We start from the raw sequence: 71,846 nt of genomic DNA, 5'->3' as shown, positions 1-71,846 counted from the left end.
AACCGCCCAGAACGGACCTCAGTTCCTAGTTAAATTTTGGCTTGCCCACTGGCCTAGAAAATTGAAATATTTTGGTGTGGATGCTGAGCGAAATTCAAATGCAAAGCAAAAGTAGTCCAGAACTAGATGGCAGTGTGTGCACGCGTGTCTATCGACGTACCAACGCATAAGAAGGCCCACAACCACGTGCGTCCTGTAGGTGTTACCCTGCAAGACAGCTGCCAAGTCGATTTCCTTTGGTGTAAACCCATTTTCGTATCAATAAAATCGAAACTCCACTTAGGGGCTTCGGCTTTCGAATCGAAATCGAAATTTTTCCGTTTTTCCTTTAAAAAAGGGCAAGATAACCTTGGTGGAGCATGACAAAGGCAACTAATTGTGCCGCTGAATGAAGAAAAGGGAAAGCGAAAACTGTCCAAGTCGCCCGCCCTCGCTTGTTTCCTAAGCCGGAAGAGTGTAATTAGAGGATGCATGGAAATTTAAGATGCTAGGAGTATGAGTTTAAAATTGGTGCATGGTACATGGGCAAAAGAAATATGTATTAAATTGGTTTTATAACCGGTTTTGCTTGAAGGATAGGCGCCTCTCTAAAAACATTTCTTAAATATGCGTCAGAAGAAGCTTTTAGATTAAGCTTAGGTAAATTTGCATATTTTAGCCTAACATGGATAAAATGTGCATAAGTCTAAAATATGTTTGTTAATTTTTTAATATCTGTCTATATGTGGGTAAGGCTATAACGAAAATGCCATAGTTAGGATTTGTTCTGAAAATAAATTTTAAATCAAAACCAAATAAACAATTCAAATATAAATGCTATATTAAACCTTGTTTTACGCATTAAGAGCAGCACAATGGGGAGTCCTCAAGCGGGTGACCGACAAAGAATCGGAAAACTCCTTAACGGAAAATTAATCAACTTACCGTCAAAGAGGCAGTTGCAAACTATTATAAATATAACAAAGTGGACTCTTGCCTACAGAGCTGACTAGCCTTCGTCTTCGCATTAGACTTCTCTCAGCGGGCGAGTCGAAAAGGGTCTTGGTCCTAGCCGTTTAAGATCACTATCATGCATGACATGTGCAACAATTCTGCCATTTATCTTATCAGCAACTTAGCAAAAGTCGAATTCGAATATCCTACTTTGACGTGTAGCCGCCTAAATGTTTTGGATAATTGTAACAAATGGAATATTTACACCTGCTGTCGGTGAATACTGGGTTTTTAGACGACTGACGGGCATTATTATGATTAGATTAGATTCAACCCCATCTGCAGTAGACAAGTACAGGTAGCATAGTGCCAAGATGTATTGTCCACATGTTTAAAAAAAAGGTTTAAACATAAAATTGGCAACTGTTTGTTTCGGCTTATAAATTATTTAATATATATCTTTTAACGCCTTTGCGTTCATAACAACTTATTATCTTTGTTATGTACACCTTATTTCTTTTCAAAAAGAAGAACATTTCAAAAATGGTACTAAGAGGAATGTTTCAAAAATGGCGGCAACAACGTTCAAGAGCCTGAATCGGCTTGTTAGTCGGGTTTTTTTGTTGATGACTTTCTGACCTTGGCAATTTTACGTTTCAGTGAAATTTCGATTATGGACCAGATCCAATTTACAGAAGCCATGATTGAGACATTTTTGACAGAATAACGAACGAGACGGTTCCCGGTTACACCGACCGTTTTTATCCTTTACGTCGCGATGGCATGTCAGTGATAAGCTGAGAAAGAAAAAATTCAGGGGAAGGATAACGAGGCCCCGGTAAGAGCCTAAGGAGTTGAGCCAACCACAAAGTAGGGGCACGCGGTGGATACAAAAAATCATTGTTAAGAAAGCGATTTGGTGGTAATAAAAACAGCTCCGTTGACCCCAAGGTATTCACATTCGTTGTATTGTCGCGACCACTTTCACCTGTCCACACATACGTAAGAGCATGTGTGTGCACGAGGGGCAATCCATATTGGAATGCGTTCGATTTTTATCTTTGAACCTGCTGCTACCGAATATGCTACATAAATTTGATAGGAAATTGTTCCAATTATTTCAGCGTTAGGTCTTCTTTTTGTCGTTGTGTTTTTATGGACTTTGTGTGGTCGTGCCTGGCATGTCATTTTAAATGTGATTAAAGAAAAAGACCGAACCTGTTCTGACAGCACCTAGCTTGCAATTAAAAGAAAATTTACTAGTTCTTTAAATTGTTAATTTACGGTTTTGTATTTATTTGATATGGTTCAACCTGTAGCAGGTGAACCATGCATTCAGAAAATGTGGTTACCTGAGCTATAAGATCGCTTAATAAGCGTTTACATAAGACGACACCTTTTTATTAAATACCTTCACATGTGAGCCTTAACATTTCAAATTCTAAGTACCCATAAAAAATAAATGCAAAGAACGGGAATTTTATCAATACCAAATAACATTCAAATTTCACAAATCACAAGATGCTTTATTCACGTACAGTTAGGCCTTTGAACCGAGTTTACGGATGTCACTTTTACTTTCAACACATGTGACGCACTCAACTCGTAGAATGCCAAAAATATTGAAGGAAAATTAAAATGTTTACAGCTTTTGTTATTTGTGGGAGTCGCAAAGTATTACGTGAAAATTACTTAAGGGTGATGTATGGGTATGCAGACAAAAGTATTAATTTTTGATAGTCCTGGCAGCCGTTGGCAAATGGCTACAACAATAACACATCGAAAGAGCGCACGCATAAAGAGCCGTAAATCGTAAGGTGGTAAGGGGTTGCCACTTTTACACACAAATAGTATTCGCCTTTGAGTGAAGGCACACGAAAGAACTATAAAGTCATTTATTAAATTTGTACTGCTGACCGTTCTGTCCCACGCACAATCATATCCCACCCGTTGATAATGTACATATGGACATATATATTCATACACTCAGAAACAAAGTTCCGTAAATCAGTTAACAAAATAAAATAGAGTCAATTTTCTACGCCTCGTAAATTGAGAAAAATATTTATTTTTGAAAACAAACTCGTTTTTACCTTAATTACACTACCAAGCTTTGTAACTTTAATGGTAAATAATTCCTGCAATTTATTAATTTTTATTAATTAAATGAAGAAAAAACTTATAGTAAAGAAATAGCACAATAAATTATGTTTGAAAAAGCTCCTTCTTTAACTTTGATGTAAGCTCGCACCCACTCGCCTCGGCTGGCGGGCATACCTATAACATTTTAACATATTTTAATGATTTTAACAACCGTTTTATAAACTTGTTTAATAGAAGAAATAAAATAAAATACTATAAAAAGTTTTTATTTAAATTATTTTTTAATTTGTATATTAACATGTAACATCTGTACGCTTATTTTGGGACATACACTTGAAGTACTTTTTCTTTCGGTGTAGGACTATGGCTGGTCAACGCAAACAACCCGAGAAGTTCTAGTTGCTTATTCCTCTGCCAAGGCCCATGGTCAAAACTCGATTTACCCCTTATGTGGGCCTGTCAAATGCATACGTCAAGGACTTCGCCTTTCCCATTCCTTATCCCACAGCTGAAGTTCAAAAGCCCCAAACTCCCCCATTGACTAAAAGAGCCATCACACATCAACAAAAAGCATATAAGGTCGCCATTTGTAAAAGCCTTGATGTCTCATATTTCCGGTTATTCAACGCACGCTCTGTATACATATAAAGGTATGTATACTTGTACTTGTATATAAGGGGTACAAAGACAAATCACCAATACATAGGGTAGATAAAACAACTTCAAGACGCAATAAAAAGGGTGAAAGGCAACCCGGAATCTTTCCCAAGTTCAGTGTGCGATTCAACATTTTATATACATAAAACGCCAGTTAGGGTCATGAACAGCAACACACATTGAGACACATGTGACAAAAGTCCCACAACCGTACCCTTCAAGTGTACATATATAGGCTGGCTGGCTGGATGAGGATGAGTGAGGCCGCTTTACCCTCGCAAGACGTATAAAAACTTTTTATTTTTATGTTTTGCTTGGTCCAAAACCCACCCCAGAGCGTTTAGCGCGCCTCTGCCGTATTTGCTTGAACTTCGACGGGACTAACCGGTCTGGCCAGGTCCAGTGCCAGTTTTGGCTCTTGGGCCAAATGTCGTCTTCGGTTACTGCTGCTTTTGCTGTCAAAAATAAGGGAAAAAGCAACGAAAAAGCAAATGGGTTGACAGCGTAGGGTTGGTGGTGCTCGCACCATCACAAGGGTTACATGTGGGTGAAGAGGGTAACGTGCTGTGCCTGAAGTTGCTAAAAGTGAAACAGTCTATTGATTTTTCAAAATAAAAATATTTTTGGCATCCTTTAATTTTTGGTCAATAGCATAATATAGTTACCCATTAAATTTATAAATGATAAGTTTTGTGAATATATTATAAAATTGTAATTAACAGAAGAAAATAAAAAAATTTACATTTTTTTTTAAATAATAACTTTATCCACTGCAAAGCTTTGGTGTCCCCAGTCTAAGGCCCATTCCACAATTTGAATTCCAAACCCGCAATATATATTAACGCGCGACTGTACACCAAGAAAAAGGTGGAGACGACGAAAAACGTCTTAAGGGCATTTTATGAAACGGATATGAGAAACAACCAATCGCATGAACCATCATGACCAAGCTAAACCAAAAGCACAAGGAATGGGTCGCCCTCAACCCACAGAATTTGCTTTTCAAAATTAAAAAATTCTTCAAAAAGAAAAAAAAATGGACGTGGTCTGCTGGGTGCTAACGACGCCTGGGCGTATTGTCGTTGTCGCTATAGTTGTTGTTGGGGTAAACAAAGGATCAAAAGCATACTAATTGTTTTCTACTTAGGCGAAGTTCGCTTGCCTTGTTAAGGACATCCAAGCTAAGGGACTAGTGGAGAAATACCTAAGCTGACCCAGGCTAATCTTGGACGGCTTTTGAAGCATAATTTTTCAAAACCTAATTTGCAATTAAAGACAAAACAGCCGCTGCGGAATGAACGGAATAACGCTTTTAACTACCCACGCCCTAGGCTTGGGAGCCTTACGTTTCATTCCGTTAACGACTTTTCTTTCTCTACCGGTATGCTTGTTTGTAAAGGATGTTTGCTTCAACGTGATTGTACAAGCAAGATTCTAATTAATTGCGTTATCAAGATAAGGAGAGACACCGAAACTTAAAATAAGACTTTAAAAATAAGAAAATCACTTAAGGAATCTTTAAAAAGTTTGACATCTTAGCTTAAATACTATTACTAATTTTTATATTACTAATTTTTTTGAGTCCAAAATTGCTATAAATATTTGGTAAAATGTAAATTCTTATAAAAAAACATATTTATGTTAAAAGTTAATAAACATATTTTTTTTTTTTTTATAAGGTAATTTCATTATAGAAAACGGATAATTTAATATTAACTGGACGGATTCCTAACACACTCAGCGTAATTACAGTAACATTTAGCTGTGGCAAGGTCATATATGGTTGTGTAAGTGATTTTTTTATTGCAAAAGTTAGCAGCAGGCAGCTAATTTTTTATGATACAAGATTTCTTAGCAACGCAATATAACGGAGGGGTGGAGTAGCACTGGGCACATTAGGAAGACATGCTGTGCTATATGTTAACACCATTTCTTGATTAAAAACTAGTGTTTTAGGTTCATAAGCTTTTTACTGACCATAATTGAAGTACATTAATTAACTTAATGGTCATTTTATTTTCTGGTCGTTAGTTATGTTTTCTATAGTACCTACAAAAGTTATATTAATACCTACTGTGTTGTTTTTAACTAATAGATATAATGGCCGGCAATGGAACATGTCGACGTAGAAAACCGTTGGTTTATGAAAACCCCCGTCTTTAACTGAGAAATCATTGTCCAAATTTAAATCTTTTATATTGGCTTAAAAAAATAAATTCTGTCCTTATATTATAGTCATGCGATTTCATTGGCCATTTTATATAACTTTCCACCCTTTTATGTGTCAACCCTTTAAATTAACTTTTTCATGAATTCGGCCCAACCCTTTAATATTCCCAGGGATGTTTGGCTATTACAAAACAAAATGGAAAATATGTGCCTTTCTCTGTTATATATGCATAATTGCGTGGCAGTAAGTTAACAGCTGTAACCTGGGCAAAGCGTTTAACCGGCATTGACACAAATTTAGCGTTTTATTAAACTAAATGGGACTGGCTGACATACCACTGTAATTGTTTATGTAAGCACAGCTGCGGTCGAAATAGGAGCAACAAGAAGTTCACTTGCACTCCTACTGACTTGACATATAAGTTTGCTTTTAGACTGTTATTCCCGTGATTTCAACCACATCTAACCATTCAATTAACCCCAAAAGGGTTACTGTACAATTCTTTTTTTTTAGGGCGGTAAAGACCCGTTGTTGTGTTCAACTCTATCGTACTACAACGAATTGAGGTGTACTATTTCACCATAACAACTAAAGCTAGCGAACGAGCTCAAAATTTTTTTCCCTCTTAAAAGGCACATGCTAGGAGAGAAAGAGGTATTTCAATAAAATGTTCATAAAAAGTGCACTTTCAATGGTCGGTGCTATTATTTTGAACCTAACTGTATGTATGTACATACATACGAGTACATCGCTATAGTAAACCTTAAGCTGCCTCATGTATCCCGGTTAATAAAAACATCCCTCAACAGCTAGTCAAGTAGTAAGTTTTGAGCATTCAACTATTAGGGGTAAAGGGGTTACATTATCACCCACGATAAATGTTTCACACGCCCACTACATTTTTCGTGATTATATGGGTACCGGTATATACGAGATATTTATAACCTACAAAGTTTAACATTTATAACATTATTACCAAATTTAATATTACGATTTTTGAAAATTATAAGTTAACTTTAAGCAAGCACTAAAGTCAGAACGACCTTGTTATATTCAGTTAGCTTTTAAAATATATTTGCAAGAAACTTAAGTTTAAATACCCCGAAATTGTTTTTATAGAAGTAATTACATTGATTACCTTTTTCTTTATATTAAACAGTAGCATCTTAAGATGCTAGATTATGAAAACCAAGCAGATGAAAACTATTTAAATACCAGCAGTTTAATTATCCTTAAAAGGCGGAAGTTTGTATATTTTGTTGTTGTTTGTATATAACAAAAAAATTTGTCAAGTTAACTTAAACAAAATTATAACATTTATTAATTTGTACGCTGTTGTTCTTTTTTACCATTACGTCGTATTAAAATATATTCGTTTATATACTTAAAAAACACACAAGCCCTTACTTTTACGTAATACATCAGAGTAATTATGTCTTAGGAATAATTACCATTTTTCGGGTTCGGGAATTGTAATTCTTTCAGTAGTTGGTTTGACCAAAGCATTTTTTTGTGTATATGCTATTAAAAAGGCCTTTCTATGTAGCATGGTTGAGAGGCCAGTCAGTAGGGCGCCCACACATGCACATTTATAGGGGTTTACTATGCCAAATGTCGACTCCTCTGCATAATGTATTATGAAAAGCAAAAAGTAGCACACAAAAACATTTTTCTTCGACTTATGTTTGGCTAAGGAAATCCTTTAGGCGGTTATTTTTCAAAGGGAGATTTGGGAAGGACAGGGGCCATTTCAGTTCACATTCTTGCATAAAATAACAATTTGCCTAACAATTTTAATACCTATAATATTTTCTTTGAGATTTTTCATAATTTGTTTTTTTTTATATTTTGGTTACTTTTGTAGGCTTAAACTTGAAAAGAATTTTAAGTAGAAAAAAGGGTGGCTGTAAAAAAGATTAGTTGGAAGTACTTTGTGAAACGGTATACATATACGTATGTATATAATCCTGTTGAAGCTTTATTAACTTTTTAGTTGTTTGTCTTGTTTGTAATTATCTTTCGTTATATCTCCCAACAAAAATTTCAGTGCGGAAAATATCTTACTAATTGTAAAAAATAAAAAAATTATTACACTGTATGAAGGCCAAAAAGTATGTGGCCAAATGAGAGTAAACTTATAAATCTAAACAAGCAAAGCTTTTATTTTCAGCGTCTGTTGTAAAAGAGTGTTTTGTTGATATACTACACAAAAGAACATTTTTTATAAAAACTATTCATAAAAAAAAGCATCGATAGGCAAAAATTAAGTTGGATACATCAAATATTATATAAAGCATAAAATTGGGCAAGTAAAAAAAGTTAAACATGTTAGCTTAGTGCTTAACAGTCATTAACAAAATGGAGTAACTACAAATTTGCACATAATACTTTTTTTCTAGAATCGCGATAATGAATGTTGTATTTATCATTTAAAATCCTGGCCCGTGAAGGGTGTAAGCTTTATATACTGTCAGCAGTTGCCAACCGTATGCAGCTTTACACCTCATTTATGCCGTTAAGGGCGAAATAAATTTAAAATGTATTTATTTACCTTTTCAAAAGCCAAAATATTTGAAATTTTGATATCACCAATAAATGCGTCAGCAATGTGAGGCAAAGAAGCTGAAACTGATGGCATAGTTGTTATTTAACCAATATTCCTTGGTCTTAACCCAACCAATAAACATCGGTGTTACTGTTCTGTCAAAATAAATTGACAGACAAGCAGTTCTTTGTGATTGGAGCTTTGTGTGAGATATGTGAAGGTCCTAGAAACTTTCTGTCAAACAAGAGAAAACGATAATCACGAAAAGGATATTGTTATAGCCGTTCGATATTGTCTTGAGGATTATTAACGAAATTGCGGACACTGTGATTTAAGGGTTGGACAATGAAAGCCAACAATGATTACGGGATGGAACTCATGGTACACCAAATAATGCCATCTCAATTTGCCAACACACCGATTTTCGTCCTATCCTACAACTTTTTACTACTTTTACTAGCTGCGTGTGTCTTTGGCGCCTGATTTGATGACGCGGCTACTGGAATTGAGTTGAGGTTTGACTGGGAGTTAGGATTGGGGTCGCGCGGCCGAGGTATCTTAAGCTGAAAAGAAAATCCTTTTATATGTGTATTGCGCATCTTGATGGTTGCAGTTGTTAAGCGTTCTTGATGACTTTTCTTGCCTGACAACGACTGACGACGCATAGTACCTTAACCCAATAATATTTAACAAAACATCCCCATAAGATCTAAAAACCTGAAGAGGTCCACATGCCATCAATTAGATGCGCCACACCAATCATTAAAGAAAGTGGTTATTTGGCAGCAGGAAAATGAAAGTAAGCGGCCGCACTCATATTGAAGAGGTCTGGCCAACCTTGCTTAGACCCTTTTCTCTAGTGCATCAATTTCGACATCATACTAGTCACCTTCACTTTTGGCGTAGGTAAGCATTCAAACATATGTTCAACTCATTTCCCTTTCTTGTGGTTTTCTCAGCACTGTGTGCCGCCAGTTAGAAATTGACCCGCCTTACAATCGATGATCGTAACACTAGCTAACAATCTACTCCCTCCTGTACGAATTGCTACTTTCTTTGTCTAAAAAACAGCAGATGTCAGGGACGCTAGCACAAAGTTTTACCTCTAAAATTCGTTGGAATTTTAAATATTTATTTTTATTTATTTATCTAAGGTTAACAATGTGAAGCTAAGGGTTATCGGTGATATTTCGAATCATAGCAGCTAAGGCCTTCGGCTCGGGGTTTGGGTTCGCTTGTGGGGTTACAATAATGTAATATAATATTACTGTAATATTAAATATTTATATATTTTATATTTTTTTTACATTACTAAAAAATTGATCCACAACGATTTAATGGAAAATTACAAGTTAAGTTATAATTACGCAGTGTAGGTTTCATAAACTAATTTTTGTTTGAGGTCCATTTTTTGTTGTTTTTTTTTGTTCTTTGGGATTTGGTAATATTTAAATATTATGGAATTACGGTCTTAATTAAATTTAAGTCGGACGACAATAGCAAATAGCTTCCATAGAAAAGATGGCAATTTGCAGCGCAATATCGACATGGCTTCATTGTTCTTAGTAATATAGGCATAGAAATCGAACGATAGTCGATTTGAATTAACTGCAAGGGTATATAAACTTCGGCTTGCCGAAGGAAATAAAATCTATTAGAGTAGGTCAATATTTGAAAGATATCGTGATCTACAAACGAGAAATTTGATGTTGGTTAACGCAGCGCAGAAGTAAGATGAAAGCAAAGCGACAGTCGGCGGACTTACAAATGACGACTGCGAGCCGCAATGAAAGGATTCCCAATGAGCACTTGAGCACGCGTAGACGTCAATATTTACAGAAGGATAACGTACGTCGCACGTCGCTCACCAAAAAAGGATGTTTGTCCTAGATTCACGAAAGCGCATCGCTGCGGTTGATAACAATTAAAACCCAAGTGCGATTTGTTTAGGACGATCTTCGCTCGACTCCTATTTGCATTAGCATTTATTTTGTGTAGTTTCCGATAAGACTTGCGGTTCAATTAAAGATAAGTTTCGGCCACGAGACCATGCAATCTATTGTTTTGCTGGCTATTACAGGATGCTAGTGTGTGTCTTAAACAGGTGAAGCCGTTTGACAAGCCATCATGTGGGGGCTTACGTAAATTGAGTTTTATGCGTTTTCCGGGAAATGGTGTCAAGTTAATGTTTGCTCGTTATTGTTTCTGGGAATGACTACAGCCAAAATATCTTTGATATGCAAATAAACTTTCGGAGGAGGATATTATATGTTATAGATTACAGTTTTTAAGCCCATAAAAAAATCCGACATGATACAAACAATTATCTTCAAACGAAGTATTTATTAATATTAATAGTATTAGATTTTTTGAAAGTTAAAACTAGTTTTTTGTTGTGAATATAACAGGAAATAAACGTTTGCGTAAACAATTTTGTTATAGGTCATAAGAATATTAAACAATACATTTTTTTTTTAATTTGTTTTTTGTAACTTTATGAAACGGGCAACTTAAAAAAAAACAAGAGAGAACGCTATAGTCGGGTGCCCCGACTATCAGATACCCGTTACTCAGCTAAAGGGAGTGCGAGGGAGATGGAGATAGAAACTTTGATTACGCATAACTTTTTAACGAATGGTCCGATTTGAAAAATTTCTTCTACATTTCGATATGTATTGATAAACACAATAAAACTGCATTTTTACTTTTCCGAAATATTTAAATTTTTAAAATCGTATTTAAGCGATTGTGGGCGTTAAAGGGGGCGTGGTACCTTTTTGAAAAAAACTTGCGCTGCATGTAAAATCTACATGCAAAATGCCAATCTTCTAGCTTTTATAGTTTCCGAGATCTCAGCGTTCATACGGACAGACAGACAGACAGACGGACAGACAGACGGACAGACAGACGGACGGACAGACGGACATGGCTAAATCGACTCGGTCGGAATCGCTTCCTTCTAGCTGTTACATACTTTTGCACGAATACAATATACCCTTTTACTCTACGAGTAACGGGTATAAACACATATTACATATTAAGTATATATATTATAGATATAACCTTAATATTGTGGTTAGAATATAAATTCAAGATAAATTGATTACATAAGCATAATCAATCCCGTGATCATAACGACGTAAAAGACTGCGATTATAATCTAAAACACTCAGTCAACTGCCTGCCACAGTAGACATCCAATACTAACACCAAACGTCCACGGAATGATTAATATGATATTTGAGCGACTTGAATAACGAAGGAAGATACTTAAGGATCAACTCGTGTATAGCAATTGGGCGGTCCCACATGTGAACTCTTTCGACAGCAGTAAAGGGTGACATATTAGGCACATTAAAATGCCACAAGGCATCCTCAAAAGATAATTCAATTTTGAACTCCAAGCGAAAGGCACAAGAATAACAAAGGGTATAAAGAATATGTGAACTCATTATCAAGTATTTAGAGATCGCGTCCCTTGACTTTGTTCCTTATCCATGACACCCCTTTTTTGACTCTCTCGCCTTCTGTTTTTTGTTCGACTGCGTTTTTTTATTCCTTGTCTTCATCTTCTAACCCCTAATTTAGTGATCATCGCCAGTTTGTATTCCCCACTTCAATGTAGTTTGCCTATGTTTCCCATGCATCTTGATATAATAAAAGGGTCACTGGCGCACGCGTCTCTCAACCAGAAATCTCGGCATGTGCGCTGTATCAAATCCGAATTTTTTTTGCCTTTATGCTTGTTTTTAAGAATCCGGGGCTAGAATGGTGCCATATGGCGTTTATCGTCTTGATGCTTTGACGTGTGTCTGTCTCGCGGTGAGCAGAATAACTTTTGTGTTGATTTCTTGGGGTTAATTTGTTTTGCGACTCTATTAATTGGCTTTGCCTGGGTTTTATGTAGGCGTTCACCACACTAAAAGGGAAAACATACCCTCGAAAAACTAAAACTAATTGGTGACCCGACGACTACCTTTTCGTATAAATTAAGACATTGATCGAGCTTCCTGTTTCTGGAAGATACAATCAACGGAGCATGCGTTATGTTTGATCGCACATTAATTTCAATATATCTTCCAACACCCCATTTAACGTTCAGACATTCATTCGTTTATTGCTAACTAGTTGCATGTGACGATCGTTAGTTTCAATGGACCATATCATGGCATATAGTGGTGTGCCGCTCACCCCCAATCATGTGAATGCTCGGAACTGTATTACTGGGTTACATTTAAATGGCTACAGCTCATCATTGTGAGAAAATACATGGTATTAGATTCTTAAGAACTTTGAAATGGTTAACCAACGTTTTTTGGTTCCCACAAAGAGACCCATATAGTTAAACTAAACCATCACACACTCTCCAGTTCAACTTAGTATAACAATTTCACCATCTCAATCCGTTGTATAGATGGATGCCAAAAAAATATTTTTTTTTTTTCATAAATTAATCTTTTGTATACGGATTAATCAAGATTTGCTTTGAATATACCACGATAAAGTGTATGAATAAGACCGATATTAAAGAGGAGCAGCGAGCGCAACGGATTGTTGATTTCGGATGATTCGTTGTCGCTTCCTGTAGTCGAATTGGATTGTATTCCAGGCACTTACGGTCATATAGCTATGGAACTGGTGTTTGTCATTAATCACTTATCAAGCAAAGCCCGTTTTAGAGATCCGCCACTGCCTTGACACGCATATCAGCTCATCACTTTCAATTTGAGGAGCGGATTAGAGAGGGTTGCCATATAATTTTAATCGTGTATTTCGTAAATTTTATTTTTCATTATTTAATTTAAACCAATCATTGAATTGAAAAAATGCGTGGGACAAACTTCATCAACAAGATGTATGGTTCCATCATACATACATATGTAATTGAAATTAACGCTAGGAAACTACGTAAAACTAAAGGTGAAAGAGAAATATGAGAAAGGACAAAAGATAAAATCATTTTCTTGTAGGCTGCCATACAAATTCGAACAGTTTGACCGATTGAGCAAAGGAAAACTTTACTACACTGGAGGAAATTTCAGCACAATAAACAGGGAGCGGTACATATATTTTGGACGGATTGTAAGTTGGAACAGTGAACTTTCTTAATTTTTCACTTAATTTTGTCTATGGCGATAGACTTTTCACCATATAAGTTTTTTCTACTTTTTCAAAATTAACTGGGAAAATGATACAACCATGTGGTAAGTATTCCTCGAAAAATCAAATTATTATATATATTTATCCCCAGCAGACCGAAGAATTTGGTTCTTAAAAAATACATACACAAACGCATTTATTTTAAGGTACAGACTTTTTTTATTTTTGGAAATTCGGATTTATTTCATAAAAATCGGTTTACTATATCACACAGCTTTCATAGGAACAATGAAAAATTGTGGAACAAAATTATTGGTACAAAATTAAAAAGAATTATAACTTCGCTGTTTAAAAAAGTATACGCTTTTACTTTGAGACAAAGGCATTTATTACATTTTCAACATTTTGTTCTGTTTCACGAAGAAAATAAACGCAAGCTTTCTAGCAGTGTATTACTTGTCAAAGTTTCTTATTTACTTCTCAGGGTATTCGGTACTCATTAATTACGCAGCCCAGGACTAACAATTTTCGGTGTTAATTTCAAACTTTCATCGATAGATATTGTCTGAGACGAATAAACACACATGTCAGTTAAGCTAGAACTGCCCACTCCTTATGTAATTGAAAACCAAGAGCAAAATAACAATGGCCCGTGTCTTTACAGAGCTAATGTTATTTGTGGCTTCAGGATATTAGTTATTAATGAACACGTTATACCTACATATGTATGTAGACCAAGGGTAAGAATGCATAAGGTAGATGAATAGCCGTTGCTCGATCGCATGTGTGTAAGTATGGATGTGTTTATATCAATGTCGCAAGTTTCTATTCAAAAAGATTTCCAGTTAAGTTGTTTAATCAAACTATTCATTTTTTTTGGGAAGTCCTAAAAACTGTAAAGTTTCCCTATGGATTACAAACAGGGCAATACAGTTTCATTCTATGGAGACAACAACAACTGCAGATGATGTATCTGTTTCAGGCTAATGCTGTTTGGGTAATGTTGGTTTTTATATGTCATCTAAGATATGAATGCGAAGCTATCCATCAAAATGTTATACTTTCCTAAGTAGTAAGTTGAAACCAATTACATATTCATATGTTCATTCCAAAAGGCTCCGTGGTACTAGCCAGTTCGTAGTTGAGACAATAAAATGTCTTATCTCTATTTTTAATACCAGATTGCTTAAGTTTTGTTATCTTAAAAAACTTATTATCTTCGACCTTGGCGTTAAGAAAAGGAGAATTTTTTTTTATTTGAAGAGACATACAGAAGGGACCAATGTCCTGGATTCAGAACATCGCGATTTATTGTTAATTCTAAATTTAAGTTGACTATGACCTCAAAACTATGGCCGTTGGATACTTTTTTTGTTTACCAACTACTAATACTATAATTAGTAATAGTCTCAGTTGTGGATCAATCAACTAGGATTTACGGACAGGCTAATTGAGCCATAATTGTGTCTTAACATATCTAAACTCAAAAACATGTACGCCATTTCGTAAATAATATCGATCAAACTCCGCCTTTTTGACTTGCTTCAACCGACGCAATATCACAATACACGCATAAGTACATTTGTATAGCTGGGGAGAGGGACGCTGTCAAAATAACAATAGCACCCCAACGCTAAATAAAGAGTTAAACGGAAAACAGCAAATGGCAATGAAAGAGTCCTTCCCGTGTGTGTGTGCGTGTATTCGCCGCACTAATATACTTGCGCAAGAACTCAGAAATCGATAAAAATAAGCAGCTACCCCAAAAGTTCTCTTTCACCCTTTTAATGTACAAAATCCTTTCGCTTTCAATCGAAAATACATAAGACGCGAAGAGGAGAGAAGTGAGGACCATGTATGAAAAAACTCACTCAAGCCGACTACATAAATACGAGCATATGAGCGCGAATGAAGGGGTAGGATATACGCATTAAAATTGTTGCTTCCCCTTTTTTCCGAGCGAAGAGGTTGCGGCGAAGAGCGTGGCTCTGTAATGACGAGTAAAGAGAGAGAATCGATATATTCCGGCGGTAAGCATTAAGGAAAGGCAAAAAGAGCTGGATGGTGGAGCCCCACCGTTTCTAAGAGCGCAAGTCAATGGCCGACAGACGCTGAGCAGACGGAGACGGCATTAAAAGGGTTAAATTGTGCGACACGTGCGGGCGAAAGAGAACGAAAGTGTTAAATTGGAGCACATGCGTGTTGTTTTCCGTCTCTGTTTTGGCGGCCATTTTTATTTGTTATGGATTGGCGCTCAGCAGTGAAGCACGTGAAGTTCCCCACCTTTCAGCCCGCAAATGAGTAATGGGGACATCGGCTTTCTTACCGGCCACCGTTAGGTTAAAAAGTCAGAGCGCACAGATTTGGCATTCTTTGGATTAAATCAAACTTACATTGCATAAAAAATGAAGGAACTAAACTGTTCTCACGTTGCATGACCATCTGCATTCCCATCAATATTACCTAAAATTTCTGAAACTAGCAAAAAGGTTTTAAGTCTGTCTTCGACTTTGCGGCTTGTAACCTACATAAGTGATCATAAAGGAACTCAAACTCAAAGGACGTAAAAGGTTAATAAAAGACAATACAAAAACGGTCCTTTATGCTGAACAAATTTTTAATTTTTCATAGTGTTGACTGAGCCTGACACAATTGTAAAGTGAAAAGGGGAAGTAACAAAAGATTTTAAACACTTGCCGCAACAAGAAAGAGAACGGGTACAAATTCCTAGGGCAAGAATAAGAACATTAATATAATACACTGTTTAAAAAAATGGAAAAAAAACAATTTTAATAACATTTTTTTTTTTTATACAAAGTGTTATAGATACTGTGCTTTTATAGATTTTCCATATCTTAGAAAAAATCTGGTTCGGCAATTCGATAGCAGTGTCCGGCTTATTGTTTTCGTTCAAATCTAGGACACTAGACCAAGGGCATAATAGTGGCATATCCTGTGCATACATATCTGTTTATGTTTTTTTCTGTGGTTTTGGTTTTCATTGTGAAAGTGAAAACGAAAACGGATGCACTTCATAGAGTTGTTTATCTCAGTTTCATGAATTCGGCAGCATCCTTGTGGTTTTCTGTTTGAGTTAAGTGGTCTCAAGTTCTCTATCTTATTTGCTTTTGGTGGTTCAGGACTCATGCAATTTTTACGCATCTTTTTCGCTTTGTTGAATATTCTCACAGGTGTTCTCTTGGACTCTAGTTCAGGTGTTTGTGTTTTGTTTGTTGTCCGGCTTTCAAAAGATTATCTTTCATAATGCAAAATCCGTTTGTGGTTTACGTTTGAAGTAGGTTTTGAGTAGAATTAAACTCAAAAGTGAGTTCGTAACACTTCCTTAAAATGTTTATCAAATACAAAAGGAAGTAAACTTTTAACCCTTGCTAGTATTCTAAACTATGTTCGATACTTCGATATTTATACATTTTTCAATATTCATATTAAACAAATCCATTTAACCTATTAATCTCGCAACAATGAGTTAAATAACGAAGTTTAAAGTTTTTTAAATTAATTTTTTTTAATTGTTCCAGCAATATAAATACGACTTTTGGAAAAGATTCATCAAGATAACTTTAAAACAGAGAGACTAGTGATGCTGAATACGATCAAGAAAACCAATACCACTGGTTGTGATTTATAACTTAATTATGTGAAAAGATATCCGATTTTTACCACCAGTTCTTAATTTCCCCTATGCATATTTGTTCAGCCTGCCCCGTATTTTAGGCACGCACTGGAGGTCGCTCAAAGGTGAAAATGTGCACTGCTGAGCACATGCATATGCCGCATTTAAGAAGAGTTCTTTACTTCCCTTAGCTCCTCCCCTACACTCGACTAAGAAAAAATATTATTGGTTTCTCCAAGTGGCGAGCACATGGAGACAATTGTTGCAGGAAATGAGACATTTGCTTGGGGTTCCTTTAAGAAATGTTTGAACTTTTTAACATTTGAAAAGCAGCAGGCGCTGAGCACGCTTGTCGGATACGAATTTGGATTTAACAGAGAGGGGAAACCACAAGGGAAAAAAATGAGTGGCCGACAAAAATAGCACTTCTGTAGTAAAATAAAAAACACAGATAATTTTTAAAAGATGGGGGAACGCATTGTCCAACTTAAAACCGAGATGAAATTGACATCAATGAGTAATAAATTTTGATTACAAGAAAACTCCCTTAAAATGAATACTATCCCTTTCTACATATACCGCACGCCGATAGCCTGATTCGAAAAACGCTGTGAGTCGGCACCTAATCCATAGACATACAAATCTTTCATTTCAAGGAAATCGTATATGCCTAAATTTAAGTGCGTTTAATGTCGACCGCGATGCGTAAAACATTCAACGTCACAAAAAATAGTAGAGGGAGCCAAGAAACTGGACTTGACCGGCACTTACCGCAGGGTGGCAGCTAATTTGTGCCAAAATACACCAATGTGTCGCCATAAAAACACTACAGAGCCAGGAATAGAAGAAATAGCCTTCGTAAAACGAACGCAACTTACTGCGCGTGTAAGCAAAAAATGTAAGGGACAGAGCCATTGCTCTGAGAGGTCTGCAAATGATTGCAGCCGCGATTATGTATTTTTCTTTAGGGTATACTTATTTTGACATGACACTCCCAGAGCAAACATTTCAAAATATCTGACCTTAACAGGAACTTATTATCATTTTTAGCTTTATTCAAAAATATATACAATGTTTTTTACTAACAAACGCTTTACAGAAAAACATGTATTCGATATAACGATCTTTTCAATATTTTCTGTACCATTTTGGTTCGGATACGGAGGGTATCAAAAAATAAATCAAAATTACTTATTAGAGAAGAAGTATTTACTAATCTAACAAAATTTAAAATGTATATGAACGAATCTTTCAATAGTATACAATTTTTTGTTCTGTCTAACTTTTATAATTCTAAGAGTATAAAAATTACGTTCTAAAAGCAACTATATAATTCTGGATTGCTTTTTTGGCCTAAGCGGGCATTTTTACGATTTGAAGACACTTAGACCCTAATATCCTTTTTAGCACTCAACAAGGTTTTATTTCTTGGATTTTATTTCCGCAACTATTTCGAACTTGTGCATAATATTGTGGTCTCTCTATTTTTCCCACCGCTGAACGACGAATCCTCTATTTATTACAACGACACTTGTCAGCTGAATGTCATTGTCAATCCTTTGCAGGTTGCCACAGGATGTACGATATGTAATGCGAGACGAGCGAGGAGTTGGCAGAGACTAGAGAAAGTGTTTGTTTCCCACACATATAAAAAGGATACAATGTTGCAAGGATGCGGGGCTGCAGCTCCTGCATGTCATGGGAATGTGAGTTTAACACATTGCTAAGAGATCCTTTTTACGCATAGTTTTCTTTCATTGCATTACGGTGCATATTGAATAAAAATGTGTTAGGCAAAGTAACTCACACATACAAATGTAGATTAATTAATAATCGGTTCACGCTTGACCAAGTGAACTAATTTGAAAAAATTTCAACTCAAATATGCTGTAGGTCAAGCGCAACATACAAGACCATGTGGGTGCTAAACGATATCCTGTGGCGAAGCAGTCGTGATTTTCAAATGCCTCACGAGATGGTCATTATGGTTTTGATGCTGCAATGCAGCAGAATACAAAGGGATCTCGTACCGAGCCGGATCATCATCAATAATGTTAAACATGTTGCAAAAATTTAAGAGAGCACACTCAAACCTTTTTACTTTACAATGTACCTAGCAGACAAAAGCAATAGAAAACTCGTCAGGCTTGAAGACGAGCTGAAGTCCAGACAAGGGAGTTTTTTCTTTGTATATCTTGATAGTAGGAAAGGCATCCAGAAAAAAGAATGACTTATATTCGTATTACTCATTTGATTTAAAAGTTTATAAAAATTCGTATCAGAACCTTTATACTATTGCTATTTAGAAAAAAAGAAGAGAAAATGTCGTTCCCACAAGACCCAAATCCGAAATAAACGTTTTAAAGTTAATGTGGGTATAAAGTGGAATGACTCTCAACCGCTAGATAAAATCGAGAACAAGTTCTTAGTTGTTTTTCAATTTGCGATTATTTTTTTGAGAACTGCTGGGGCTATTCGATATTTTTTGTGATTTACTTAGAAAGGAAATAAGAAAAATCCACCTTGGAGAATGATCGGATGAATTGAACTGATTCTTGTAGTGATCGAATTACTTTTATCTTGATTGAATAATACTATAGTGTTGGGATGCTGCGTTTGCGGCTTAAGATTGTTTTCATGAACTGAAAGGGTGGCAGTAGAGTTAGAAACCGCCTTTTGTTACATTTTTGTATTGCAGTTTGGAGTGCTCTATTATTTTACCCTTTCATAGCTTAAGGAAATAATTCTCATTATTAATACGAAAATTGCAACTCAGTGCAAGAGACATTGCCGACCGTAAAAAGTACATATCTTCTTTACCAGCATGACTAGCCGATTAGAGATGTCCGTCTGTTCGATTTAACACAAGCTAATTAATCCCTTTTATTGCTATTTAAATTAAACTTTCACAATAGGTTGAAGGTAGCAACTTTGACTTACAGAATTGATTTTACAAACTTAATCATCAAATAATAAATTAATGTAATAGTAGAATTAAATTAAGATATGAATACATCTTTAATAACACGATTGCAACGTTTAAGAACTTGGTAAAATTAGTATATACATATGATTGAATCTGTCAGAGGGGAATTTGTATTCAGGAAATTGATTAACAATGAGCGGAAATATTTAGTTACGTTTCATTTAAATGACTAGTCATTGAGGGGTGAATGGCAGAGACAAAAATGCCCCCAAGAAATTGTCACTACGGATACGCTAGTTTAATTTAAACAAGCATTGTAAATTATGCGGGCCATCTTAGGAATGGTTGCAACCAAATTCCTGAATGCAGAGAGCCATGAAACCACAAAGCACTTTCACCTTATTTGCAATACGATAAGTAATCATTATAAGACCACACAATAACTCTCCGAAATTTTCGATTTCATTTTTCAGACCGCAAATTTGATCGTTAATCGTTACCCAGAGACCTGCCTACGCGGAAATGAAATTTGAATGTTTTAGGGGCGTGTCCCGCCCTGCTATTGTACTCGATTTGATGTGGAAATTATAGAAAATCTCCCTGCACATTTGAAATCGAAAGTTGCCTGGACTACACGCTGATACCGGAAATGGTTCTTACTTTTATCGAGCGCCTCTCTGATTTATTTGTGTTTTATGTCCTGGTTACCCAAGTGTCGGGTTTCTGTTCGAGGGATAAGGACGAAAATCTCGCTTCACAAACAAGAAATGGAAAAAATGAAATTCAACGAGGCATATGTGTTTTCTACCGCATGAACTTGTTTTCCTTGTTAAAGAGGACAGTCCTCACATTTTGCATGCTTGCCTCAGTGCGCACATTCTTCGTCTTCGTTTCTCATCAACGGCACCCTGGTCAGAAGGCCGGCAAAAGAAATCCGCCTTCCCATATGCTTAAAATTTGTTATCCTTTTGCGCAAGATTGAACAGAGTTTGCGTGGGTTCCATGGGCATCCCTTATTAGGGTCAGTTTTCTATTTTATTTTATTTTTAGGCAACCGGAATTTTCTATTGGCGAAATTGCTGGGGATTTGCGTTGGTCACAACCTAATGATCCAAGAAGGAAAATAAAATCCTGTTGGACTACTAAGGAGACCTCTTAATTAAGAGTCAGCATTTGAAGTTCCATTACCGTCGTAGGTGAAGTTTATTAGTCCCCTTTTGACTGGCGCCACATAGTAAACAAACATTTAACCTAACCAAATGTCCAGTCACTTTTAGAGTGGTTTCAAAATGATAAGATACGCACTGTCATCACCCCCACAAAGAGGCCAAGCTCAGCAACATTTAAATTTGCCTATTCAATAACAATATTTTAAAAATACATCTCAGACATGGTTCCCCCCGCCATGGAAATTTCTCATTGCTTATCAGTCGCTTAGTCGGTGACAGTCGATTGAAATTGCAATTGAGTAAACATAGCCGGAAATGCACTTGCTTTCACCGACAATCACTGACCGGACTGACTTTAGGTTATCTTATTGTTCCCCTTGGATCGTATTAAAACCCTGTCAGCTTATGTACCAACCATTTTTGTAAAAATATCTTTTCTGATTATTGTTGCTTGTTGCTTGCTTTTCCTCAACATGAGTTTTATATAGCTTGAAAAGAATGTATCTTTTTTAAATTTGAGTTCTGAAGTGATAAACCATTTAGAAAATGAAAAATAATAGTTATGCACTCTTAGTCCCTGCTATGATTACGTGCATATTCAAAAACTAAAAGGATTGCGGTACAGATCTAAGACGGCAATTTATATTGATGCCTAATTTCAGAAGCTTGTCACTTATGATTGGGACATATTCGAACACATCCCACAATGCTCAAATATACACAGGGCGGTGGATCACAAGAACCTTATGAAAGGTAAATCTGGTTGAGGTATATGTCTGTTAATTTGCTATAATATCACGTAAGAATCAACTGGCAAATCGATAATTTATGTAAACGCTGCAAGGTGACATCTCAATTTGTTGTCTGGACGACAAGGAAAACGTGCCTAAACAGTATGGTAAAGTACTTAGCCGAGTAACACATAGAATCCGGATGATCTTGTACCCCATTCTCCAAGAATGGTAGTTTGACTGGTAGTTTGCCTGGGCGCCAATTGCAAAGATTCTTTAAAACATTTATTTCCAATCCTGCGCAAAAAAATATTTTAATCTATTGCACTATTAAATATGTTTGGTAATAAGTAATGACTAGTAAAATGTGCACATCTGCTGCTTCAAAATGAATTGTTCTAAGACAATAAAGAAAGGAGATCTGTACTGTTTTCTCTATTGGAGAAAAGTTGACTAACTAAACCGAAACCGCATGACAAGAATTTTTAACAGAGTAGCAGTAGCAAAAACCTGAAACTTTTTCAGGCATTGAAAATGCCTCGACTGTTGTCTTCAATTCGGTTTTTTGTTGTGTAGCGTCAAATAACCTGAAAAAAGTCTATTGAAGTGGGCCAGGCCAAAATTATGATTAATGAAGGCACCGAAATGAAAGTTAGCCAACTGGCTGAGAGTCCTTGTTAAATTTTTAATGGTCTAGCCCGATTCCCGATCTAAACAAAGCTAAAAGGCCAGTGACAAGAAAAAAAATGAACATCGGGGCCTTGTGAAACCTACAATTCTTCAGCGAAAGAAAAGGAAAGGAGCTACTTCCTTTGCAGTCCATAAATCATGCAGTTTGATTTAATGACACCATGGGACTTTTGTTGTAGGTGGCATTTGATTAATTGATATCGACCAGAGCCAAAAAGGATTGGCCGTTCAAAATTGCCATTTGGCGCGCTTGTTGACAACCTATGCTTATACATGCTTCATCTCGGGGTCTGGTTATATGCGTGTGGCCCTAATTCCTACCCCTCGTCATATCAATTGTCGCCCAGCTGTCAACGGGAAATCAATGCAATTTACAGCTTCATTTTTGCAAATTTTCTCGAAAAAACTGACAAAAGTTAGAACAGCCATGCTGACAGGCAACCACTAACAAACAAAAGGACACAACCAGCCATCCCTTAAGTTTCGACTTAAAAAGCTGGTCAACCGTGTGCAATTCGATACTTTCACATTTTTTCCTTTTTTTGTATTTTTAATGCTTGTCTTGAGTTTTTTTGTTTGTTAGCTGGCTTTTCTACGACTTCGCTTCTGTCTAATTGCCAAACAATCGTCGTCTGATTATCCTGTCACGCCTCAACTTTTTGCGGTTTCCACTGCGTGGTTTTGTTTAATTGGATTGACTTGCGGACATATGAGTGACATCATGTCAACATCTTCCTCGCACCTTTTCTATTTTGGCGCTGCTTTAAAATCGTACGCAAAACGCGCGCTGCCTTGAACGGCCATGACTGAAATTAAGCCTTATCTTCCCCGATTGCGATGCGTTTTTGCTAAAATAGGTTTGAATCACTATGGACTACAGCCAAAACTATAATTTTTTTAAAATTATTTTTCCGATTGTCAGCTATGACAGCTATAGTACAAGTTGGAAACAATTTATCCGGAAAGTTTAGTTAGAGGCGGACGCTGAGACGGACATGCCTACATCAAATTGTCTAGAGATGCTCTTAGAGAAAATATATTTTTTAGGGTCGGAATTTTATCCTTTACTGCGCGGAATGAATTTACAATAACTTTTGCCAGATTATAAAATGTAAGGTTACGGCTCAATGCGGTGGGGAGTTGAACTGGCTGATTCTTGTAGTATAGTAAAATGTATTATTTTTTTATAATGTTGTTCAAACAATTTTGGTCAATTTTAAGTATTTTCGTACTTAGACTATAATTACCTCAATTCTCTGGACGCAGGATCTATAAAAACTAGAGTAGTTTACAACTTAAATGTTACTAACAAAAAATTAAAGCTTTTTAGTCGGACTGTGAGTATTAACCCACCTCACCGTACTGCCTACGTGACATTCTCAGGCGTTTTCTGTTGCCATGGTGTATACTTATTATGTTTTTGTTCCGTTCCCCCACTCTTTCAAAACGAAAGGAGGCTCTGGGAGAGTTCTTTAAAAAATAAATAACTTTGACGCTGATAACAAACTGGTTGACTAAAATGCGCTCCGGGTGCATTGTACGACCTACTGATAATCATAGCAAAATCCTTGATCTTGACGCAGCGTTTCAACTCGCAAAATTATGCTATTCACAAGTAGCTAAAATATTTTGTTGTCTAATAAAATGTAGCTCAGCATCATAGTGCAAGAACGAAAGCGTGAACTGTGATTGATAAGAAACCAAGTGCTCATAAGCAAAAAGTTGCGTGTCAGGCCCAGCGGGCAACGCTACTGAAAAGATAATAAAAACCTCGCCAGGGACAAACAACACGAAAATCATTTGCCAATTATGCAGCTGGGAGCAATTTGCATGTTTTTGCAGATAAAACAGTAAAAGGACATTGGTTCAGGGTGTGTCTCAAAATATACTCTGAGAATTGAACATGTGATTTTATAAAATGCGATTTAGAGCAGTGAAAGTGGAATCCTTACTATTATGCCATATAATGGAGCAAAGCACAGCCGTGCTAGTCGGAAATATCTGTCAGAAAAAGTATACAATCTTCATCAAAATATTTCTTACACAACACAATGGGCCATGGATAGCCTTTGACTCGTTAAGCGAGCACAGGATGTTGAAATTTTAGACAATGGCAAAAACAGCACTGTAGCCATTATATCAAGAGAGTAAGGGTAAGGATTTTAAATCTTTTATTATTGCAAATAAAGAACAAATAGTAAGGAAGCGGTTATTTTCTGCTCTGCTCAAAAATTATATCAAATCTAATCCAATAATTAACAATAAAATATATTTTTTCATATAACTGTCAGAGAACATTCGGAATAATTATTAAAAACAAAAAAATAGCTTCTTGTTTTTAAGCATTACATTGTTAATTATTGCAGTTTTAGAAACTACATCTGTTCACTCCAATAACTATAACACATCTAATATAATTACAAACACTAAAATATATGGTTTTATATAACTGACATAAAAACATTCGGAATAAATTTTGATAACATGATTTTGCTACATTAGAGATGTGAGATTGTAGAAGTTGCAGAAAAACAAAAATGTCAATAAAATATCAAAATGTGCAAAATCTTTGACGGCTTATTTTAAACAAAATAGTTCAATTCGGAGACTAAACTTATTTGTAGTGTGGTAGCGAATTTATGAAATTTTTAAGGAAAAAAATTATGTTTTGTAATACTGTTTTCGTATTCTTAAAGATCTCGCGGAACCTGTGGGTGATGAAACATAAGTTTGCATGTAACTTTTCTCAGGAGCAAACAATTATTATGGGAAAATAGTATGTGATCAGTGTTTGTTTAAGAATTTGATATTACAATTGTGAGGATTTAAAGTTATAGTTAACTATGATGTGTTTTTTAAGCAAATGGTTTTTAATTCAAGCAAAGATTTCATGCATATAATTGTGTTCCAAGCATTGGTCCCTGAAGCTAGCTTTCTTTTTCCCTTTCAAACTAACAATGCCCATTACAAAATAATCCCATCAATTATTATAATCCTTTCTCTTGCAGAATCTTTGGTTATCTTAATTCGGAAGGGAACTTAGAAATGGGTCCAGAGTTTTAATCCACAGATTAATCGTGATCTGCGGAACTGCGGTTTACTTATTGCGCCACGATCCCTAAAATGTCCTGGCGCATATCGTGGATCAAGTCTAATCGTGCTCCTTAAGTTAACTATAATCCCAGCTTAATCACTGGATCAGTAGCTAAGCAACATTTTCCGGGATGGAAATGGGCGAATTACCTGCGCAGGTCTACTGATCTTGCCAAATGGTTTAACTTAATCCAGGGAATCAACTTTTTCGCCATACGTGGTCATAAAATGCAATTTGCTTCAATTTACTTTTTTCTTTACCTCTTTTAAGCAGCTGTGTCTTGGACTGGGATAGAAAAAACATGTAACGTATACCTTCCAAAACGGATTAAATTTTTTCAGACAAATAATCCAGTCTTAAGCATGGTGATTAAGCTTGATCCCCTACAAAGGGGCGTAATATTGACGGATTTTCCTTAAATCCCTCTGCTAATCTCCGGATTAGAGCGCGGCGCGAATTTTTTCGCGACTCGGCCTGCTTTGTTTTTTCATTTCCTCAATTCGCTAGAAGACAGGCCTCTGGGCCGAATGAGGATCATAATTATGGAATTCCTAAATAAACCAAGCAGGGCAGACAGCATAGCAAGGAATTGTTCTACCTGTAAACGTGGGTTCCTTATTTGCTCCTTGAACCCGCTGCAATTCACAGGTAGCCAGAATACCAGTCTTGGGTTTGTCGGCAATTAAGAAGTCAAATTTTACTTAAAAACAACAAAAAATAGGCTTTGCAAAAACAATATATAATATAATAAAAAATATGAAAACTGAACTAAATCCGGCTTAAGAATGCCGGTTGCCGAAAAATCCTTGCATCATAAACACGGCAGGCTGTCTTAAATTTTTCATAATTTGCATGCCACCTCTTGCGTCGAAGTCGAATTCGCCGTATCGGTTGTTGTCTATCTCACTCTATCTTTGACCTTTTATATAACTGACATCACTTTTTTACAAATGCAAGTCTTTGACTTTTTTACAAGGAAGTACTTGTGCACTTCCGTTTTTTAATATTTTTTATTGTTTGTCATTTTACCTGCGTTTTTATGGGGGTTTAGAGTTTTTTAAATATGTGACATCGTGTATTTAGCCTGTTTCTGAATGAAGCTAATGAAAGGAATGAGTTTTTGTGTAAGAACTATTCCTGCTATGTGTCCTATTATAAATTGTTGCAATTGAAAGTAGTCCAGTGGCCATCGAATATATGTTGCAAAATGCAATTCTCGGATAAGCATTTTTCTAGTCATTTGCATAAAGTCGGATTGTCATTTTTATTAATTTTCTTTTTACAAATCTCTTATTCTCGTTAAGAATTAGCGTTAATTATTTATTAACTTAAAGTTACTTTAGAAGGAAATAAACATGTCAAAAAAATCATAATCAGCAAATTTTTTTTTAAATAAATGTAAAATACATTTTAATTAATCCGACCCTTTTCCGAGCAGTCTAATCCGTATAGGAACACTACTGCGACCAGATTAAGTAATCCTAAGTTCCTGATTACCGACAAGCCCACGTGAACGGCTAACTCATTTAAGAATGTTTGTTAATCGTATCCTCTAACCCTTGCCCTTGAGATGATCCTCTATGTTCATACATCTGGCGTACGCTTGGCATGCGATAACGATACAAAATAAAGCATTGGGATCCTCATCGTTAAAATGATATAAAATATCCCATCCCTCTCAATACGCGTGCCACGGCCATGCCGAGTCCGTAAAAAATGTAGAATTTTCCTTAAGGGATGCTGCTGAATACCTTACGATCATGGTGAAATGTTTCTGGCCCTTGGAGAAATATACATTTTTAAAGTAGGCAAACTAAAATATAAAAAATGTGACAAATTATCTTAGTCGGACTTAACATTATGTTAATCCGAGTTGCTGTAATAACAATCGCATCTTTAAGAGATCAAGTATTTCCCTCAGAATCGACTCAAAGGGGTTTTCCATCGCATTGAAATTTAGATTTAAATAGGTCTTAACCCTAGCTATGCCAGTTTAAGATTGCGCAGTTTCTATCCGCGGATTAGGATCAATGATTTGCGGCGGGCTAAAGATGATTACGCGAAGAACTTCAATCCTGGTGTAAAGACTAGTTCGAAGGATTACTAATAAATCACGGGCTCATAATGAATTTCACATATTGTGTTTATTCTACGCTTACTACTGTGCATGTATCAGCCACCTTCAATGGTCTTATCGTTGCTACCCGATTGACGATAAATCAAGAACAAACCCTACAAAATTGCAACAAAAACCGATCGAGTGTTACAAATTGCTAAAAAATTGTGGGCACACTTATGGGTTGCCAAACAATTAAAAAACCCCTATCCTACAACCCCTAGGGATGCTTTGAAGTGCATGAGTTGCTTCGATGTTTAAAGCCTTCACTTTATGTTTTATTCCCCCTTTTCCCCTTTTTTTTATAAAACAATCACATTTTTGTTGACAGCCCTCGTTTTCACTAGATATATTTGTTCAAAATTTGTCTCTTTTTAGGGAATAAAAAATACAGTTTTCATTTTTGTTTGCCTTCAGAGTATTGATTTTTCATGGGCTACAGAGGCTTACATTTTTTCTTCAAATAAAACCAGAGGTTTTTCGATTTTTGTGTTTACCAAATGACTGTCTCTGTCGTAGTCGACTACAATAAGTTTTATTATAATTTGAAGATAAATTGCCATTACTTAATTTTTAAGATACGAAACGAAGTTATATTCCGCTTTATGGTACAAAGAACCGATTTGTTAACCCAGGTTAGTTCCCCCAGCTTAGACTTTATCAACGGACTCAACCATACGCACTTTGTCTACGCACTACTGCCCCACTTATGTAGGCTTCCACATAAACTGTTTAGCACGTGTGAAAGTCGTCGCAAGATTTCGGTCTGTGTTGCGAATCTAAATCTAGACAGCTTTGGTTTTATTCGTGATAATATAGACGATTATTTATTTTCAAAGTCAAAAGAGATAAGGCCCGGATCCCAATAAAATCAGTTGAGCTTAAATTGTATTTTCAATATCAAGCCGTCCCCGCTTCTTATCAAGCAAACAAACCAAAATTTTTTCTGACTAATCCCGAAACCTGGGATTGAGCTGAAGAAGTCAGATGTCAGCCCAGCACAAAACGCCAGTATTCTTATCAATAGGTTCAGTTCCGAATGCTTGAATATTATTTAATGCCTTCTGCGAATTTTATTTTTGCGAAAATTTTTCGCTCGTTCCATTACAAAAACTATTCGAATTTGACGTAACATTATGCAGAGCAAGGATATGCGTGTCCCTTTCGCCTATTGTTTGGTTTCACTTTCGAAAAATCCACGGTAGTTCGCATTAACCGCCTGGCGAGTTCTGCACGTCCTTGGCCTACCTACGAAACCCAGCATACCGATTTTGACCCATTTTCAACATTAGTTCAGCACAGCATGTCCTTGCCATAAAAATCTACATAAAACCATTTAAAAGTCAATCCGCAAAAGTCACCGAGAACGTCGACGTCAGTAGAAAATACCGATGTTCCAGCTTCTCTGACTGTTTTTTATAAGGCTTGCCTAGAGTTTTCTTTCTACCTGAGTATGTTTTTTACTATTCCCATATTTACGATTTGTTTTTTAGGCGTGTGCCAATAATTAGTTACCCATTAAACCGAACTTTAACTTCTTTGTGACTTTGCTCAACAGGCTGCCAGGAAACATAAAAAAACTCACTCAGACTTCTCAAAAACTTATCGGTTCCTTTTCCTGCTTTGGGGGACCCGCCGAGCTGATGTTTTGTTTACTTCCTGTTCACTCTTACAGCGCACGCTTGAGTTTCAACCCCGTCCCTGACATCTCTTTTACCGACTTTTGGCTCTTTCGCTATCACTGTCTCCCTCTCGCCCAGTTCTCCTTTGGCGTTCATCCCCCTTCGCCAGCCGAGTTCTTTTTAATAGTGCTCGCACGTATAAAGGGGAAATTGCCAAGGAACATCCGAATCCGAGTGAGTTTTTTGTGGGTCCTCTGGTTAATCGTTTCAAACTAGGTATCCTCTGATCCTTGTTTCACATAAAATTTGCGACTAGTGCAATTTTTATGAAGGCTCTAAAAAACACAAGCGGAAGTGGTCATAAGTTTTTAATGCCCTTTGACGGGCAACATATAGTTTTGATTTTTTATGTTTTATGACGGACAAAAAACGCAAAGGTCATAAAAGCCTCTAGTGAGCTAACTAAAGATTCTTCTCATCGTCATATCATGTTTAAAAAAACAAACCGATTGTGGGACTTAAGTCTACTTCGACATAGAATTGTGTAAGCGGTTGTCTCTGTCCCACCAATTTGCATATGAAAAATCAGCACTTCTAGGTAAAAATGAAACCCACGAAAAGAACTCAACTCAACTCAACTCAACGGAGTGCCCAGTTTTACTTTACCTGCTTCGGGTCTGGGGATCGTTTTTCGCCGTCGCCGTGATGCTTTCTCTTCCTTTCTTCACCCGTATTCCGTGCGTGTGAGCAGGAGAGCAAATTGAGTGTGTGGATCTGTGCCAGTGTGCGTGAATGCGAGGGTGAGTGAGACTCTTTCGCCGAGGCGAAGCGTACTTATAGTTAGCGCACGCAGCGAATTTGTATCAGTCGTGATTTGGCTCTTTCAGTGAGAGGAACAACCATTTGTTGTGCCACACACAAACGCGAATAAAACAAACTCAATCAAATTACAACTACCTCATTTTGCAAAATCGGTGAACTTTTATAAAAAGAAATACATCAGTGAAAACTCTCTACCTCAAAGTACAAAAGTGCGTGAAAGAAATATTTCATATCCTTAAAAGTGCACAAGTTGCCCAAATGAAAATTTGTTGTCTAAGAAATCATAATTAAACAACTTATTAAGCGAATAGTAAAAGTGTATTTGCTTTGGTGAAGAAGAAATTGGAAGGAACAATTACACAAACAACTTATTGATGGCCATATCAATGCTTCAAGACGCACAGACAAGAAGTAAGTATATTTCAATCAACTTAGAAATAAAACCATACATATTTGCCCTGTCTGGAATTACTTTGGATTTTTCAACAATCTTGAATCGCCTGAACTTTTAACACTCGTTGTTAAATAATTTTTGTATATTAAATTCCGCAACGAAAACTTAAACTGTCTCTTAGCGTCTATAAGTTAAAGGCAAATGCCATATTTATCTATGCACACATACGTATAAATTCAAAAAGGCACATCGGCACTTTCGATAAATTAGGCTTTGTTTACAAGTTTGGCGAGGAACCGGCACTTAACTCGTTACCCACGAAAACAAAAGCTAGAGAGCCCCAAACAGAGAGGAGCCCAAAGAGAACCCAGCGAAACATTCTCTCGCACATATAACATATGTGAAATTGTTTGCTCTTATCAATTTTGCTCTTAGCGAGAGACCATTTATGCAGCAACACACTCCCAAGTCCCTCCCTCCTTTGATTGGCACATATTTGACCTGTTGTAAGCAGTAAGCTAACTAATTTTCTTTCTTTTTTTTAGACTTAGCTGCTGCATTAGCTGGCATCAAACGAGAGGACGTCGCTGTTGATCGTTCCATGTCGCTATCGCCCCCAATGTCGGCCAACACATCAGCCACCAGCGCCGCAGCGATGTACCCAGCCATGGGCCTCCAACAGGCGGCCGCTGCCTCAGCTTTTGGAATGCTTTCGCCCACTCAGCTCCTGGCTGCGAACCGTCAGGCCGCCGCTTTCATGGCTCAGCTGCCCATGAGCACATTGGCCAACACTCTGTTCCCGCACAATCCGGCGGCTTTGTTCGGAGCCTGGGCAGCCCAGCAGTCGCTACCGCCCCAGGGCACGCACTTGCACTCGCCGCCAGCCAGTCCCCACTCGCCGGTGTCCACGCCTTTGGGCAGTGGCAAGCATCCGCTGAGCTCCCCCAACAGCACGCCTCAGCACCATGAGCCAGCGAAGAAGGCTCGCAAGTTGTCGGTAAAGAAGGAGTTCCAGACGGAGATCAGCATGAGTGTAAACGATTTGTACCATACTCCGGGAGGACCTATTTCCCCGCCTTCCAGCGGAAGCTCTCCCAATTCCACACACGAGGGTGCGGGTGGACACGCTGGAGGTGGTGCTGCTTCCAAGGATCCGGCTCGGGACAAGAGCTTCACCTGCAAAATCTGCTCCCGCAGCTTCGGCTACAAGCACGTTCTTCAGAACCACGAACGCACCCACACCGGTGAGAAGCCCTTTGAGTGCCCGGAGTGTCACAAACGGTTTACCCGTGACCATCATCTGAAAACCCACATGCGTCTGCATACTGGAGAGAAGCCATATCATTGCTCGCACTGCGATCGTCAGTTCGTTCAGGTGGCCAATCTTAGGCGGCACTTGCGAGTGCACACTGGAGAGCGTCCCTACACTTGCGAGATCTGCGACGGCAAATTCAGTGACTCCAATCAGCTGAAGTCCCACATGCTGGTCCACAATGGCGAAAAGCCGTTCGAGTGCGAACGTTGCCACATGAAGTTCCGACGGCGCCACCATCTGATGAACCACAAGTGTGGCATCCAGTCGCCGCCTACCCCGGCCCTGTCACCAGCTATGAGTGGAGACTATCCCATGGCAGTCACCGCAATGGCTCTCGAGTCATCTACCAATAAATTCGCGGCAATGTGCTCCAGCTATGGAGGTTCGGAAGAGTCTGTCGACTTGGAAAAAGGCATCATGGAAGAGGATGCCCCATTGGATTTGTCTGAGGACGGAGCCAGCTCCGTAGATGGCCATTGCAGCAGCAGCATGGCGAGGCGCAAGGCGCAGGATATTCGTAGAGTGTTCCGCCTACCGCCCCCCCAAATCCCTCATGTTGCCAGTGATATGCCCGAGCAAACCGAACCTGAGGATTTGAGCATGCGTTCGCCCCGGTCCGTCGGATCTCAAGAACAACCCGATGAAATTGACTTGGATGATTTGGATGACGCCGCTGCTCTCTATATGCGCCAGCATCACCACTAGACCAGTCCAACACCGAATTGTACATAGCCATGATCAGTTTTCATTAGATGAAAGTGACTGGCAATGATCCACACAAAATTGAAAATTTTGCCATTTCAAGGTGGAGAGTTAAATTGTTGCAACAGGAATTTAATGCTAAGTACAAGTAACTAAAAATCAATACTAAATAAGAAATTAGCGAAATAATAGCACATTAATCAAAACGCAAAAACCAAACACAAAAAAAAACATAAAAGATGTACAAAATTAGCTAAACATGCCATAAGCTTATTGCCCGTTATCGCCAAACCCCACCAAATCGAATCGAAAATGTCGTGCCATTCTTAACACCTAATTTAAGTTATGTCCTTAGGTTTCAAGACCCATAAATTGTATATATCCAGCTTATGCAGCTGCCAATTGTAAATTATTCGGCGCTCTACAAATTGTATTGTACTACAAAATTAAAAGACACAAAACAAAAAACATGAGGTCTATCAAATGTTTTTATTTAATATGTTAGTTTATTTTAATATAATTTTATCGAATTCTTAAAGAAAGCAATGCCAATAATCATGAAATCAAAATTAACTTTAAGTTATAAATAATAAATACAATTTTTTAAGCTACTTGTTTTGTTTGCCATTTATATTAAAAACTATTATTTAATTGATTAGCATATAAAAACTGAATAAATGTCGTTTCATTGGCCTAAAAATAAATATATAATTTTATATACCAAATCAAATTTATATTTAGTTAAATTTTTTATCTGCATGGAATAGAAAAAATAAATTTCTTAGAAAACGTAAAGTCTATTATTTTTATTTATTGGTTTTTTTTCTTAATGTTGAGTAATTTGAGTAATTGAGTAATTATATTATTCTGTCGCTGTTAAACTTCATCTTCTTCCATTTTTAAAACAAAGTTGTTTAATTTTGTAATTTATTTGGAACTTTTTAAAATATTCCGAAAGTACCCTTATTAAAAATATAGCTAAATGCGAAACCAAAATTGTATATTAATCATATTTAATCATTCGTATATATTAATTCTAATTGTAAGACTTGAACCAAGTAAACAGGAAGAAAATGCTATAACCAAATACCTCCAATACCTCTTTGTATCGAAATTGTTGTGAGCTGAACAGTATATACATACAACAATTTAGCAATCTTACAATTCAACTGAATTTATATACAACATTTAAAGAAAACAAAATTGGTAAGCAAATCCAAAGTTATGCGTATTGTAATTTTGATGCATATTTTAAAGGGAACTTAAATAAAAACGATTTTCGCATATATAAGATGAGTTAAAAATAAGTGTAAATACTATATTTGTATATTAATTATAATTAGGGTTGTACATAAGAAAATAAACTTACACTACATAATAATTTTAGCGCAATCTTTGGTTCAATACATCGGTAAGAAAAAAAACTTTCCGATGCGCCCTTTGTTGTACGTTCTAAAGTCATAAAAATGCAACAAAATATTATGTAATTTTCTTTGTTCATTCAAGTGTATGGTATACAAGTTCCTCAAGATTAAATAATTACAAACATAATAAAATCAGATAGCAAGCGCATTTCGGGTTTTCTAAAATTCAGCGCATTGCACGAAAGTCCTCCACACATGTTTCATATTAATTGTGTACATTAATACTCGACACTAAAATGTAGTATGTTTAAATCGTTAGATGTAATTAAATATTTAGAAATACAAAGTCAATTTATATGTAAATAAATAGAATTCGAATTATGCGTCATGCTAACTGCAGCTTAGGTTATGCAATGTAGCCAAAAACAAGCAAAGCTGAGCCGTAATCCGAATTAATTTTGGTTTTCATATTTAGCCATTTAAACACATACATACCTTGTGCAATGCAACAGTAAATTCAGTAAATATAAATTAGATAAATTATAACAACTCAAATGATATGTATGTAAGAATATAATAGGTAAACAGAGCTGTCAGATTTTTTCGTATTCATTTTCTAGTTTATTGTTGTACTTACTGGCTTTTAAACGCCAATTTTATGCATACGTCTAACAAATACGTATAAATACTTATACTTATTTATTAATTTAAAACTAAACTAAATTATATTATGTTATAATAAACAAATTGTATGTCGCGAAACCAAATAATATATATATATTACATTATTGTGTTAAACAAACGAAGGAACTTTTTTTACCAATCAGTCAAGAAACAACCCCGCCGCTGGAAAATTAGCCAAAGCTTTCTCATTTTTTCCTACAGGCGACAACGGGCAGCATTACATAAATTTTTAATTTATGCAAACGAAGCCCTTTCGCATTATTTTACATTTGCCACAAGACGCCCCACTAATGCTGTCGCCACCGCCATCCCCAATACACCCTGCCGCCTAACCCAGCCCTTCACCGGAATTTGAATTTGCGTCTGAAGGCAGCAGCAGCTGAGCAAAAATAATATAAAAAACGCGCCGCGCAGCCAGAAAATGTCACAGTGTTTTTCCCCATTTAATCTCCAGTGAGAGAGCAAACAACTACAACGCTATGAAGGAAAGGCGACACCACCCACTCATCCCCTAGCTCCCCACCGCCTCTCCTTCAACCTTCCAGCGAAACTGACGCCTCCACTTCTTTGTGCCCCTTTCAACAGCCAAAAAAGGCTTCATCCTGGCAGCCCTCTATATATAAAATGGCATGTACGAGAATTACATAAAGGGCGTCTTATGTGCTTACATAGAAAGGTCTAGAAGAGAGAGACGGAGGAAAAACTCGCGTACTGCGCTGCTTATTAGCATTTTAGCCTTTCTTCGTTTGGAGCTCCGTGAACGTTGTCAGCATACACGTAAAAAGAATTTGTTGAGGAGCGAAAACTATCTACTTTTAACGTAACCTACACCAAATGTTAAACTCTTCTGAATTTTTCTTATTAGTTTCTTTGATTGCAACACTTTACTTAAAATTTATGTTTTCTGAAAAATAAATGATGTATATTGATTGCAGTTTTTGGCAAGTGTAGGTATTCATGCCTCTTTCTCACCCTCTACCACTTTTTTAGCTTTCGAGTAAATGATTTGGATTTGGGGGCAGAACATTTTTCTCAAATGAGTTTACGAGTGTTTGGCTGTTAGGATTTTTTGGGCGGCAAAAGAAAGAAAACCTAAGAAAATAAAAGGCATTCAAAATAAATTTAAAGGCTTCGCTGGCAACGAACTGCCGACGCAGCCAACCGCTGTTCATTATTCAAATTGAAAAATTATGATTTTCACCCGCAATTCGACTCGTCCAAGAATGAGAGCGGGGACGAAGACTCGGACACGCGAAGTCTAAGATTGGCGTCCAACCAAGCGGGGCATTATAATAAGCTCCCTAAAGGGAGATGGCCGTTAGGATGAAATATGGAAAGGATGTCGAAGACAGCATCTGAGTCTTCTTTTATTTTATATCTTTGGGTCATTTGCTGTTTTTTAGTTAACAAAATATGACTGCATTTTAGAAATTAATTAAAATACTTTTTTTAGACATTGCAATTCTCTGTCATTAATGATACAAAATTATTTTGTTATTGTTTATAATGTAATTTTGACTTTCCTAGCATCCTAGCGTACAAGTCACTAGGACAAAAAAAAAGAAGTCTAATATGTATATGTATGCAAAATGGAAGTAAAGAAAACTATAGGCATTCTATATGCGGCAATTAATAATCAAAAACTATTGTTTAAATATGACAAAAATATTAATTCTTTTTCTCTTTACAAGACCATCAACAGTTTTTAAACTAAATTGTATGAAACTTGTATTTAACAATGCTCTCTTTCTTATGTAACCTTTAGTAAAATTTAAAGCACATTCGGTTGGGCGTAGAAAGAAAACGCCTATCTTGTGAATGGTTCGGCTCTCGTAGCAAATAGATGCTATCAATACTTAAATGGAAACCAACACAAATGATTTTAAACGAAGTGAAGAAAACATGCGCACCATAAGGCCCTTTCCATCCCGCCGCGCCTGGCAGGGCATGCAGAAAAGGCATGCAAATTTTTGGCAAACACAATTAGTAAGGATCGGGCCAAGATCGGCACTCTGAGACAGTGTTCACAACAGAGTTTACGCAGCATGACTGCTAGGTGAAAGTGTATGGGCAGCGCAGAAATTTGCACAGCATGTTGCAAATTTTCAGTGCCAGATAGAGAACTAAACACGAGCGAAAGCAACGTTCATTATAATTTTACATTTCGACCTCTACTAATTTCGCTTGGAGTTTCGAGCAACACACATAGCAAAGGCAGCAAAAGAAAGGGCAAAAGCGAATTACGGTTGGGAAAAAATAAAAAACAACCCTCTCGAACAGAACAGCAGCGGTTGGGAAGAGCAGCGGCGTCGGCAGCAACGATAACGCAAAACTCATTTGCATACGAAGTGCTTTCGCTTTCTTTGCCAACCCCCGCGCCGTCTTCGTTATTTTGAAGCATGGCGGCAATAGGCCACCTGCGTCTGTCGGAAAGAGAGGTGGCCCTTGCCACCTTGCGTCTCAGTTGCACCTTTGCCTTCATCAAAGAGTTTAATGCTGGAACAACGCAGTCACAGCCAGGAAAAGCGTTGGGCTGGAATGGGGCAAAGCTCCTTGGTCTTCGGCTGAAGCGCTTCCATTGCTGCTCATTATCAAGCAGCGAGCGTTAAACTCATTGAGACGTTTTGCATCTCGGCCCCAACACCAACCCCCTACCCCTGCCCCCTCCCAGCACCCCTTGGGCAAAGCTTTTCCAAGCTGCAGCTCTCAGCGGTTTCTCTGACTCATTTTAAATTTATCTTTTTCATCCTGGTCTCTCTGAAGTTCAGGGAAAGCTACGTAAAAGCAAAAAGACATTTTTGTTAAAAGAAAATTACAAACAACCCCTTTGGAATTCGAAGCAGAGGAAGGACAAAAACTGATAAAGCCAAGTAAGTGGGAAAAAGTCAGCGTAAAAGCTAAAGAAATGAGCGTATATTACTCATGGAATTAATGTCGTATATAGGAAGGGAGGGGAGTAATGACGGGTATCCTCACACGGGATTTCGAAACCTTCATTTTATCTAATTGGAGTGAGTATATAGAGAAAAGTTTTGGCATTAACACATTCGTATATTCCTATGTATAATGTATCATTAATGCATCTATCATTGGGAGAAAAAATAAAAAAAAAGAATGGATTTCCACAGTTTCTTTTATTAACTTCTAATATACACTTCATAAGTGGGCCTGTCGCTTTCACCCTCATATATCCTTTTAACCAGCAACGCCTCTCTATACAACTGAACAACACGCCAAGTAACCATAATACCAATTCTATGATAAAAGTACCGATGATTACATAAACATTAGACAAGTGCGATTCTTCCACCCTCTCCCATATGTTTTTTATTTGCCACAAATTTTCGACAATTTGGACAAATTTACATGCATAAACCGCGGCGAATTTGACGGCGGAAACGGCAATTTTCCAACAACAATAACGTCAAACGGCACTACACACGCGATTTCCATGAGCTTCACCAAGGATTTCGCATCTCCCTTGGGAAGGTCGTGGACCCTTTTTCCCCCTTTTTTTTGGCAAAATTTGTTTAGAGAAAATCAAGTGAAAAACGTTTGAAAATTATATGCATGGTATGGTTGGTTGTCGTGTTGGGCAAGTGCTTGTCGGGGAGGAGTGCTGCTTGTTGACATTCTGGAATGGAAAGTGAGCTATCAACAAGCTATCATTCACTACACACAGTCGAATCTGCTTATGCATGTGTGGGCGAGGGCGTGATGGCAAACTGTTGATACGACTTAAGTGATTTGTTGCGGGTTTTCTTTCGCACATTTGTTTATATTCGGCGGGTGCTTTGTGCAAATTATGAAAACTGTAGCATACATTTAAGCATGCGTGAAGAAAAAGGGATGAAGGCGATAGAGGTCAGTATATAGGTTTCACATAAACTTGCCCAACTGCTCAATTGAATTATAACCCATATATAGGCCAAAAAGGCTTTTCTTACAACCACTTATTATTTAATAATGTTGCATTAACCTTCGCTTCGAGTACCCAACTTTTAGGAATGCTGTCGTTGGAGTGCCTAATGGATTTCTAATTCGCTTATAGAATAAAGGACCCATCATAGAGGCCGTGCAAGTTGCGAGTCTTCCATCAGATAGCCTTTTAACTTATTTACGCCTGTATCCAAAAGCAGGCTTCCAAAGGACATGAATGCCAGATACTACAATTAGGAGCTGAATTACTTTGAGAATATCCTCCCACAAAAGCAACCCACGTTTTTCCCATCAGAAGATTTCACCACAAAATATGTAACACGCAATTAAACAGACCAATGAAAAAATTTTAATTACCTTTTATATCCGGCAAAGTGGACAGGCATAAAAAAGAACTCGAAGTGATATCCTTTTAATAAGACTCCTTTGCATAACAACAAGGAAAACATTAATTAAGATGCAGACAAGCCCAGAACCAGAATGTCGGCAAAGAATAAGCGAATTAACAGCAGCTAGGACTTTGCATAAATGAAAGGATAATCAGCCTATCAACCAGGCCAAGGACTAAAGGCACAAAATGGCGTGCAATTAACATGGAAATGACTTTGTTTGATACTCAAATGAAAGCAAGCATCCCAGTGGAAAGACAAAAGGCTTTCCTGTTTGGCAGCCTGGAGTCCGGAGGGTTAAATTAGCAAAGGACCCAAAATGAAACCAACAACAGCGCAGTGCAGCGCGGGCATAATTTAATATTTCCCATTAAGCGCGACCATTAACGAACGAAGCAAGGAAGAATCTCGCGACTGCGCAGGCTCTCTCAAGGAGATGTAAGAGCATGACGTCCTGGACATCCCCCTGCACGCGTCTCGTCCAGCCGCCAAGGCGAGTAATTAAGTTTATGCGATGTACAAAATTTAATTTCGTTTTCCACCCCTTTTAATCCACCCCCTTTGAGGCAGTGGGGTAACTTAGCTTTCATTTTGTGTCGACTTTTTTGTTTTAAATGCCTTTTGAAGTATTTGCGCCCCTTCTTGCCGTCCTTCGCTTGCCATAAGCATCTTAACGGAATCATTTGGCGCCGAGCTGCGCAGGTGGCCACGCCGTTTTTCTTAATGTACAAATTTTTATCAAGGTGGTATTATAGGTAAGGCGTGTACTTTAAGGGAGAGCCTTTGACTGAAGGACCCATGCTTATAATTTTTAATTGGAGTTTGAAGTGCGCCTAATGGGCGCTCAGTAGAACGACCCCAGCAAGAATTGCCTTCCTTTTGTATTACTTCAAAAATAAGGGAACGTGGAAGGAAAATGTTTCATTCGTAAATGGCTTTATATGTTTAATTTTTTATAAAAGACAACGCAATAGCCTGATTAATCAAAGAGTTAGAGTTAGACTAAAAAAAGGAGTAAAAGTCGCATTCAGTATAATGCCAAAAGCACACATCCTGTAAAGTGAAAGACGCATCGTGAAAGCATAAATCAATAATTTCGAATACAGCCGAAGCACACCACATTATGCGTGGTAGCAATGCGTTCCATAAATGAGGCATATTTTCCGAATTAAAAAATCGAGCACAGAAGAAAAACATTTCGTGATGCTGGCATACTTCATAATCAGCTTCGGCATGGCCTCCACTGCCGCAATCGACGGCGCTGACATGCTTCCAACTCAGCTATGCGCATAAATTAAGTTAACCCCTCTCAGGAAAAAAAAACGACCCGCGCGCGTCTGCCTCATTTTTTTGCTGTTCATCTATTTTTTATATCCACCGTAATGTATTTTGTGATTAACTTTCGCTTTGCATGCAAGGAAGCGTGTTTTTTTAACCCCTTTTATGCTTTTAAATAAATTTGTTTTCGGTGTTACCGTGCCTTAGGTTAAACTAATTTTTGCAAAATCAAACTGATAATAATTTTCTACAAATATTTTTTTTTTCTTTCCAATTTTAGGATTTTATTGAATTAAAGTTATTTGTTTCATGAAGAATATTTCAAAACATTTAATAAAAAGGCCACATATCTATACATGTAAATTATTAACTCAATAATCTCTTTATTAATACCAGGTTCTTAAATTTTGCTTTTAAGAATCACCCTTTTGTCGGCTGGCGTTTTTTTCCCTACATCTTTTCCCTTACCACATCAACCCAAATTATTCTGCCTGAGCACATGCTAAAGTACCCAGGTTTTTTTTTATTAATTTTACCCTACTCTCTAGGTTTTTAACCCTTGCACAGCTTACTTGAATATTCACTTGTCAAATTCAGAATAAAAAACTGTACCAAAAAAATCTGGCATTTGTATTTTATGGAGAGATCCTGATGCCGACAACTTCAGGGGTAATTTTAAAACTTGATTTTCGAATCCCAACAGCAACACAAAGCAACAAAATGCAAATTAATAGTTGTGGAGACCCCTTTTTAAAAGTGCAAAAAAGGGTTGTCGCTATCCCAGCCGCAGGAGTTTCAATGTTGTCTGGGTAACGAACAGAAAAAATCACTATGAGGGGTGCGTTTGTCGTGTGTCCTGCCAGGCACAGCCTCATTTTTTTGAATATATAATTTTTTTTGGGTATGCAAATGCCGGCTGCTAAAAAAAACCGTATAGACAGAGATCTGTATGTAACACAGGATAGGGATTTATGGAATTTGAAAAGGGTTTTGGTTTCCGACTTGCCTGCAGTTTGTAGTTTTCCCGTCTCTCTTTTTTTTGTTTAGCATACGACAAATAATCCCTATTTAGGGGCCGCACACGCAGTTGAAGATCAACCAAGGATTTTGCGCAAAGAATGCGACCGGCACACGTCATGTCCTTTGCCGTCTTTGTAAGTAGCGGAAATTAGTTTTTCCTTATGGATTTCTTTCGGCGTCCATTGGGCGTCTCATTTACGCCTATTAGCAATTTAGACAGCTGCTCGCCAAGGTGAACGAAAAAACTTAAAGGCTTGCGGGCCTAAGTCCTGGCACTGACAGCTGCCCATTCCATTGACGTTGGCATGTCCTGCGGTGCTGTTGCGCCTGCTGACCCTTGCCACTTTTAAACATATCCTGATCCAAATACCTTTTTCAAATAGAACGGTCAATCCGCAAAGAAAGGACACATGTTCAAACAAGCCGCACATTGAACTTACTTTCACATCCCCCAACCGCCCCATTTATTTTCCCCAATAGTTGGTATAAGAAATCATCTTGCTTCCGTGACATCATTCGAGGTAAACATTGAAAACTGGCAAACACACGTGCACAGCAGGAAGACAAAAGGTCTTGGCCAAAAACTTTCGGAAAATACATGTGCAGGCCGGGAATTGCTGAAAGGTACCGAAATCATGATAGCCCAATATTCCAATACAGTTCGTTTTCTTGAGTCTTACTTTTGTTCTGCCTTATCAAACCCCACAGAGTTTTAATCGCAATCATGCCTTATCATTTGTTTTGAAAAAAATCAAGAAAGAAGTTATCTGGCTTTACCATCCCATAAACATGTAAATCTGCAAACTATTGTATTTCAAATCGCACCTGCCCATCGTGTTTTTAAATACCGAATCGTAAACTTAAAATTCATTGACACGCTCCAATTTTAATTGTTGAAACATGTTCGTAAATCTACCTAAAACAACATTTAAAAAAATGTTGATACGAAGAAGAACTCTTTTGGTTGCTTAATTTGTTTGAAAAGGTTTTCAATCATCTTTTGAGTTTGTCGACTTTTGATGAAGATTTTTCACTTTTTACATGGGATTGTAATTTTTTGTGACTCAATTTTTTTTTAGACGCGTGGCGTGCTTGTAATTGACGAGGGCTTTTCATTAGGCAGGCGAGGATTCGAAAGGATGTGCAAATGCTGATGAAAAAATCGTTGAGAGCTACCCTTAAAAATGGTTAAAAAAGCTGACTGTGTCAAAGGTTTTTGTCTAGCTTCTGTGGGCCTCAGTGAAAAACGACAGTAGTAGCAAAGCACGGCGCCGGTAACTTCGTCGGAAATGAGCGTCAGACCCATTTTTTTATTCAGCTCTGCTTGTTGCTAGCGGGCTCTTGAAAGCCAGTAAAGGAATGGCAAAATAAAAAAAATCGATGTTGTAATTTCTTATTAAGCCAGAAGAAGAAAGGATAAGGACAGCGAAATTTCTGGCCTGAGGACTGTCATGGCTAATTGATATCTAATAATTCCAAGTTAGTTTGCTGATACAATTGTTTTAGCATCATACATATACTTATTAAATATAATGCCCCCAAAGACTTCAAATATTTTATTAAAATTCTATCAAATAAATTAAAAAAGGTAATTCAGCAATAGCACTTCTTAAATTCCCAACATAAATGTCCTAAATATTAAATTACTTTAAAATCAAATACTTGGATATTGGCTTGAAACAACAAACCATTATCGACAGCTGTGCATCGACAAAAAGGTGACTTCCCATTAGAAACTTAAACTCAACCCTAACGTTTTTTAGCCGTTTCTTTTAAATATAAAATTACACTATCAACATTAAGTTTAATACCCGCAAGTGCGGATGGAAGGTGGTGGCAGGGATCGGGCATGGGTGCGGAATAAGACGGCTTCAACGACAAATTCAGCAAGTTTCTGGCAACCGTTTTAAGTGCCAAACCCACACAGCCGAAAGTGGCTGGCAGGGTTGTCATTGTAGTGGGGGAATTGAAAAAAATGTGCCACCCCCGGTCGAGCCTGACGCAAGAAAAAACTCTATAGCTATTAAAAAATGTAAAAGCGAAAACAACGAAAATCGCGCGTGTAAAGCAAGAGTAGAGAATTTGAATAGAGCCCACGCCAACGCTGCCGCGAGCTGCGCAGCCTGCGTCGACGTCGTTGTCGGGGGATAATGTGGAAAATTGTGTTTTTCTCCTCGTGGACGCACCCCCCTTGCTCGGTACTTATTTCATCCAAGCAGCTAGCTCATTTGCAAAGGGTGAATAAACTTAACCGAAATGAAAGGCGGGAAAAACACAAATACATTGAGGAGAAGAATCGACTTCTAGAATATAAATCGCTGGAGAGAAAATGTCTTTAAGTTCCGATAATTGTTAATGGTATTTATTATTTAATAAAATTTGTCAATTCTGTCTTAACTTTGTTAATTCCAGGCGATTGCGAATTCGACTACTGACTTTTACACGAAACTCTGCGCGTATACGACGTACCAAAAACTCTTTCCACACCAAAAGGCACCGAAGTCCCTTCCCTTGCTGTCTCATTTGATAATCCTGCTCCAAGCAAAGGGGTTGGAGTTCGTTACCACCGCTGTTGATCGATATTTTAATTTTATTTTTTCGCAATTTTCCATTTCTTTTTCTGTTCTACTCAATGCGCTTCCTTAGCTTTCCTTGGCTTTTGCATTGATTTTTTTTCATCTCATTTGTTGCTTTGATTTTCATCCAAGGATGATGATGAAACTTAGTTTGCAAGTGTATGTCTGTGTGAAACAAATATATGTTCATAGCCTTTTCTTCATTTGCATTCGACTGGTTTTCATTACGAGCCCTTTGGATTTCCTTCATATCTACATCTATCGTTTCCTTTTTCAGATTGTGTACACTTTCCCCCTGGCTCTTTCTTTTTGGGGCGCTGTTATTAACTTTGCTTTTCGGCCCATCTACACGAGAGTTTTTCAGTTTTTCTATATCCATAGACCTAACCCATTGGAAACTCTTTTGGTATGCTCTAAGACAATGCCCTAAATCCTCACAAAGTAGTCTTCTGTGTCAAAAGAGTACTGTGTGCTGCCAACAATAAAAAACTTAAAAAAACCTGTTTAAAACCTACTTTTAGTAATCTTTTAGTCGAATTAGTTGTATTTTTTTTTAAATTTATTTTATATAGCATTGCGGCAAAATTATGGGATACAAAAAAGCGGTTGTAAAAATGACACGAGAAATTAAATTTGAAGATTACGATGTACAACTGCGTACATCGTTTGCGGACACTGAAAAGCTTTTAGACCTAGCCTTCAGCGAAACTACCAAAACAATTACGCCAATTATTACGTATATAAAAACTTAAAAGGTGGTGCATAAAAACAACAACATGGAGAATTCGGAAAATAAACACAAATGTTTTGTTTCTGCAAAAATCAGCCTTCAAAGTGGGCAGGAGGGAAAAGCTACTGAAAGTATGTTGACATCGTTCGTGAGCTTCAAAACCATAGCGAATAAAAATGTCATAAAATTTGAAAAACAGGCGACAGACAAGCTCAGAGGGTGGCGGGGTCAGAAAGAAGATAAGGAAACATATGCCTAGCAAGCATGGAATTGCAATTTCCCCGTCCCCAGCTTAGGGTGCCCTTCGGACTGGTTCTGATACCGTCGTTTTTTCTAATGCAATTAGATAAGTGCCAGAAAAGCTCAGCCAAGACTTCAACTTCCACGACATTTCACTTCAGGCAGCCAAATTTCGTTAATGTGTTTCCCTAGTACACGGGAAACGCATATGAATATTTTATAGTTCATAATATGAAACATGCTTTGCGATACACAATGCAGGAGGGAGATTCTTGTATTAACTTGTATTAGCACAAACAATATTAAAATTGGGCTTAACTTAATAAAATGAACGTAAAAAAGTGGAAATTTAGCATTATATTGCATATGAAATTCACGCCCGACTTTTGGTAAATATGGACATATGTTAAGAGCCAACAATTTCATAATCTAATTTCCCTTTTTTTTTTGACCCATTTTCATGTTAGTTATTTCTAAGTTCGCGATGATTGCAAAAAGGTTACTCACAATTGGACTTTAACAGTCCATAACTTTACCAAATTTAACCCTATTCCAAAGTGGCATACCTCTTACGACTTGTGATGTGATCCCCTAAAAATCTGCATTCAAATTTGTCAATTTATCGTTGATCAAATTTTTGACCCATTTTCATGTTAGTTGTTTCTAAGTTTCCGATGATTGCAAAAAGGTTACTCACAATTGGACTTCAACAGTCCATAACTTTACCAAATTTAACCCTATACCAAAGTGGCATACCTCTTACGTCTTGTGATGTGATCCCCCAAAAATCTGCATTCAAATTTGTCAATTTATCGTTGATCAAATTTTTGACCCATTTTCATGTGAGTTATTTCTAAGTTTGCGATGATTGCAAAAAGGTTACTCACAATTGGACTTCAACAGTCCATAACTTTACCAAATTTAACCCTATTCCAAAGTGGCACACCTCTTACGACTTGTGATGTGTTCCCCTAAAAATCTGCATTCAAATTTGTCAATTTAGCTTTGATCAAATTTTTGAACCATTTTCATGTTAGTTATTTCTAAGTTTCCGATGATTGCAAAAAGGTTACTCACAATTGGACTTCAACAGTCCATAACTTTACCAAATTTAACCCTATTCCAAAGTGGCACACCTCTTACGACTTGTAATGTGATATCCGAAAAATCTGCATTCAAATTTGTCAATTTAGCTTTGATCAAATTTTTGAACCATTTCATGTTAGTTATTTCTAAGTTTCCGATGATTGCAAAAAGGTTACTCACAATCGGACTTCAACAGTCTATAACTTTACCAAATTTAAGCTTATTTCAAAGTGGCAAACCTCTTAAGACTTGTGATGTGATCCCCTAAAAATCTGCATTCAAATTTGTCAATTTAGCGTTGATCAAATTCTTAACCTTTTTTCATGTTAGTTATTTCCAAGTTTTCGATGATTGCAAAAAGGTTACTCACAATCGGACTTCAACAGTCTATAACTTTACCAAATTTAAGCTTATTTCAAAGTGGCATACCTCTTAAGACTTGTGATGTGATCCTCTAAAAATATGCATTCAAATTTGTCAATTTATCGTTGATCAAATTTATGACCCATTTTCATGTTAGTTATTTCTAAGTTTCCGATGATTGCAAAAAGGTTACTCACAATCGGACTTCAACAGTCTATAACTTTACCAAATTTAACCCTATACCAAAGTGGCATACCTCTTACGTCTTGTGATGTCATCCCCTAAAAATCTGCATTCAAATTTGTCAATTTATCGTTGATCAAATTTTTGACCCATTTTCATGTTAGTTATTTCTAAGTTTGCGATGATTGCAAAAAGGTTACTCACAATCGGACTTCAACAGTCCATAACTTTACCAAATTTAACCCTATACCAAAGTGGCATACCTCTTACGTCTTGTGATGTGATCCCCTAAAAATCTGCATTCAAATTTGTCAATTTATCGTTGATCAAATTTATGACCCATTTTCATGTTAGTTATTTCTAAGTTTGCGATGATTGCAAAAAGGTTACTCACAATCGGACTTCAACAGTCCATAACTTTACCAAATTTAAGCTTTTTTCAAATTGGCATACCTCTTAAGACTTGTGATGTGATCCTCTAAAAATCTGCATTCAAATTTGTCAATTTAGCGTTGATCAAATTTTTGACCCATTTTCATGTTAGTTATTTCTAAGTTTCCGATGATTGCAAAAAGGTTACTCACAATCGGACTTCAACAGTCCATAACTTTACCAAATTTAACCCTATACCAAAGTGGCATACCTCTTACGTCTTGTGATGTGATCCCCTAAAAATCTGCATTCAAATTTGTCAATTTATCGTTGATCAAATTTATGACCCATTTTCATGTTAGTTATTTCCAAGTTTGCGATGATTGCAAAAAGGTTATTCACAATCGGACTTCAACAGTCTATAACTTTACCAAATTTAAGCTTTTTTCAAATTGGCATACCTCTTAAGACTTGTGATGTGATCCCCTAAAAATCTGCATTCAAATTTGTCAATTTAGCGTTGATCAAATTTTTGACCCATTTTCATGTTAGTTATTTCTAAGTTTCCGATGATTGCAAAAAGGTTACTCACAATCGGACTTCAACAGTCCATAACTTTACTAAATTTAACCCTATACCAAAGTGGCATACCTCTTACGTCTTGTGATGTGATCCCCTAAAAATCTGCATTCAAATTTGTCAATTTATCGTTGATCAAATTTTTGACCCATTTTCATGTTAGTTATTTCTAAGTTTGCGATGATTGCAAAAAGGTTACTCACAATCGGACTTCAACAGTCCATAACTTTACCAAATTTAACCCTATTCCAAAGTGGCATACCTCTTACGACTTGTGATGTGATCCCCTAAAAATCTGCATTCAAATTTTTAAATTTAGCTTTGATCAAATTTTTGACCCATTTTCATGTTAGTTATTTCTTAATTTCCAAAATTATAATACGCTCTTTATTTGTTTGCTTTCAATATCATCACAACTTTTGGTAAACAAAATATTTTGTAACAGGCCATAGAGTAGGGGGGGGGGCCACGTAAGTCCTAGGAATCCTGCACTTGGTCCAAGACCCGATTCGCCTTCCTATTTGTCTTCGATACACGCGCATAAATAAATCTCATTTGCGAAGACACGGCATATGCGGGGAAATTGGAATAAAGGGGATTCGAGTGCGCCAAAGTTTGACCAATGGAAATTTGTTGATTTTTGTGGCGTTGGGCTTCCCTTGCAGACAGAAGATGAACGGCATTGAAATTAATTAAGTTGTTAATTTCCCATTAAGCACTATGGCTGTGCACGTAAGGAGCAGATACAACACAAGCATGTTGGAGCTTAGTATGGGGCGGAGTGTGAGAGCCTTCACAGCTCTTGACAAAATTATGTGCCTAGTGGCAACATTTAACCTTTCAGCATGGTAAAACAGAAAAAGGAAACACAAACAACTGCTCGAGGCCACAACACAGCCCTCCCCCAGCGTTACCTTCTACCCTGGCTTCAGCTCTATTTTTCCAGTCAACAATCACATATGCGTATAAGCAAGCCACAGAAGCAGCACGCGTCAACATTTAGTGCTGGTTTACCCGTCTTACTCATGTGGCCACACACATGTGTGCTTTATTTGCATAAAAAATCTCACACTGAAAGCATTACAAATCGTAGCCTTTCACCTACTGCCTCCACACATACGCTTCACCCTCAAAACGCTAAAGAAAACGCATGACCTCACAACAGTCTCCGGTTCCCCCCGAACTCGGAATCTCTCTAAATCGCCCCTCAACGCTAATAGAGCGTAATAAATGTCATGTTTTCCAGGATCAGGCTGAGCTACTCCTTTCAGTGCTTTGAATTGCGATTGTTGTCGGTGCTAAAAAGGGTCATTCTTATATGAGGTATGCGGAAACCCCCGGGCTTATAAATTTCTTTGGAGAAATGAGCTGTTTATTTGACAATACGAGTCACTTAGTAATGATTTGAGATAGATGGCAGATAGGTGAAGTTACCCAGTTTTTTTTTTTTATCAAAGGATACAAAATTTTCAGTGTTGCGGCTACGAGCAGAAAGAGTGTTTAGTTACATGACACATAATAAAAAAACCAGAACCAAATATAAGGAAAAATATGAAAAGTCTTTTGCCGGCAAGGGGAGGCACAAACATGATATGCAGCAACAGTTTGTACACATATAAATCCATTATAGGTAATCAAATGGAGTCCAAAACATGTCATTGCGGATCTCTGATTTAATCCTTGATGAGGATACGGGATTTGGTTGGTTGGTTTTTAGTCCAAATATTTCCAATCACACTTTTTAATTCATAATGTTCAATATTTCTTTTTCCGATTTGGACGTCCACTAATGTCGAATCTAATTTAGATACCCTTGCACAGAGTTTAATAATTTTTATTTAACTTTTTAAAACGCATTGAAGGAGACATTTGGAACTCTATAGCATCGTCAATTTGCCGAAGATGTCTTCATTTATTTTTCTAATTGTAATAGTCACTAAAATGTCTATTGTCATACAGCGGAAAAACGAGTTTTCTACCTGTCTCGCATACTTGAACTAACATAAGAAACCCTTTTAATCTGCTTTATTATATTATTTCCTTTTTTTTTGATACAGTGCGTTGCGTTAAATAAAAAATGTTTTCAACTTCTACGCTTTGTGTGGGGTTTTACTCCCCTTTTGTCCACAGCGGCCATTAAAAGCTTACCAATTGTAACTTATATCCAACGCAGAAAAATATGAGAAGAGGCTTTGGGTTGAAGAGTACCTCTTAGAGGGTGAGTGGGCTCGGGGAAAGCGAAAACCTTTTGTTTTCATCATTTTTCAGTGCCCTTGCTGCCCTTTCAAAGCTCGAATTCTTTCCCTTTCTTCATTCCACTCAGCCAGTCACCTCCTTCATTATAGCTGCTGCTTCTTGCTGTTGTTTTTTTTGGTACCGCTTCTTTTGGCCTACGTGCTCTTTGCTTAATTTTAAACACCCCCTCATTTGCATAAATGAATTATTTTCAACCCCAAAGAAGCATCAACAAAAAATTAAGATTGGAATACGGAAAGGCAAGGAAATGAAAATGAGAAACAAAGTGAAAGGCGAGACAAGAAATTGCTGTGCATGCGCAAATTTTTCGAGTGCAAAGCGCTCTGATAGAGAAAGACACGGAGAAGACGAGGTAGAATGGGGCTGAATGGCACTTAAAAGTAAGCTTAATGGGCAACTGGCCACGTCAAGAGTTCAGGCCATAAAAAAGCCCAAAGAAAAACAAAAATTCCGATAAATTTGGCCTTCTCTGTATTCGTTTGTACCCGGCTGATAACCGTTAAACGCAAACAATTAAAAATGACAGTTAAGAGGAAGCAGACTACACAAAGGAATGAAACTGCTCGAAGACCAGGTGTATATGTGTCCCCTGGCCTTGCCCCCTTCCCCGTGCTCGCTTCAGGTCTTGGCATGAAATGACACAATTTCAATTTCAGTTTCAATTTTTTTTACCAACGAAGGGGAATCATATTCCTTTTCTTTGCAGCCAGGAAAGGCAACACCGGAGTGCAACTGCGCACGAACCTGGTCCTTGATTGACCTGCGCCTCACCCCCGCACTAAACCGGTAATCGCCAGGCTGGTTGTCCGTCCTTTGCCTTGCAGCTCTCTCGTTTTTTGCAGTATTTGTTTGTTTAGCAGCCAAATGTCAAGCGGGCGTTGGTTTTAGTTTTCCCATCCGCTTCATTGTGATCCTTTGATCCACAGTTGCAGTTCCTTTTGGGCCTGCTCAAGAGTTAAGGCTATTGTTTGGTGGAGGGTGCGTTGCAGACAATCCGCTAGCTGTTTCAGTAATGCCCTAAATGAGCGTAAAATATTAGGCAAGATTGGGTTTGGGAGCATATTGAGGCCTTTAAAGGCTACCTGACTAGCCAACCTAGCCTCTAATCAATCATTTCGGGATTGTTTCTTCCAGACAATTGAAATATATCCATTATTTGCTCTCAATGCGTTTGCCCTCTGAAAAAAGTGATGGGCAGATCTAATGAATTCTTAAAAGGCTTTAGGAACAAGGCAGTTCTGTAAACGAAAAGCGTATATAAGTAAGTATTTAGAATATCGCCAATTCCTTACATTGCTTTGACCAGTTAAAGATCGTAACTAGTGGTTATAGCTGTTATATAACTTATCGAATGGCTGAACAGACTAATGTGACTGTGCCTTAGATTATCTGTTGCATACTCGGAGTTTCATTATCATTTCGCATAATTATGGTCTGCTTTCGTTTAATTGGTAGCATACAACGCACGTCTAAGAAATTGCGACGGCACTCGGGCCAAGCAATTACAGATTACAAGAGCAGGTGCTGCTCCTCTACTTTTTGGCTTGCAGCCGTTGCAATTCTAAACCTATTTCAGATAACAGTCTTATGAAAAAGGGACGAAACACGCAACAGAGATGCAATTACAAGCTGACGCCGATTGAGTTTTTGTGATTAATGTCGGGAGCCTGCTGCGTGCGTCCAGTTTCTTTTCACTATTTAAAGCCGAGATCAACATATTTAAAATTTGTATTTTCTGCGTTTCACAAAAATTCTTTTGAAAAACAAACTCCCGTCAAAGACGCTCATGAAAACAACTCAAAAGCCGAGACAAGTGGGCAAAACGGAATGAAAACTTGTAAGTCCTTTTTCGACAGCTGCTTTGGCTACCACGGAGTATTCTTTTGCTTGGAGGCCTGGACTCCAGAAGAAAGTTCATTAAAATTATGCCCTTTTCTAATTTTTGAATTGGTTGCCAGAAGTATGGAGGGAGGGGTATGAGGAGTACGGGAACCACACGATAGGAACTTATTTCAGCTTTCCGTCCTTTGCTTTTGACAATAATCACTGGACTGTTAATTCGTTTCCAGTACAGTATTTGGTCGTTTTCTGTTTTCCTTTCCAGTTGAAGAAACTTTGGCAAATGCAAATCAAAGAAATCAAAGTTTTGACTGCAAAACAAAAACAGAAAAAACAAAACTTTCCCAAATTCTAAAATGGACCTGCGCTGGTTCGTTGGTGGTCGGATAGTAATGACTCTCACCCTTGTTAAAGGAAAAGGGTTATTCAGCTGCTGAAACCTCATTGGTTGCTTGGCCACTGCCCACTGGGCAAGGGTTGGGTACGAAAGGGTTAAGCTAAAACAAAAGCCTTTCTACCTTAACCGCTATTGGAACGAGCAGGCAAAGCATCCCTGCATAAAGATTGATTTTTTCCGCTGTCGTCCCCGGCCCTTTTCACCATTTATCTTATGGCTGGCTGTATACATAAGCTTCGCTTATGCTTTAAATAATGTCAGGGCGAGAAACAACCCCATCGGAAGAAAAAGAGTCTCCCCACAGAACGATATGCAAATTTTTTCATTAGGAAATGTATTCACTTACCAAATGCATATACGAATTTGAATCGTGAATGTAAAGAAATAAAAAGAAGGGACCCGATTTTTAAATACTCGCTTGTTGCCAGAAGCAACAATTTTAGAAATTAAAAAAAAAATTGTTAAATTGTAAAAATTGTTTTATAACTAGGTAAATACTACTAATTCTAAGTTTAAGCTTGTGGTAAGGTGATCAAGAATGTATAGACTCATTAAATTGGGAACCCTTCATGCTACATACCTCAGTAGTCTGTCACTAGTGCCCAATTCAGTTAGGCAATGCTGGTGAATTTTCTGTAAGAGTACTCAAACGTCGACTTCTGTACTTCGTTTTGTTCAGTTCGATAACATTACTCCCGTTTTGTTATTTAACGGTGGCAATACCGGCTTTCCAGACTGATGTTGCAATAAGAAGCCCGCTACCCAGCCGACTCATTTCACATCTTGCGTATAGAGCACCCCCATCACTTAATTTTTAACAAATGCTGTTGTACGCCATCGTTGCTTCGTCTCAGTTTGTAAAAGAAAAGTAAGCGCTGCTTCTCAAGGGGTGCCTCGGGCATATAATTTATGGCACCCGTGTGTTCTGCCTCTTGGCATTAACCAAGCTCCAAGTTTCCTTCCCCTTTTGCCTTTATTATTTCTCTGACCCCTTCTCTGTTTTTGGCTAATCTGGCATGAGCTTAATAAGAAAAATCTTCAATTCGCGTTCTCATCATTAAATATTATATAATTTACTATTGCATTTTAAACCTTTCAAAACTTATGAAGTTATAGTTTATAATTAGATTTACCTTTTAGAATACACACATTTTAAATTTCAAATGGAAATTGGTATCAAATTGACTTACTAACATTGTTATGTAAAAAATAAGTCTATTAAAATTTATTTTTGGTATGAAATTGACTTACTAAAATTGTTATGTTATAATTATGGAGACATTATCGAACTGGTGCTATTTGTTTCTCTGTGTATCAACAAAAAAAACCACAGCAACGCTGATAAATACACATAGCGCAGAGCAATTAAAATTTTCCATTTCATTCAACCGAAAACCCAAAAAGTTTTACCTCTAGGAGTTTTATATTTTTCTTTGCTTTCGTTGATTTGTTTATTTGAAGTTTATCAAAACAAAATGATGGATAAGAAGAGACGCAGAAACCGAACATTTAACTTGGTTTTTTCTTCAATAACCTTCCCCATAAGCATCCCGCCGCTAGCCATAGCGGCCGTTCATTTACACTGAATTAAGTTTATCATAAACATGGCAACCCAGTCCCAGTCTAATATAAGCTGTCGAAAAGGAAGAAAAATTAAAGCGCCTGTCATTTGCAATTATTTCGCCCACAGGCAGATATCCGCTTCAGTTACATCCGGAAATTAACCGAACTGATCAACCGTTTCCTTGCACTTAGCAGGCAAAGAAATCGAATTGGTTTTTTGATTATAAATGGTCTACTCCAAGTTTTCCACCACTAATTAATTAACAAAACCATTCTACGGCTACAATCCTTATGTAGGTAAACGTAAAAAATTCGCACAAATTCAAAAAAGGAATTTGAACAGACTTCTCCACAACTCTGTTTTATTGTGCAGCTGCACTTACTAGAAATCGGAAATACCTTTTTTTTTACAATTACAAAACTGATGTTCTTATATTTATAAACGGTTTTAATGTATATACGCTGGAATAATATTTGGACGTACACAAATTATTCACAAACACTTTTTCGAAAATATGTACTCTCTATTCAAAAAACCAAGGCATCGTTTTTAGCATCTCTCGAATATAATATATTCACTGTAGATATTATTATTACGAAATATTAAAAGTTCCTACTTTAAAATATTCCGGTTACTATTTACACAAAGCGATTGATTTTTTTACCCTCCTCTCTAAAATGGTTTTGCACTCATGGGACAATTTAAATGACAAAAAAAGGTGGCCCAAATTGGAGTCCAACCATTCACATTTTGGCTTCCCCAATTTATTAAGATGTTTTATTGATTCGCACAAAAAACCTAACCCAAACAACTTTTCAAGTGTGGCATGTCTTCTTTGAACGCGCATTTGATTTCCTGCCATTTATAAATAGAGAGGTTGAATTAAGCCTGTAAATTGTATTTATGTAGTTTGGTAGTGTCTGCGCACGTCATTATAACAATTTAAAGTTGCTCGAATATGGAAAGTCAAGGGGGCTGATTATTAAATAATATATTTCAGAGCAAGCAACTTTGTACCGCCCGGTAAGTTTTCAATTGTAAAAGAAATCCCCACTCACACATTAGCATATCTTTAAACGTCCAGGTCAAGTTATCGTTGCGAGCATGGGTACCTGTTTGGAACGTTATTTTTGCCCCAATAAGCCTGTCTGCAGCTCAGGCAGAAGAGCCACTTTCTATTATCCTGGAGGTGGGTCCTACTCGGGATATTGGTTGTGCAACAAACACCAGGGCTGGGGTGTCAAGATGACGGCAAAGCGAACTTCCCAGTACTTTTTTGGTAAGAAGCAGCCTGAAGGCCAGCTCGTCTACGAGGGTCACTGGGTGATGAACAAGCGGCAGGGAGTCGGATCAATGCTCCGCAAGCGTGGGACTGACGTCCAGCTGATATATTCTGGAAGATGGTATGATGACATGAAGTGTGGAGAGGGCAAGCAATTCTATCCCGATGGATGTGTCTACTTCGGAAAATGGCTGAGGAACCGACGTCACGGACTGGGCATTCAATGGTACAAAGATGGGAACATCTATGCGGGCGAGTGGGAGACTGATTTCCGACATGGCCTGGGCGTCATGTTCTACGGTTCGTATGATATACTAGTTACTATGATATTTCTCTCGTAAAAATTATTATAAAAACTAGCTAATGGCAACCGTTACGAAGGACACTTTGCACGAGGATATAAAAATGGTGAGGGCGTCTTCTACCATATGCACACGGGTCAAATCCAGAAGGGAATGTGGGAAAACGATAATGTGAAGACATCGATGATGCAGGACGATCCCAAAATTCGATGTAATCTTGCAGTAACGCCGTATCCGATTCCTCGAAACTATCTCAAATATCCCAATGAAATAGTGCGAGAACTTTTTCAGAGATATAAAGTTTTTAGCGAAAAGCCTCACCGAAGATTTAATGACAAAGTTAGTCTTGACTTCATTCACCATCACCGACAATATGCTTCTTTCGAAGAACGGTTTGCGTCGCCCACAATTGTGGACCTCCCCAGTGCTCAGTTTGCTTGCACTTGCGAGCAGATAGCCAGAAATGAAACCAATATTAGTCAGATTTAGTTTTTTACCACTGTTTTTCTCAAAAATTGGACGAATTATTAATAATGAAATAAATTATATGTGCTGACCATCTGTATCTATATTCTCGGTGCATCTAAAACAAATCTATTAAGCTCTTTATAAAAATTGCTTATTAAATTTTAATATTCTACTTTATTTCTACTCTATACTTGTCATATATCTACATTAGCTATGTTGTCCTACCAAAGATATAAAATGGCTACTTTAGAACTTTAAGCCTACAGAGAGGGGCTTTTCTCTAATGGACGCTAAAATACCTGCGTTTCCCCATCACCCCATCAACCATGAAAAGAAACCGACTTGCCACGCCCAAGACGAACCACCCACCCACCATCCCCAAAAAAGACACCCACGTTTTCTACTTAATGATAAAAGAAAGGACATTAGCGGGCCTCGGCGCATCTCCACGTTTCGAGCGCCTTTCAAGTGAAAAGCAAAGAATTAAAAAAAATTAACAAAAAAGGTCGAAAAAAAAGCAATGAGAAAAAAGGAAGCAACAAAAAATGGGGACGCGCACAATGAAAGAAAAGAAAAAGATTTCAAACCACCTTCCACCTCTACGAAAAGCTCCTCCTGCTAGCTCTCCATTTATCAAGTTCCTTTTATTTTGGTGCGCGGGCGTAGTTAAAAATTAATAAATGAAATTAATGCCGGCGACACTTTGCAAGGCATTGGCCAGTACGGAAGTTGAAGATGTTGCCAAGGTTTTTCTTTGACTTCTTTCTGTTTACATCAAAAACATTTTCATTTGAAATATTAAGCGCCTAAAAGTCGATAATGCTTTTTTCTTGCCAGTGACAGCTGCGTCGCATGAATTTAATTAGAGCCAGCTGAATTTTACTAGGGAGAGGCAATACTTTTTTTTGGCGACCCAAGTCCATCCAACGCAATTAACTGCCCACTCCCAAGCCACGAAAGTAAAAACTTTTAAGGAAAAAAAATCTCTGTAAATTCATCTTTGTCGCTGCCGGTGATTAATCACAAGCAAGAAAAGGCCCAAAAGAAAGAGCACTGCGCGCCCTGACCCATTGAACAGGTGTAATGCTGGGAAAAAGTGTATATATGTGCCCGTATAGCTGTCCCCCCGGAGCCGTTAGGCGGTGACTACACATTTTAAAAAGTTTAAGCCTAATATGTTAAACCAAAAACAGGCTTGGTAGCGGATTAAAAAGTTTTGCGAGCTCCTCCACAGACAGGACACGAAAATGGAGTTAGCATTAGGCGCTCCATGGAAAAGCGGTGCTTGGTAAAATTGAATAATCCGTAATGCAGTAATTTTTTTAGATGATTTGAGGAACAGCATTACTCTCTCAAGGAAATATTACAAATATTTACAAACAATTTTATGGGGGTTTTTTATTATTATAATAATGTCCTTAAAACTATTTCCGCTTTGACTCATATTTTCTAGGTGGTAAATTATCTAAAACCCCACCTTCGGGGTTGTGAGAAACAAAAGGAGGTTCAAATATAGCTGGTGAACGGGACGGATTTATAATCGGATTGATGACAGTCCTTCCAGGCGGGAACATTTCATCAAAGGTGGCAGTGGCTAGGATTTCATTCGCAACATCTAAAAACTTTTTGGAAAGGCCATGTTCTAACCCTGGAACAATCTCGTTCAGGTACAATTCCTGATTATTGTTGATGAGGCTGTTGCCCACATCTCCCAAAATCCGATCGCCGAGCAAGTTTTCTAAGTTCAATTTAAAGTCCTTAAAATCAATGCGCATGGTCATCTTGGTGAATTTTACATAGTCTTGGCCATTTCGAAGATAGCGGGAGCCCCGCATTTTAACAGATGCTTTAGCATTTTCTAGTTTGGAATGGAAAATATCTTTTGGGTTCTCGTTTTAATGTCTAAAGTGGCAACCTACCGCAATATCCCTGCATGTTTCCCTTTCCTTTTATATCTAGGAGGAGCAAGTTGAGGCGCAACGAGTACTTTCCTTTGAAGTCGATGCGTGGAAGAGTAATCCAAAGATCATACGATATATCTAACGGCTTGGCACTTCATGGAAAAATTAATAATTTAGAAACGTAACATTCACAAGAATTGATACTTATGTACATAAGACGGTCAATGATAAAGTTACTCCCACCATTGGCCTCGAGATCCGTAAACACAGCTTGAAATTGACTACTCCGTCCTAGTTCGATATTATCTAGTGACAAGGGCTCCAATGGAGGAGTTCTATAGCCATCGCCCAGATTTCCGTGAACCAGGAGTGGCCTTATTTGGTAGACAGCGTTGATGATACAACGCTCCAATTGAGGATCATCCCGGGCACATGGTCTGATAGTGGACGCTATCAGAAAAGATATAAAGCGACACTTTCGATTCAAATTTTACTTATTAAATATTGCAGGCCTTCCAGACCTTGACATATAAATTAGAATGCGAGTCACACTGCAATGCTAAAGGTCTCATTCAATGACACCATTCTTAGCAGTTGGACACTTACGCAACTTGGCACCGGCAAAGGGAGACAATGCCAATAACCCCGTCAGCAACAACCCAAAACCGTTGCAACTCGAATGGGAAAGCATCTGTAAAGCTTTTATTCTCACGTCAGCTGGGTTTTAAATGAACCGTAGTTGTTGCGCTCAAGCGATCGACTAAAGATTCATTATGCAGCAGAACGTGCTTTTGATTGAATTAAGCAAGCTCGACTAAAGTCTCTCTCGCGACATTTTCGTAGCTTTTAACGAGCAGCTTGCTTTTACTGGCACACAAGGCGAAGACACAGTTGTATCTATTGGAAATTAAGAAGCGTATTCGTTTAGCCGCTCAGGGGCACGTGAGTTGACGCCTTGCATGTAAAGTTAAATTTATGTAGTTTTAAGTGAATTAAAACAATGCTGAATATGGGGCTGTAAATCTGAATAATATATAAGTAAATCAGCCGCGGAAATTTGAATAGTAAATTTGTCCAACCTACTCAAGGAGACATACTTGGCGTTTAAGTAGTCGATGCGCCAGGATGAGACAAAACTAGATTGGGAATAACATCAACACCAATCAACAAGAACAGAATGTTTATATTTTTGGATGCAAATTTTTGATTTGCTAACGAAGCAAACAAGCTAAACCCGGACAAAACCTAAGGCTATGCTTTTTATTCCACCACCAACAGTGAAACGAAAAAGGAAAATACTACACGATGATTTTTGAGAAAAAATAAAAATTTAACACAATAAACAGTTTGTTTTATTAAATTAAATTCGATTATGGTGATAATAAGGCAATTGTGAAAATAACCCTAATAATTGTCATTAAAAGCGTACAAGTAAAGTCAATGACAACTAGGTTTCAACATTATTGACTAAATATAAAATAAAATAACTGTTAATGTAACAATTATTATATCAGAGAAATTGCCATCGGTTAGTATCACCCCAAGCGCTGCACTCAGGCGCTCTGACCCCATGACCCCTAGGGTAGAATGTACCCCCATACGTTTGTATAACCACGCATGAGGGAATTAAAAAGTATGTTTTCACGATGTAAACTAAAAGGGAAAGTACGGGAATATAGAAATTACTACGGCTTCCAATCCCAAAGAATATTTTATAGTTGTAGTACCACCTCTCTGTTGAAATGAAAAGTTAACTGATCATAAAACCTGCAACGCATTTAAATGATGGGTCCGAAAAAAAATCGACCATCAGCACAAGCAGCCTCAATTTCAGCTCCACCAACCCCCAGGACTTACCAAAAAACTTTTTTATTTATGCCGTTTTCAAGAAGATAGAATCACATCAAATTTGTAACAAATTACATTTGATGCAAGTAATAAAAATCCCACACAGCTGGCGAAACGAAAATTCTCTTTTACATCAATAGGCGTTCACACCGCATTTTGGCCTAATTAAGTTTTCAAGTGCAATAAAATGATGGCTGGACTCTGCGACTCGGGATGTTGAAAGTAGCGAAAGTAGGCAGGGGGAGGCAAACGCCCTATTGCGTGCAGGCATCAAATTTGCGCTCAAGTACATAAAACACAAGTTAAAAACTTAAATGGATTTACCACAACATGACGGGAAGCGATGATGGAGATGATGATGGTAAACATACACGCGTATCCAAGCAGTTAGAATTAGTTTCTTTTCTGTATTAGTTAAATATTACTCTTATATCTTAATACAAGAATTTGGGTATTCATATGTATTCGTTTATATAATTGCAAGCAATTTGATTTGATGAAAACCAGTGTGTTGAATGAGCTAGATTTTTGATAAGTACCCGCTTGCTAAAATATATTTTTTAATTTTAAATTTATATATTATAGAAAATTATAGATTTTAAAAATACTTTTTACCGAGATAATTTAACTTTTATTAATCTTTTTTTGAATCTTACTCTTATTTTTAATACTTGAATTTAAAAACAATACCAAAACCATGCAAAATAATTTGATTTAGGAATGCAAACAAATGTGTTGAGTAAACTACTTATATAATAAGATCCTCTAGTTAAAACATATTTAACTTTGAAATTTATAGATCATAGAATATTATAGATTTAACAAAAAACTTTTTTACCAAGACTTTTTTAAATTATTTTTTAGGTCAAAACCAATCCGATAAAGTATTTATAATCTTGTATAATGTTTTTCTTTTAAAATTTTTGGCTTGGGTCTCCGGAAAACTTTTAGCACAGTTTTCTTCCATGGTTTGAGTCGAGACTCAACACGAAAAGTAAATATTCGGCAATATAGTTAGCCCAATGTGGCTACGATTATCGTTTGAGCAATCGATAATGAAACAAAATAGATTTTTTCAACAAAATTACTGTTATAATTTATTAATATGTTTGGTCCATGTGATTGTTTTTAAGTGGTTTGAAATCAAACTTCCCACTTCTTGCTTGTGCCCGCCTTCTGCAAATTTTTATTTGAGTATCCAATATCCTAAAAAATAATATTTAAATAACAAGCCGTAGCGAGTTTAACCCGTCTCGTTCAAGAATACTTCTTATGAAGAAAAAGGCGCTAGTTTTCTGGTGCAAGTGTGAACAGGCTATTAAGAACGAAAAAACATCTATGATGCCCTGCCAAACATCGATGATACCAATATTTGGAAAAAATCGGTGACATCGATGTTGGCATCAATGTTTCACCACCTCTATCCAGCAACACCAGTCGCAATTGTAAATAGAGCAGAATCTACAAATTTAATTGATTAATTATGCTCATTATTGTAGGCACATAGTATTTTGTATTTATTTCTTATACAGGGGCATCACGAGCCCAGCGTGGCCGCACTTTTAATTCGGAGACATGTAAGTATAGCCAACTGCAAAGATGTTCAAAAATATTTATTGTTTGGTTATTTCTGACAGGGGTAAGCACAGAACCGCCCAGCAGGATGCAATATTCGTCGCGTTTATGGAGCGGCATCCAATCATTTCGAAAAATTACCTTAAAGGCGACAAGCAAGCGGCGGAGGCAGCCTGGAAAAGATTGTCAAACGAACTGAACAGTGTAGGTCCGCCTACTAAGGAGGCCTGCGAATGGAAACGGGTAGGTGGTCCAAAACATATGTTTAAGGCTGCTTTCTTAACTTGCCTCTCGACAGGTTTGGAAAGATTGGAAAAGCTGCATTCGAAAGAAGATAACCAACAACAGACTAGAGGACTCCAAAGATAGTGGCAAGGGTTCGCTGTACCAAGACACACTCACACCTCTAGAAGATGCAGTCGCCGTGATTTGTGACTTGTACGACATGGCAGACACCATCGTTGAAGCGCGTCCCAAGGCTCAAATCGCAGTGTCGCAATGCCCGTCTCTGCAGAGCTTAAAAACTGATAACGACGAAGGGACGGTGACAGAAAACGGTACGGAATCATTAATCGAAATAGAATCATTGTAGCCAACTTTAGTTTTTTTGCAGAAGATGAAGACGAAGAAGATTGCAGCAACCCCATAAATATAAGGAGTTTGGGTGTAAAGTTGGAGCCACGAACTACGCGAAAGTCTTCTAAACGAAAGCTACTTGAGGAAGATGCTTTGGAAATTGAACAAGACAACGAAGTTCCGGTTCTTATGGACATAGCAAAAGAACTTCGGAATTTAAATAGACAAACCCGCTTAAACGCCCAGCAAACTGAAGCTAATACGGAGGCGTTGTTAGCTCTTGGTACTCAGATATCAGATTTGATGCAGCAGCAGTTAAAGGAGCGCAAACGCCTTAATGCCATAATGGAAAAATTTGTACTCAAAATGGAATCCACAGAATAGGGCCTAAATTAGGTGAAGCAATTTATATGGTACGAAAAATAATGAAAAGGGGATTTATTCTTAGAAGAAATTAAAAGCAACTCGGAAAATACAAATTTGTCTGCTTTTACTCGGAGTAGACTTTTAAGTAGCGGTTTATATAGCATCGTTGTATTTTACGCATCATATATATAAATATTGGTTCAATTTCATGTAACTTGAAAAAATTTACTTAAAAGTCGATATATAGTCATTTGTTAGAATATTACATTATTGTTAAATCTGCAAGAATATCTTAACTTCGGGATGGAGAAATGAGTTTAATGAGGTTAAAATAATTTTTTTTTGGTCTTTTCCAAAACGAAATAAATTTATTTTTTCTTATATTTTAAAGCTTAAATATCAAGCATCCTGACGGTATAAATCACTATTAATTTTACGAGTTAATTCCAAATGTCAGCAAAATCAATGGGCCGACCTACAGACAATATAAAATACTTTGGATTATTCTCGAGGCAGCATATTCAAGAAATAATACGTGAAAATATCATTAACAGCATACAGCATAAACAAGTTATTTTGCACGACAGGTTTGCCACTATTTACCCAGTCCTAACCTGCTTATCTAATCACTGCTAACTGATAACAATTTTCTCAAAGATTACAACAATTGCCTGAGTCGGCACATGGGCGAGGCACAGCTCTAACTGGGCAGACAAATTACCACTCAGTACGAAAAGACCAGCAGGTGAAACAAAGTAATTCAGCAGTGCGGTTGTAAGCGGATGTGGACATACTTAAAACATTAGTCGATCAGTCTCTTGTAATTAAGTAAACACCATCGTAAACGATGAACAAATAAAAAAACGCCTTTTGAGGTTTTTAAAAATCCAATAATAAATACCAAATGTTAAAAGAATTTTAAGAATGAGAACTTCTTATCTAATCAAAGTGCCATAATTTAATGTGTATTAGCTTTAGTTTTAAAATTGGGACGCGGGTCCATAATATTGTATTCTTTTGTGTATTTTACACCTGACTCATTTTTCAATGTATCACCAATCGCAAAGTACGGCTTATCAGCTGTATGGTATTACCAATCTATATGGGACAAACTACAACAGTACTCTGCGGATCTCAAATAAACTGATAAACGATATCGAATGTATATACATGTGGTATATAAAAAGTGGACTTGACTCATGAGCGTTTACATTGTTTTTTTGTTATTAATAATATCATATTTGCGGGTGACGTCAACCTTTAATGTCTGGCGGAAAAGGAAATTATATATACACCATAATTTAATTTTGGACCTGAACCACTATTTTTTACCTAAAACTGAATCGTTTTTCAACCAATAGGACGCTCTAATAGACGCGTTGCTTTATTCACTCAATTCTTAACTAATAGTGTACTATAGTCGAAAAAATATTTTCGTAATGACTAAGAGTAATACTCGTATTTCGGTATTTACACTGAGTAACCATTTATACATCCAAAGCTTAAACCCCTGCCCATTGATAAGACACCTGCGATAAGAAGTTTAAGTGTGTGCAATCATTTGAAACCCCTCGCTACCAGCCTTTATTAGAGTTACATATGGAAAACAATTTTTGTGTCAGGGTCAATTCATAATATATGCGGCATATTTTTTCAAATAACTCGATCACTTTCTTTTCTAGGTTCACAACGAAAACGAAAAACCTACTCATGAAATCGAAACAGTTTGTGGCGGCAGTTATCTGCCTGGCTGTGGCCCTAATCCTCAGGGTTGCAGAGGCACAGGAGAATGCAATGCTGCAAATACCCCCTTCATTGGTAGAGTGTTACAATACGTCCTTCTTCATGAATCGGGACAACCGCTTACCGGCTAACATGGACACTCTCATTTCTCTGATCGAGAAGGTGGAAAACAGCTACGCCGGAACTTCAGGTGTGCAAGCCGACATGCGAACCGTGGCGGTGTCCTTGCTGCATCGTTTCCGCCAGGATGGTATCAAAAAGGCCTCTGGTTTTAAAGCCGTTAATGGCGTTATACCATACAGTCCAACAGGCTTCCAGTTTCCCAAATTCAAAATTTTGCTTTCACGTTTAATTCCGGGAAACGCCAACAGCTTCCCTAACAGTTCATTAACAAGTGTGGAGCGGTGTTCCCTTCATTTTATGCTATCAAGCACCTTTGACACGAGGCAGCGCGGCGATGAGAACACAGTGTGCAATCAGCTCTCTCAGTATCGAGCCCAGCGACTGCCGCGATCCCTGAAGAAGGATTATGGCAACAACTTTATTGGCGATGTTGAATGGCTGGAGACTCGCCCCAAACGAGGACGTTCATCCAACTCCGAATCAAAGTACGGGCAATTGGCAGAAATGGACTACGAGACCGATTGGGCCTACGCCGGCTCGGAAGGGCCAAGCCAATGCCCAGTTGAGGATGGCCTTGTTCGAACTCGCTGGGGAACGGTTTCAGCCGGCACCTTGATTGCCGGAATCGCAGCTGGCGTCCAGCAGCAGACGGTCCAAGTAAGTACCCTGCTGGCCCAGTCCTCCCAGCAAAGAGCACGTGGACGCAGTCAGTCCCAGACAAGCAACACCGTTGACAACCGGTGGGCAGCTACTTTGGCCGGGGAGTTGGCGGAGGTGTCATTGCTCCAGCTTCCCGGGTCGGAGGGCAGTGCAGCTACTGTTGGTGCTACTGGAGGATGGAATGATACAGTTTTACCTCACTGGTACTTCCTTTCGCAACGCACCGATCTTGAGGCAACCGATGCCGAGATCCGCGGCGGCCTTGATGGGTTGATTCTTGCCAAGAATGTGGCCAACTGGAGAACTCAAGCATCCAGCCTTAAGCTTTCTCAGTTGCTGCGCATGTACTACTCAACAAACGGAGTTCTAAGCTCCGGAATCAATGCCTGCAGTAGGCAAAGCCAATTCACAAATGTGGCACCCTCACAGGAAATGGAGGACCAGACTAGTGCTTTCGCTCAAGTCTTGGATCGAGAGATGCAACTCCGTGTCACCCTCCAGCAGTCCGCTATCGCTGATTTTGCCGGTAACGCCACCCTATCGATGGTGACGTATGTCCGTAAGTAAAAACTATTTTGAGTATTATCGCGGAACCACCTTGCATTATTTACTTGTCTCCTACCAAACATTCCGATTTGGATTATGCTATCAAAGTTTGATTGAGCTGGAAAGCACTTGTAATTATTCTGAACTCCGATTTTTGGTGGTCGTATGCAACACGATTTCCCTTCCTTTTCAATATTTCTTAAACAGCGCAATCCTTGAATGATGTTTCTTGTACGGCGACAAGCAACCTTGACTTGACGGATGTCATAACTCCAATGACTAACCTGTATATTTTCCTGGATACATCCTGGCAGTATAGCACTATTGTTGACTATGTGGTGTAATTAACTTTTCAATGCATTGCTGATCTTAATCTAAATTAAATTATTTTTTCAGTTATGTCATTCAGCAGTTAAATATCCACCCATTTGCCAGCACGGTCACCATGCTTTCGGCGCAAGATGGTTCGGTTATAGTAAACACCACAAACTATATCACTGATGTCTATCAGCAATGGAATGTGACTACCCAGGCGACATGTAAGCTTTCATATATGAGGTATTTGCTTAATCGAAAATATTATTCCTCTAGATGCTCAAGGATTCAGCCTTCCTAATGTCCTCCGCACGATTCAGAACCTTACCCAAAACCTAATGAATGATGAAAAGACTAACTCGAGCTTAAGCGGTCACTCCCTGGTGGCTTTAATTATTCCGAATCAACAAACCGTTAATGATGGCGATTCCAGCTACGCCACTACAGAAATTCAGTATATTCAAGAACAGATTCCAGACCTGCGCTTTATATACTATGGTGGGGGAAGTATTCAGCGGTTTTCAAGCTTTGTTCGCGATCCCTCCCAGGACCTTTTCTCCCTCACCTTGGGCAGTAAAGCTGCAACCTCGGCGGGACCTGTAGCGAAACGCATTATCCAAAGTAAGCAATCATATATATACATATATTCTTCAATAATAAACTACTCAATATTTTTCCTTGCAGTTCCTCGACGCGTCATTAATCCACGTTGTGGATCGAATTGGTACACAAATAGCTGGGGCACTGATCAAATGGCCCAATATGTGGGACCCGGCAAGGTCAACTTTTACCGAGTCTCTGCCAACTATTTCTTTGGAACTGGCTCGAACCGGTATTTGAACATTCAGTCGCAGAATGGAGGAAGTTACACCATATGTACTTCACGCACTTATTCGTGGCCGCAACAGAACTCAACTACAAGCTCCACAGCAAGCTCAATAGACCAGAGTTGCGCGCAAATATCTGGAAATAGTTTTAGCTATGACCTTTCAAGCGCGTGTAATGGCTACTACACTATAACCCAGTGTCCAGACTTGTATTTGTCAGTCCAGGCTACCTCAAACACCACATCCTGCACACAGGATGCTTGCCAGACTCCGGACCAATGGCGTTATATTATGTCTATGGTCAACATGGGATGCTATAGCGGTGTCTCCGGCCTGGCAGCCAGTCTACTTACAATTCTATTCGCCTTGTTGGTTCAGAGGCTGATTCAGTGATTGGTGTCTAGAGTGTGGTAGTATAAGTGGTACAGCGGCAGAGACCCCGTCTTCCCGTCTCCCTAACCCAAACAATTAATTTGTCTTTTTTACATTAATAATATATTTTTCGTAAATAAGTAGAAGTTCCAGTAAAACAGTCGTGAATAAATGTTCCCTACTAGAACTATACTTTTCTTTTTATTTTATTTGAAGAGTGGTTCCCGGTAGGCTTTCACATAGATATAAAGACAAGGAGACACTAAATTTTAAATATTTATTACTTTTTAGAAACTATGGATTACTTTCCGTCCCAACAATGGTCTGATATATCCAACTTAACTACAGTAATTGGTAATATATATGTATTTGTCGATACCTACTGGCCATACAGCTCGGTTGTTGACTACGTTGCGTAAGTACCTTAACCAGGGGAATAAATTAACAAGCTTCAAAATATCAATATTGTCTTTTCCAGTTATGTCCTTCAGGGTCTTAACATTCATCCGTACGCTAGTAAGGTAACCCTTTTCGCAGCCTCTGATGCGTCACTCATTGTTAATACCACCGACTACATTATCAACGTCTATGAGGAATGGAATTCCACATCACACTCTTGGCGTAAGAATGTTCAATAATAAAAGAGTTCATTCGGATTAAATGTATTTATTACAGACCCAACTGGCTTTAACCTGCCACTTATCATGAACACTTTAAGCGCTAAAGTTGAACATTTGCTTGAAGCAGATCGAACAACCGACAATCTGGGAGGACGATCACTAGTTGCCCTGCTGGTTCCAAGTCCCCTATCCTACGTAGATGAGAAAGACTATGACTATTGCCAGCGATATTTGGAGCAATTGCGATGGCGTCTGCCAAACTTGCACTTCATTTATTACGGAGGTGGAGCATTGGTAAGGTTCCATGATTTTGTTCGACAACCGAGCAGAGATTTGTTTCTTTTAAATACCGAAAAACCTCCCGAGAGCTGTGGTGATCCCGTTATTACACGGATTCGGCAAGGTGAGGCGTTCTGTATCTACAATGAATCAAATTAATAATGAACTTACTTGTAGTGCCTCGTCGTATTTCTAATCCCCGTTGCTACGAAAACGGTGCAATAACCGAGTTCGGGACCAACTCACTTCAGCAATTCGGCCGCTTGGGCAGTATTAACTTCTACAGATTGGATTCAATATATCTACCAGCCAGACAGAGCATGCGCTACCTTAAAGTGGCCTCCATAAGCCAAATTTCTTTTACCGTTTGCACATCTCGAAGTATTGAATTGCCATTTAGAAACCTGAGCGCCCCAACAAGAGCGGAAGAGACCTGCGAGTCTACAGCCTTGGGATCATTTAGCTATGATCTTACTGATGCTTGTGTTGGCTTCGATTTTGAGCCTTGTCCCCCTTTATTTTTTTCAGTGCAATCTCAAAGCTTTGGGGAGGTTTCGTGCACAGCTGGGGCTTGTCAAACACCAGATGAGGCACAGTATGTCGTCAGTTTAAATAACCTTGGCTGCAACGTTGCTACAACCGCAACATTAAATATAGTCTTAGCTGCACCGCCTTTTATTTTTTTGTTTTTAGATTTTTTTTTAAATACCAGGTCCGTACAAAAGAATTATAAATAATTATTTTTAAAGAACTATATTTTTATTTAACAAAATACATTTAAAAATATATATATATAAATGTATATATAAATCCTGATCAGTTTTATAAATACAATTTTGTTCTTTAGACAATCTTCAGACAATTAACGGCACATTTACAGTAAAACATATTTTTTAGAACATATTATAGAAAAATAAAGCTTTTATTTATTTTACCTGGTCATTATTTGAATATTATTTAATAATTTTCACAGATAATGGAAATTATGGAAAATTATTTTATAAGTTTATGGAAAATTTTGCATATTTATTTCTACAAACTCATTTAACTTTTGACACTTATCTTACATTCTACACAGTAATCAAGGCGACACCTAGTGCTGGTAAATGTATTTCACATTTTCTAACGCTTGCAGAGGGTAATATAATTTCGACCGCTAGCTAGCAGATAGCTTCTGGCAACGCCGGGATGGGGTGGGTCTTGAGGGGGGCAACGCTGGCGGTCTTGAGGGTATGATTTCGGTCGGGAGGCTTGGGAGCGTTTCTTACGATTTTTTGAGGGGGTCCCTAGGGGTCCTGCGGGGACCTGCCCCCCACCCCGGGCTTCCGTCGACGTCACTTTTTTCTCGCGGAAAATGCAGCGGAACGGAGAATTTCGCGGGATCCTTAAAAACTTGGACGGCGTAAATCGGTTAAAGGATCACGGCAGGTGTTTCTACTTGATGGTAGACGTCATACATTGACATACATTTCCGACCCTCATATTACCCTGTTATACTAATTAATTTTATTAAAACTTGATGACTACTTTATATGGCTTGCATAGGAACTATCAAAAAATGTAATGGAAAACCGACATAGCTCTTTTTTAAACATAAAGCAATAAAACAAAGGTGCTTTATAAAATATTATATATCCTTGAATAACTATCAGCTATCTAATAACCTCTAATCGGTTAGGCTACACCCTTGCATAATTGTTCCAAAAATTTAGAAAATTTGCTTTTCCGTTTTAATATTCATTCATATCTCCTAAACACCAGAAGGAAGGTATGTGCAAATGCTATAAACATTGTGTGTTTGCGCATCCTGTTAAAAACTTTAATGGTGCATACAAAATATTTACTACACAACGTTTTTTGAACTTGTGCATACATTTATTCAAAAAAAGGTGCCGGTATAGAAAGGAACAGCATTGGGAGTGAGCGGAGAGAAAAGTCACTTTAATTTACAAATGTCTAAAGACTCCTATCCTAAAGATATACTTCCATTGTTATATTTTAATAATCTAAAAATCGTTTAGCTCCACACAACCTTCAAGCGTTTGAATTTCCAAACAGTTTATTACAAAACGAGAAAAATATAAATTTTACTTTTTGGCACTCTGATTTAATATTTCTTTATTTCAGAGCTTTTGCTGACACATCCACCAAAATAATACTGCTTTTGCAACAAACCAAATTTGAGGTACAAAAGGCTTTTCTTTTGTGTAGTCTACGAGAGTAGGAGGTATTTTTTGGCGCTTTCTAATCTTAATCAAGCGAAAGGATGAACAGACACGAGGGTAGGTTACCGAAGTTGTAGGAGTGGAAAAGACAAATCAAAACTCAACACAGTGTTTCAAATCAGAAATCAGTCTAATGTCCGAATATAACTTGAGCACGGAAGCAGACCCTTTTGTGCAAGTTGAGCTGTTGAAAAAATGGATGTAATTCATTAATGAATGCGCCAAACCTTGCTTAATCATGAACAAGAGTATATTGCTAGAGCCTCTCATATTTAATGTAATGCAAGCATTCGACATCACCTTTTGGCCCTTCGATTCAAGCATTTTCGTTTAAGTTGAGGTGGTTGCACTGCGAGAAGCCGTTGAAATGAGATGGGACCATAGAAAGCGGGCTCACTGCTGTGGCACGCTTTAAATCGGTTGTCCCTAAATAAACTCAGGTCAGCTTAAGTCCTGCTTATTTTTTAAAAAAGGTAAACATAAGTTACGGAATCTAGAAGTCTAATTCTGGCTCGCTTTTTTACAAGTCGGCGGAAATAACTAACATTAAAATGGGTCAAGAAATTAATCAACTTTTGCAGAAGCAAACTTTGAGAAGCCGAAGATTATATACTCTTGCAGCTCTTACAATTAAATATTCCATATTGCTTAAAAAAATGAAACTAGGTCACTTTTCTGATACCTTTTTGATCGTTCATATTGTAGCGGTTTATAAAAGTAAGACCGGAATTCTGAAAAAGTTGTAACCCTTAGTAAATGGGTATATGTTAAGAAACAACGGAGTTAATTAAATATAAAAAACTATCTTAATACTTTAAAACCTGCTTCTTACTCATTTAGCTATTCTATTCCGACAGACCAACTTAATCAAATCTGTCAGAATAACCGCATCCCAACTCAATTCATTTGATTTTGGCTTCTGACAAATGCTACCCCAAGACACAGAAGCTCAAGTTTCTATATGCACTTGGATTGCGTCTTAAAGGACCCGTACATACTCAACAAAGCCACCGGCTGTGACCGCAAAACAGTGCCCGAGACTGACTTATTTGCTGTTTAGAATGTGTCTGAGAAAATATTATTGCTGACTGTGCATCGCAAGTTGATGAAATACTTAAATAACATAAGATATAGAAATGGGGGCTGAGTCGCATAGTCGCATATCAGTGTCCTGACAGGCCAGTTCAGGACAAGCAAAGGACGATAAAACCAGGGCGACCGCAAATCAAACTGGCTGCAAAAGTTTTTGGCCCAAGGCAATGGGTAACATGTGATAAGTTTATTGTCTTGCCGCATGGCTCAAGACCAGAGGCGGACGAAAAAAGGACCGAGAACCAATATCACATTTCATAGGGGTAAATATGCTTTCTTTGTAAATAAATTAAGTTGTCTCGCCCACAAATATTAATTGCTTAATTAGCATATGCGTCTGGCGTGACCAGAGAGACCCAAATCCCTGTTTGTACGAAAGTTGGTTGGGGGTGGACTCGAAAGGACGAGCAGTGACATTTCAACAGAAAACTCGCCTTGACGAAATGTGTATCTGCCTGAGGTGTAACGACATCTTAACAGGACACGAGCTCATGCGTCATTAAAAGCCTAATTTAAAAAAAAAAATTAAGAAACCTGCAGTTATTAATAATTTTGTCGTGCCCATTATGTTTATTTTTGTTCTGAATAGAGTCAAGTCAAACAGTTAAAGTCAAAAGATTTTTCGGGGAAATTATTCTTCGGCGCCAAAAGCCTAAAAAAGTTATATGGAGTTATATGGAGCTATGATACTCTCTGGAGGATCAAAAATTTGTTTCTTAAGCGAGAAAAGTTAAAAATATTAAAAATCAACATTGTAAGCTAACTTCGGCAAGTCGAAGTTAAAATATTATAAAATTTGAATTAGATTAAATATTTTTTATAGCTAAAATATAGTTCTAAGCTTAAAAAAAACTTTGACTTACAGTACTCCCTCAATAAGTATGTTTTAAATTAATAATACCTTATGGGTTAATCGACACCACTTTTTTGTATATCAACACATTCGAATATATATATCAAGATATAAATATTTTTAACGATTTAAAAGTTCTCAGGGTTCTAAATCCTAACTAATTTTGACCAGTTTTTGGGAATAGTTTTTTATTATAGATAAATAGATAATATCGCTGAGCTATGGATGCTGTAAAATACATTATAAAGAATATGAAAACTCGAATGACGCGCATGAAAATTTCACTGCCGC

General features: G+C 37.6%; 5 protein-coding genes across 7 annotated transcripts; 4 read left to right on the top strand and 1 right to left on the bottom strand.

Moving 5' to 3' along the window:
• Positions 1-30,368: 30,368 nt before the first annotated feature.
• Positions 30,369-33,483, top strand: LOC108041895 (protein krueppel). The gene is made up of 2 exons (XM_017119949.2): positions 30,369-30,723; positions 31,252-33,483. The coding sequence occupies exons 1-2, from the start codon at positions 30,687-30,689 to the stop codon at positions 32,724-32,726; spliced, it is 1,512 nt and encodes a 503-aa protein (XP_016975438.1). The 5' UTR covers positions 30,369-30,686; the 3' UTR covers positions 32,727-33,483.
• A 21,106-nt stretch (positions 33,484-54,589) lies between these two features.
• LOC108041889 (MORN repeat-containing protein 3) lies at positions 54,590-55,731 on the top strand. Its single transcript, XM_017119942.2, has 3 exons — positions 54,590-54,605; positions 54,667-55,164; positions 55,225-55,731. Exons 2-3 carry the CDS (start codon positions 54,687-54,689, stop codon positions 55,653-55,655), a joined length of 909 nt encoding a protein of 302 aa, XP_016975431.1. The 5' UTR covers positions 54,590-54,605; positions 54,667-54,686; the 3' UTR covers positions 55,656-55,731.
• A 1,302-nt stretch (positions 55,732-57,033) lies between these two features.
• On the bottom strand, positions 57,034-58,295 carry LOC108041887. The gene is made up of 4 exons (XM_017119940.1): positions 58,142-58,295; positions 57,748-57,985; positions 57,554-57,687; positions 57,034-57,492 (listed from the first exon to the last, which is right to left on the bottom strand). The coding sequence occupies exons 1-4, from the start codon at positions 58,224-58,226 to the stop codon at positions 57,059-57,061; spliced, it is 891 nt and encodes a 296-aa protein (XP_016975429.1). The 5' UTR covers positions 58,227-58,295; the 3' UTR covers positions 57,034-57,058.
• A 2,511-nt stretch (positions 58,296-60,806) lies between these two features.
• LOC108041894 lies at positions 60,807-62,013 on the top strand. 3 transcript variants are annotated; one of them, XM_017119946.1, is made up of 5 exons: positions 60,808-60,828; positions 60,883-60,960; positions 61,021-61,201; positions 61,257-61,515; positions 61,572-62,013. In XM_017119946.1, coding segments are annotated over exons 2-5 (789 nt in total). In that variant the 5' UTR covers positions 60,808-60,828; positions 60,883-60,958; the 3' UTR covers positions 61,919-62,013. The 3 variants fall into 3 exon arrangements, with proteins under 3 accessions (XP_016975434.1, XP_016975435.1, XP_016975437.1); XM_017119948.1 differs by having other exon boundaries at positions 60,813-60,828; positions 60,891-60,960; XM_017119945.1 differs by having other exon boundaries at positions 60,807-60,960.
• Positions 62,014-63,582: 1,569 nt separating this feature from the next.
• On the top strand, positions 63,583-66,678 carry LOC108041893. Its single transcript, XM_017119944.1, has 5 exons — positions 63,583-64,985; positions 65,180-65,312; positions 65,369-65,511; positions 65,564-65,908; positions 65,972-66,678. The coding sequence occupies exons 1-5, from the start codon at positions 63,611-63,613 to the stop codon at positions 66,505-66,507; spliced, it is 2,532 nt and encodes an 843-aa protein (XP_016975433.1). The 5' UTR covers positions 63,583-63,610; the 3' UTR covers positions 66,508-66,678.
• Positions 66,679-71,846: the final 5,168 nt, after the last annotated feature.

The sequence above is a fragment of the Drosophila rhopaloa genome, unplaced genomic scaffold, assembly GCF_018152115.1.
Source record: "Drosophila rhopaloa isolate 14029-0021.01 unplaced genomic scaffold, ASM1815211v1 contig_115, whole genome shotgun sequence".
Classification (NCBI taxonomy): domain Eukaryota; kingdom Metazoa; phylum Arthropoda; class Insecta; order Diptera; family Drosophilidae; genus Drosophila; species Drosophila rhopaloa.
Note: the sequence above shows the minus strand (reverse complement) of the source record. Positions and strands in the feature narration are given on the sequence as shown.

Excerpts from the sequence above, each read along its gene's own strand:
- LOC108041895 (XM_017119949.2), top strand. The coding sequence starts at position 30,687 with ATGGCCATATCAATGCTTCAAGACGCACAGACAAGAA. Across the intron at positions 30,724-31,251 it reads TCAAGACGCACAGACAAGAA|ACTTAGCTGCTGCATTAGCT; the intron begins GTAAGTATATTT and ends TCTTTTTTTTAG.
- LOC108041889 (XM_017119942.2), top strand. The coding sequence starts at position 54,687 with ATGGGTACCTGTTTGGAACGTTATTTTTGCCCCAATAAGCCTGTCTGC. Across the intron at positions 55,165-55,224 it reads CCTGGGCGTCATGTTCTACG|CTAATGGCAACCGTTACGAA; the intron begins GTTCGTATGATA and ends TATAAAAACTAG.
- LOC108041887 (XM_017119940.1), bottom strand. The coding sequence starts at position 58,226 with ATGCTTTCCCATTCGAGTTGCAACGGTTTTGGGTTGTTGCTGACGGGG. Across the intron at positions 57,688-57,747 it reads TTTATCATTGACCGTCTTAT|TGCCAAGCCGTTAGATATAT; the intron begins GTACATAAGTAT and ends TTTTCCATGAAG. Across the intron at positions 57,493-57,553 it reads AAACATGCAGGGATATTGCG|AAAATGCTAAAGCATCTGTT; the intron begins GTAGGTTGCCAC and ends ATTCCAAACTAG.
- LOC108041894 (XM_017119945.1), top strand. Across the intron at positions 61,202-61,256 it reads AGGCCTGCGAATGGAAACGG|GTTTGGAAAGATTGGAAAAG; the intron begins GTAGGTGGTCCA and ends GCCTCTCGACAG. Across the intron at positions 61,516-61,571 it reads AGGGACGGTGACAGAAAACG|AAGATGAAGACGAAGAAGAT; the intron begins GTACGGAATCAT and ends GTTTTTTTGCAG.
- LOC108041893 (XM_017119944.1), top strand. The coding sequence starts at position 63,611 with ATGAAATCGAAACAGTTTGTGGCGGCAGTTATCTGCCTGGCTGTGGCC. Across the intron at positions 64,986-65,179 it reads ATCGATGGTGACGTATGTCC|CGCAATCCTTGAATGATGTT; the intron begins GTAAGTAAAAAC and ends TTTCTTAAACAG. Across the intron at positions 65,512-65,563 it reads TGTGACTACCCAGGCGACAT|ATGCTCAAGGATTCAGCCTT; the intron begins GTAAGCTTTCAT and ends TTATTCCTCTAG.